The sequence below is a fragment of the Myotis nattereri genome (assembly GCF_964212035.1).
Source record: "Myotis nattereri genome assembly, chromosome: 11".
In the NCBI taxonomy this organism is placed as follows: Eukaryota; Metazoa; Chordata; class Mammalia; order Chiroptera; family Vespertilionidae; genus Myotis; species Myotis nattereri.
Window position 1 is genome coordinate 20,733,005 of NC_138086.1, and position 60,865 is coordinate 20,793,869.

The 60,865-nt window shown below is 45.8% G+C and overlaps 2 protein-coding genes and 2 pseudogenes across 4 annotated transcripts; 3 read left to right on the forward strand and 1 right to left on the reverse strand.

Annotated features, from left to right (window-relative positions):
- Nucleotides 1–4,600: 4,600 nt before the first annotated feature.
- Nucleotides 4,601–5,657, forward strand: LOC308527082 (leucine-rich repeat-containing protein 59-like; annotated as a pseudogene). Its single transcript has one exon. The product of its transcript is annotated as a leucine-rich repeat-containing protein 59-like (transcript).
- Nucleotides 5,658–31,847: 26,190 nt separating this feature from the next.
- LOC308527322 (small ribosomal subunit protein eS8-like) lies at nucleotides 31,848–37,011 on the reverse strand (annotated as a pseudogene). The gene is made up of 3 exons: nucleotides 36,913–37,011; nucleotides 32,325–32,690; nucleotides 31,848–32,097 (listed from the first exon to the last, which is right to left on the reverse strand). The product of its transcript is annotated as a small ribosomal subunit protein eS8-like (transcript).
- Nucleotides 36,904–39,825, forward strand: HILPDA (hypoxia inducible lipid droplet associated). The gene is given in 3 exon segments (XM_081101692.1): nucleotides 36,904–37,208; nucleotides 38,960–39,174; nucleotides 39,177–39,825. Coding segments are annotated over 2 exon segments (189 nt in total). The 5' UTR covers nucleotides 36,904–37,208; nucleotides 38,960–39,026; the 3' UTR covers nucleotides 39,218–39,825.
- Nucleotides 39,826–46,234: 6,409 nt separating this feature from the next.
- Nucleotides 46,235–59,488, forward strand: GARIN1A (golgi associated RAB2 interactor 1A; the record flags this gene model as incomplete). Its single annotated transcript, XM_081102421.1, has 5 exons — nucleotides 46,235–46,387; nucleotides 47,319–47,506; nucleotides 48,785–49,034; nucleotides 53,476–53,594; nucleotides 59,296–59,488. The coding sequence occupies 5 exons, from the start codon at nucleotides 46,235–46,237 to the stop codon at nucleotides 59,486–59,488; spliced, it is 903 nt and encodes a 300-aa protein (XP_080958547.1).
- Between the last annotated feature and the right edge of the window lie 1,377 nt (nucleotides 59,489–60,865).

The window sequence follows — 60,865 nt, forward strand, 5'->3', positions numbered from 1 at the left end:
CTGAGACTTGGCTTCTCACCTTCCTCCCCAACAACATGAGTTTCAGCACCCACGCCAGCTTCTCCACCAACTATTGGACTCTGGGCTCCATGCAGTCGCCCAGCCACTAGGCCTGGCTAGCCAGCAGCATGGCCAGTGTCTATGCAAGCTCAGGCTCCCAGATCTCTGTCCCACTCCACCAGCATCTGGGGCAATTGGTGGTTCAGGGGTCCAGAGGGCATATAGGGGGCATCCAGAGAAAGGAGACTATGCAATGCCTGAATGACCATCTAAGTTCTATCTGGAGAGGGTGAGAAGCCTGGAGGCTGATAATCGGGACTGAAGAGCAAAATGCAGGAACACCTAGAGAAGAAGGGGCCCCAGGTCAGAGGCTGGAAGCATTACTTCAAGATCATCTAGGACAAGTATGTCAAACTCTTGACCCGTGGGCCGCATGCCTTGTTTCTTTGGCCCGTGTTAGCCTTTGAGTTTGACATGCTTGATCTAGGACCTGAAGGCTCAGATCTTTGCAAGTTCTGCAGACAATGCCTGCATTATTCTGCAGATTGACAATGCCTGTCTTGCTGCTGAAGACCTCAGACTCAAGTATGAGATGGAGCTGGCCATGCGACAGTCTGTGGAGAGTGACATCAATGGGCTCCAAAAGGTACTGATGACATCAATATCACTTGGCTACAGCTGGACACAGAGATTGAGGCTGTCAAGGGGAACTAGTCTTCATGAAGAAGAATCACAACAAGGAAGAAAATGGTCTACATACCATGCCAGATTATAACTCTACACATCCACAAGCAACACACTCAAGGGGAAGACTCAGTGAGCACCAAAGCCCCACTGAAGCAAGTCCTGCTCCATAGGGTGTCTCCTGCATAGCAGTACATCCACTGTAGTCTCAGCTGGTCCTCACAGCCAATTGGCCTGGAGATCAGTTCCTCCCAGTGACGCCAACAGCAATCAAGGCTCAATTACAACAAGATTGTGCATGCAGGGGCACACCTAGAGTGCCCAGCTCAGGTGCTGGGGAGGCTGAGCCACTGGGCCCTACAGGACACCAATTACACAAGACTATTCTACCAATTTCAGGAGACATTGCAGCTCTACCTAATACATAGAAATAAACACAGGAAAGCAGACAAAATGTGGAGATAAAGAAACGTCACAAATGAAAGAAATGGAAACAAGCAAACTACTGGATACAGAGTTCAAAACAATGGTTATAATGTTACTCAAGAAACTTCTTGAGAGCTTCAAGGGACTCAAAGAGAGCTTCAAGGGACTTAGTGGGACTTTTAAGAATGTCAAATACATAAAAAAAGATCAGTCAAAAATTAAGCATATACTGACTGAAATAAAGAATAACTTACAGGGATTCAACAGTAGAGGAGAGGATTCCAAGAATCAAATCAACGATTTGGAATATGAGGAAGCAAAACCACCCAATCAGAAGAGCAAAAAGAAAAAAGAATCCAAAAATATGAAGATAGTGTAAGGAGCCTCTGGGACAACTTCAAGTTTACCAACATTTACTACATGGGGGTGCCAGAAGGAGAAGAGAGAGAGCAAGATATTTAAAACCTATTTGAAAAAATAATGACAGAAAACTTCCCCTTCCTGGTGAAAGAAATAGACTTACAAGTGCAGGAAGTGCAGAGAGTCCCAAACAAGAGGAACCCAAAGAGGCCCACACCAAGACACATCATAATTAAAATGCCAAGGGTTAAAGACAAAGAGAGAATCTTAAAAGCAGCAAGAGAAAAGCAATCAGTTACCTACAAAGGAGCGGGGGGGGGGGGAAGGAGGAGGAGGAGGAGGAAAAGAAGAAGAAGAAGAAGAAGAAGAAGAAGAAGAAGAAGAAGAAGAAGAAGAAGAAGAAATAAGAGTAAAATCGTAATATATACATATCTATCAACAATTGAACTTAAAAATCAAAATAAATGAACAGGAACTCTAATGAAAAATGAGCTGGTGAGTAAAATAGAATGAGAGGCATGGAAACATGGAACAGACTGACAAATCTCAGAGGGAAGGGGGAGGAGGGGGAGATTAACCAAAGATCTTACCTATGGACACCGACAAAAGGGTGGTGAAGGCCTGGGGCAGGGCAGGAACCAGGTGGAGGGGGGATTACGGGGGCGGGGGGGGGGGGAGACATCTTATAATACTCTCAATAATAAAGATTTTTTAAAAAAAGAGCGAGAGAAAGATAAAATAAAATAAGGACAACAAAAACTCAAAAACTTTGGAGAACAGCTTCACTGCCTACCATATGTAATATAGATAAATGTTCATTCTTAAAAGGTGCAGGGTGCGCTCGCTGGTTTGGCTCAGTGGATAGAGCATCAGCCTGTAGACTGAAAGGTCCTGGGTTCGATTCCGATCAAGGGCACATGCCGGGGTTGCAGGCTCGATCCCAGGAGGGGGCATGCAAGAGGCAGCCAATCAATGATTCTTATCATTGATGTTTCTCTCTCTCTCCCTCTCCCTTCCTCTCTGAAATCAATATATATATATATATATATATATATATATATATATATATATATATATATTTAAGGTGTAAGGCACCATGAAGTGAAAAGGGTTCATATAAAAGCATTGCATTACTCTAAAGATTAGTCCTGTCCAAGATATTCAACACCCCCTTCCCAGTAGCCACAGAAAGCCTTGGCTGGGTGCACAGGCCCTGCCCCTGTAGAGACAGACCCCCGCTGTCTTTTTTCCTGGATTCAGGAGGAGCCCACACAGCTTATAAACGGAGTTTCCATCAAGGTCCCGCAAGAGACTGAAAATTCAGGCCTCTGCCCCTTACTTACTTCATTCCTTGGATTCATTTTGTTAGCCCAGCCCTGCCCTCGTTCACTTAGATTTCCTTCTGGGAGTAGGTGCCAGGAATCCTCTGAGCCTCAGGGTGAAAAAGCTCCAGGGCAGCCCCTGCAGGATAGAGCCAGGAGCTGTGGGAAAGGGCGCCTCCTCTCCACATGCTGCCCGCGGCCTTGGCCTGGACTTCAGAGAGTCTCCAAGCCATAGCTCCCGGGACTAGAACAACTGAGTGTTATAGTGAGTTACCATGAGCTTGGCAGACAGAAGGCCTAGCTGGAAACTCCTTCTATATCAGCTGTGTGACCGGGGGCAGAAATTCTTTGAAAAATGAGGATGGTTATGACCTCTGATAATGTGCTATGAAGAGTAGCAGTTTGTAAAGGAAGCATCTGGCACATAGTAATGGCTTAATAAATGGTAGCTATTATCATGATAGTTGGAGCTAAATAGAAGCCCTGGGCGCTTTCATGCAAACTCTGCAGAGAGTTAGTTCTGGGGGCCTGGGACTTGATTTCCTGTGACCTTGGGCTATGTTTAGAGTAAAAGGATGATGAGTTCTTGTTAATTGGTTAAAACTAGTGCAGTGCTATTGCTTTCATTACATGTGCACATCTAATTTGCGTGGATGAAATATAAACCCAGTATGGATGAATATGGATGTAATCATCAAAAGTCCAAATGTTGATTAAAAAGAAATCTAGAAAAAACTTTCTGCTAAGATCTACTGCCAAAGAGCCTTAAGGAGCTATAGCTGGTTTGGCTCACTGGATAGTGTCGGCCTGGGGACTGAAGGGTTCCAGGTTTGATTCTGGTCAAGGGCATATACCTTGGTTAGAGGCACATCCCCAGTAGGGGGTGTGCAGGAGGCAGCTGATCGATGTTTCTAACTCTCTATCCCTTCCCTTCCTCTCTGTAAAAAATCAAGAGAGAGAGCCTTAAGGAGGTAAAGACTAGCTTTCATTTCTTTTCTCACATTGCTGTTCTGGTTTGAATTCTTGAGTTAGCAATTACTTTATGTATTATGATACAATGGCAAATAAAAATACATAAAATCTGGAAACATTAACATAAACATTTTTAAAAACAGATTGGCTTGGATGGCCATACACAACCCTTGTCTGGAACTGAGACTAGGCTGCCCCTGCTGGGACTTTGTAGTACTGCAGTGACTCCATAACCATTGGGCCATTTGGCCCTCATACTGAGGCCTTATGAACCCAGGCCATCTCCATCTTCATAGCTGTGAGTCTGTGGGTCTCCCACTGGTGTACAGACCAGCTGAGGGCAGTGGCCCTCAAGTGTTTGTTATTCTTTGAGGAAAGAGATCACATCTTTTACTTCCCAATAATGCCTTACATTGGTATACAATTTAAAGAGTCATTTCAGCCCAGCCGGCATGACTCAGTGATTGAGCGTTGACCTATGAACCAGGAGGTCATGGTTCGGTTCGATTCCCGGTCAGGGTATATGCCCAGGTTGTGGGCTCGATCACCAGTGTGGAGCATCCAGGAGGCAGCAGATCCATGATTCTCTCTCAGCATTGATGTTTCTCTCTCTCTCTCCCTCTTCCTCCTCTCTGAAATCAGTAGACAAAATATTTTTTAATAAAGAAATAAATAGGGGAGCGGGGCGCGGGGATCAGAGAGCGGCCGGCGGGCAGATGGGCGGCGGAGGACGCAGGCCTCGTCGGTTGGGTGCGAGACCACTGAGCCCAAGGGCGGCTTCTGGAGCATCTCCTGCCGGTCACAGCCCGAGAGACGGCCGCTCAGCCGGCGTCACCATGACCAAGGCCGGTAGCAAGGGCGGGAATCTCCGCGACAAGCGGGACGGCAACGAGCTGGATCTGAGCCTCAGCAACCTGAATGAGGTCCCGGTCAAGGAGCCGGCTGCCCTTCCAAAGGCCACCCTACTGGATCTGTCCTGCAGTAAACTGACTACTCTCCCGTCGGATTTCTGTGGCCTCACACACCTGGCGAAGCTGGACCTGAGTAAGAACAAACTGCAGCAACTGCCAGCGGACTTCGGCCATCTGGTCAACCTCCAGCACCTGGATCTCCTCAAAAACAGACTGGTCCCCCTGCCTGTCAGCTTTGCTCAGCTCAAGAGCCTGAAGCGGCTGGACCTGAAGGATAACCCCCTGGGTCCTGCCCTGGCCAAAGTGGCAGGGGCCTGCCTGGATGGGAAGCAGTGTAAGCAGTGCGCCAGCAAGGTTTTACAGCACAGGAAGGTCGTGCCGGCGGATCAGGAGCGAGAGAGGCGGCGGCCAGGGAGGCTCAGGAGCGGGAGGTGCGCAAGCGGGAGAAGGCGGAAGGGAAGGAGCGCCGGAGGAAGGAGTACGATGCCCTCAAAGCATCCAAACGGGAGCCCGAGAAGAAACCCAAGAAGGAAACGAATCAGGCATCGAAATCCAAGTCCGGCTCTCGGTCCCGTAAGCAGCCACCCCGGCAGCACACCGGGTCCTGGGCGGTGCTGAAGCTGCTGCTGTGCGTGGCGGGCGGGCTGGTGGTGTGCCGGGGGACGGAGCCGCAGCAGCAGCCCCTCTGCCCCCGCGGGAACACCACCTACGGCAATGCGATTCGGGGTCTGCGCAGCCACCACAGCCTCCAGTGGGTCCTGCAGACCGACCCCAGCCATGAGCGTGTCCTCAACACCCGCTGCCTCTCAGCCCTGGGACTTGGATTCCTATGGAATTGGGTTCTGCTGGACACCACCTCTTTTTAGCGTCAGACCTACCTGCCGTCATTAAATGGCTGCTGATTGGTACTTGAAAAAAAAAAAAAGAAATAAATAAATGAATAAATAAAATAAAATAAAGAGCCATTTCACACACATTTCACATGTCCTGATAGCCCTGTGAATTAAGGCTAGACAGAAGTTATCCTCAGTTTACATGGAAGAATACAGGTTAAGAGACAGCAAGTGATTTGCCCAAGATCAAACGGCCTGTAAATGAAAAAAAAATTATAGAATCCAGGCCTTTGGACACCTAGGCTTGTGTTCTTTCTGCCTGACCATAATAAAACCATTACTTTTATTTTTAAAAATAGCTTATTTAGCCCTAACCGGTTTGGCTCAGTGGATAGAGCGTCAGCCTGCAAACTGAAGGGTCCCAGGTTCGATTCCAGCCAAGGGCATGTACCTTGGTTGTGGGCACATCCCCAGTAGGGGGTGTGCAGGAGGCAGCTGATTGATGTTTCTCTCCCATCGATGTTTCTAACTCTCTATCCCTCTCCCTTCCTTTCTGTAAAAAATCAATAAAATATATTTAATAAAAAAAATAGCTTACTTACTATGTCCTAGGTCAGCGATTTTCAGCCCTGGCTACACATTAAAATCCCTTAGGATACTTAAAAAAGTACCCCCCACCCTAGCTGGTTTGGCTCAGTGGCTAGAGCATCAGCCTGTGGACTGAAGGGTCCCAGGTTCGATTCCAGTCAAGGGCACATGTCCAGGTTGTGGGCTTGATCCCCAGTGTGGGGGGTGCAGGAGGCAGCCCATCAGTGATTCTCTCTCATTATTGATGTTTCTCTCCCCGCCCCCTTCTCCCTTCCTCTCTGAAATCAATAAAAATATGCATTTTTTTAAAAAAATAACTCCCATAGTGGGTCCTCCACCCCAACCAATTACATCAGATCTGTTGTTAGGGTTTTAGGCCATTTGAGATGCACCAGTGGGGTCCCTCGGCCTGGAGTGCACCCTCTCGCAATCTGGGACCCCTCGGGGGATGTTGGATAGCTGGTTTCGGCCTAATTCAGACAGGAGGGAGCCTGATCCTGTGTGTTGAGCATGTGTCCCCTGGTGGTAGTGCACATCATAGTGACCAGTTGACCGGTCATTCACTTGCTTAGGCTTTTATATATTGATCCCAGATGGTTCTAATGGACAGTATCAAGTGCCATCGTGTAAGTGCTTTATAAACACCTCATTTAAACTTCATCCCCATCCTATCAGCTGAGTATTACTGTCCACATGCTGCAGGTGAGGGAACCAAGGCACAGGAAGGACGAGTAAAATTTCCAGCTGATACCACAGTTCCCAAACTGTGCGCCAAGGTGCTCCCAGTTGCCACAGTGAGGTTCCGCAGTATATGTGAAAAATTTCAGGGAAACAGCAATACTCTCCATCTGTAAACTACTAGCTCAAGGCAGTTCACCGATTCTACAGCAGATGGTGGTACAGTCCTATCTGTGACATTATGACTTTGCAAACTGGATTTTTCAAGGTGAGGTCAGTGTGGAACAGGAAATGAATGTGGTGGTGTTCAGTCTGGTTCCAGAGTTAGAAAAGTGATGCAATGCCCAACAGTCACAAATATCCCATGAGCAACTGTAGTAACCTAATTGTGGTAACTTTAATTGAATTAAACTTTTTCTTTCAATTTATTACTTTTTCAAATGGCTATGTGGTTAGGACATAAATATGTGTTAATTTGTCTGGACCTGGCTACTTAATAAAGGGAACTTGCCCAGCCGGTGAGGCTCAGTGGTTGAGCATTGACCCATAAACCAGGTCACAGTTCAATTCCTGGTCAGGGCACATGCCAGGGTTTCGGACTCAATCCCCAGTAGGGGGAGTGCAAGAGGCAGCCAATCAATCGTTCTCTCTCATCATTGATATTTCTCTCTCTCCCTATCCCTTCCTCACTCTGAAATCAATAAAAACATATTAGAAAAAAAAAATAAAGGGAACTTGATGGCATTTTTTGGGGGAAAAAAGGCATTGAAGCATTATGGGCACCACCCTAATACCAAGGCCACACAGAAAGGGCTAGAGGTAGGATTTGAATTTGGTCAGTTTGACCCCAGAGTCTGAGCACTTAACCATTCCTCTGAACTGGGTTCAATCAGTGCTTTTCTTCTGTGCCCTGTCCTAGATGCTGAACCCTAAATGTTGAATTAGGGGTCAACCTGAATTGTTGGAGCAGACATAAAGTGACCATTACTATCAGGACCACAAACCATTACAGTGTCCTCTGGCAAGTTTATATAACATCCCTGAGTCTCAGTTTCCCCACCTGTAAAACAGAGATAGCAAAATCTACACTGCAGAGTTGTGAGGATGACATAAGATAAAAACCATAAGGTATCTATCTCAATGTTTGTTCTTCCCCTGGCTTCCCTCCTTACTTCCATGACAGACCTAAAGAATAGGGACACACCAATGTCCACAGATGTGTGAAACACACACACACACCATCTAACCATCTGTGTCTGCCCAATCTTCAACCTCAAGCACATTATTATTATTATTTTAAAATATTTTTATTTATTTCAGAGGGAGGGAGAGGAAGAGAGAGATAGAAACATCAACGATGAGGAAGAATTATTGATCGGCTGCCTCCTGCATGCCCCCTACCAGGGATCGAGCCCGCAACCCGGGCATGTGTCCTTGACTGGAATGGAACGTTTCCGGGGCAGTGAACAGACCATCTAGGTCAGTGGCTCTCAACCTTCTGGCCCTTTAAACACAGTTCCTCATGTTGTGACCCGACCATAAAATTATTTTCGTTGCTACTTCATAACTGTAATGTTGCTACTGTTATGAATCGTATGTAAATATCTGATATGCAGGATGGTCTTAGGCGACCCCTGTGAAAGGGTCATTCGACCGCCAAAGGGGTTGCGACACACAGGTTGAGAATGGCTGTAATTTACTGAAGTCCTACCACAGGTAAACTCTTTATTGGGAGAGTGTGTGTGTGTGTGTGTGTGTATGTACACATGCACACCATGACAGTGTGAGTCCTACACTAATCTTCCCTATCTTGCTACATATACTAGTAGACACTACCTTCTTAAGACCCTCATGATCCCAGGCTAGGATCCTACCTAGATGGCAGGCCTCGTTTGATTATTTTTCTTTCTTTTAAATATATTGTCATTGATTTCAGGGAGGAAGAGAGAGAGAGAAACTTCAATGATGAGAGAGAATCACTAATCACTGCCTCCTGCACGCCCCACACTGGGGAATGAGCCTGCAACCTGGGCGTATGCCCTGACCGGGAATCCAACTGTGACCTCCTGATTCATGGGTCGACGCTCAACTACTGAGTCACACCGGCCGGGCATGGTCTGATTCTTGGCTGTCATGTGGACATGCTTTGCATTTCAGCAGCCCTGATGAGAAAGTTCCAGTCTTAGGTGGGACTTATATTAACCCTTCACTCACCAGGGGCAGTGGATCAGAAGTGAGGTGACGGCAAGATGGTGCTGCACGCATTCTGAATGTGGACAAAAAAGGAGTTTTATGGAAAGTAGCCTCACGTTGTAGTCTGGTCATAAATTCTTACCTGGGCAGGTCTTCGTGGGTAGCTTTTTATCACTCCAGTCATCTGACTTTTTAGAAAGGTTTATCTTTGCCTTAAGCAAATCCTGTCCATTGGTTCTGTGCACCTAGGTTAACACACCTTTGCAATGCCCCCTTTCAGACTCTTCTTTCACAGCATAACCACATCAGGAGAGCACTAATCTCGTTAACTGTTTTGTAGTCCAATCCCCACTTTAATTTCTCTCACCTTCACGTAATCTTCCTTACTTCCCTCCTTAATTCCAAATGCATAAAATAAACTGTCATTTATTGGAAGCATTTTTCTCAGTCTGTTGAGCTTGTGTTTCTGGGGTATTCTCTGTTTGGCTCAAATAAATCTTTACAAAAATTCCTTGCAGTTTCAGACATTCTTACTTCAATATGGGTTTGAGAGACCTGGGGATGACTCATTGCTCCCATCAGAAACTTTAGCATAGAGATACTTATTTTATAGGTAAGGGTTGGACACCAGAATTCTCTCCATGGTTGAGAAGGAGATTTGGCTTATTCTATTTAAATCTTTGGAGCTCCCCGGTTGTGTAAGACTGGAGGTTGAGATGGGGGTGTTAGAACAGCCAATCTAACAAGCTTGCCCTATAATGCCCACGTGGTGGCTTCTGGGCATATGGCCCAAGCCAGTCCTGATGCTCACCCCCATCCCTACCCTGGAATTCAGTTACCTAAAACACCAACCTCAACATCTTTTTTTTTTTTTAATAAACCCTTACTTTCTTTTCTTTTTAAAAATAATTATTGATTTGAGAGAGAGAGAGAAACATCAATTTGTTGTTCCACTTACTTATGCATTCATTGGTTGATACTTGTATGTGCCCTGACGGGAGATCGAACCCACGACCTTGGTGTATTGGGAGGATGCTCTGACCAGTTGAGTTATCTGGCCAGCGCTGTCTTTTTAAAAAGTATTGTAGCCCTGGCCAGGTAACTCAGTTGGTTAGAGCGTAGTCCCCATGCACCAAGGTTGCAGTTTGATCCCCTGTCATCTGTCTCTGTCTCTCTCCCTTCCTCTCTCTCTCAAATCATTAGAAACTATTATAAGCAAAATTAGCCTGGGTTGCCCACCCAGAGTGGTTGAGCATCAGCCTCTGAACCAGGAGACCATGGTTCAGTTTCCGCTCTGGGCGCATGCCCGGATTGCAGGCTCCATCCCCAGTGTGGGGCGTGCTGGAGGCAGCCAATCAATAATTCTCTTTCATCATTGATGTTTCTCTCTCTCTTTCCCTCTCCTTCTCCCTTCCTCTCTGAAACCAATAAAAACACATTTTTAAAAAATTAGCCAGGGTAGAAATATCCCCAAAGAGGCACTGCTTTTGAGAAGCACCTGAAGGCTTCAAGCCCTTGACCTGTTTGTGACCAGGGCAAGACCTATGCCCTCCCCAGCTTTTGGGAAAGACTCAGTCACCCCGGCCCTCCCTGCCAAGCCCAGAGTGCTGATGTCATCGGGGCGGGAGGCTTGGCTGGACAGGGACCTTTCACCTCCTTCCTGCCCGCTCATTTCCCTGCTGCAGCCGCAGGGGCCTGGACTGCAGGCAGCACCTGCTAACACAGAGCCCGACTCCTCTGGTGGCAGAAGCAGGAGTTGGACTGGACTCTGCCGTCCTCGGGAGCTTTGCGATTCTGGCCCAGGCTCTGGGGGCTCCCCAGGGTTCCTCTTCAGGTTGCTGTGTCGTTATCCTCAGGGAGGGGGAGCAGCTGCCTCGCTGAGTTTGGGGACCATCGCCTCCTGGAGGCCGCTCCTCGCGGAGAACAGTCTAAGACAGACCCCTCTCCTAAGGCCTGAGAAGAGGGTGGCCTCGGAGGCGGCTGCGCGTTCCCGTCTAAGGGACGGGGCAGACGTGGTTCTCCATCGCCAACCCTTCCCGCCCTGCCCCCGCCCGCCAGCAGGGATGCTGGTTCCTGCGGTAGGTCTGGGGGACTCGCCCTGCCTCTAGTCTGGGTTCAGGGGTAAAGGTGAGGACAGACCCCTCCCTTCCCGTCGGGCGGCCCGGCTGTTTCCGGCTGAGTCAGCCCTGCGGGAAGAGCGCGGCTCCCACGGCCAGGGGCGGCTCGCCAGCGCACTTCCTCCCACGCGGGGCAGCCCCTCCACCCCCCACCTCGTAGCCGTGCGCTCCCGATGGCCGGCCCGATGGCCCAATGATGGCCCAATGATGGCCCAAAGGCCAGACGGCGGGCAGCAGCACACAGCCGCCCAAGGGGGCCGAAGGGCCCGGCCAGCAGAGGGCTGGGAGGGGGCCCTGCGCTCTCAGACCGGCGGAGCCAGCGCTGTGAATCCCGAGAGGCACACCTTGACCCCCGCAAGTCGGGACGCGGCGCTTAGATTTCCCTTCTCTCCTGGGACAAATTTGTTATTCGGGAATTTGCATAAAAGAGTGATTCCTCCCCAGCTCAGAAATTCCCTAGTAAAGTAATTCCTGCTGCTGGGAGGAAGCAATTGTCTCCCCTCCCGCCCCCCCCCCCCCCATGGCCCCTTCTATTTCAGGAAGCGCCGGGAAAGGATATATACACGTGAGGCTTAAGTGTGAAAGGAAGCGAGGAATCCTTAAGAGCGCGGGTCTCAATGGCTGCCCTCCTAGGAACCAGGAGGGCACGGTTCGATTCCCGCTCAGGGCACCTGCCTGGGTTGCGGGTGATCCCCCGTGTGGGGCCTGCAGGAGACAGCGGGTTAATGGTTCTCTCTCATCATTGATGTTTCTCTCTCTCTCTCCCTCTCCCTTTCTCTCTGAAATTAATAAAATATATATATTTAAAAGCATGGGCTCCTAAGTCGGTGTGACTCCTGATTTTGCTGGGTTTCTTTCTCTCTCTCTCTCTCTCTCTCTCTCTCTCTCTCTCTCTCTCTCTCTCTTTCCTATGTTCCTGTTGTTTGTCAGAGGCCAATTTCCCCATCTGTAAAATATATAATAATTATTATTGCACCTGTTTCTTAGGATTAGAGTGAAGATTAAAACAGACAAAAACATGGACCACACTCAGCACAGGATCTAGTACATAGTATGAACTCAGTACATGGTTGTAAAATGTGCCTGTTGGGGGACAACATTTTATCCCCAAAGCTGGCGATTTCACACAAAAAGGAAAGTGCACCGGGGCAGGTGGGTCTTGTATCGCCACCCAAATCATACTGCGGAGACGATGGCTGACTTCCCACCAATTCCATCTGTTTTCCCAATGGAAGGCCAGCTGGGAACTGAGATGCAGAGTGCTTCCTGAAACTCCTAAAACATGACTTAATCTACCCTCCCACATGCACACTCCCCCCTGCCCCCACAAACAGACACACACAAGGCTTTAGCCCAGTCTCCAGAGCCACAGGCCAAGAGAGGCAACATGGATGTTTCCTTGTTGGCTTCAATAATCAACTCCGTTGATTTTTTTTAAAAAAATCATGGAGTATAAATGATTCCCCTCCTCTTGGTCCTTGTTGCCATTGTCCAAACTAGAGTCAGTTTCTGGAGGCACCAAGCATCTCAGCTGAGTCTAAAAAGATGAAAAAGAGTTCACAGGTGAAGAAACAAAGAACAGGCCATTTCAGGTACAGAGGCAGGCGCACAGGCAGGGCTCAGAGGCTTCACGGACATGCTCTGTGCAGAGGAACCTAAGTCGCAGCTCAGGCACTATGGCATAAGAGTTTAGCACACGAACTATTGGGCTACATTGCCTGAGTTTGAACTCCAGCTCTATTGCTTTTAGACAGTTACTTCATTTCTCTGTGCCTTAATTCTTCATCTATAAAGTAAGATCATAAAAGTATCCACCTCCTAGGGTGTTGAGAGAATTCAATAAACTAATCCTAGATAATAAAAGCCTAATATGCTAAGTATCCAACCTTTTAACCTGTCGCTATGACATGCATTGACCACCAGGGGGCAGATGTTCCGACCAGTAGGTTAGCTTGCTGCTGGGGTCCAGCTGATTAGGACTGGGCGAGTCAGTCTGGATACGCCCTGGAGCCCTCCCATGGTCTCTCCCCGGCCCCAATCCGGCCCCAATCGTGCACCAGTGGGGTCCCTTGGCCTGGCCTGCATCCTTTTGTAATTCAGGACCCCTCAGGGGGTGTTGAAGAGCCGGTTTCAGCCTGATCCCAGCAGGCCAGGCTGAGGGACCCCACTGGTTCACGAATCCATGCACCAGGCCTCTCGTGAATTAATAAATGGAGAGAACATAGAACAGTAATGTTACATAATAAGTGTCCCATAAATGTTGGATATTTATATTTGTAATCATATGTAAGCTTTGGAGCAGCTTATGTTTTTATTTTACAATTCAACCCCAAGTACACTCTCTACAGGAAAATTTCTTCAAATAATCTGAAATGACTATCCATTGCGTACACTCCCAATGCACTTATTTTTCTGTATCAATGTGGTGTTTTTTTGTTTTATTTTAAATAAATTCTACTAATTTTTTACAGAGAGGAATAGGGAGTTAGAAACATCGATGAGAGAGAAACATTGATTCAGCTGCCTCCTGCACACGCCCTCCTGGGGATGTGCCCGCAACCAAGGTACATGCCCTTGCCCAGAATCGAACCGGGACCCTTCAGTCAGCAGACCGATGCTCTATCCACTGAGCCAAACCGGTTAGGGCTGTACCAATGTTTTAACGACTCCTCCAACACTGGCCTGGGGGTTGGTCACATCAATAGAGAGGGAAGTTTACTGCACCATCAAGGAGGTGTCTTGTGACACAATGACTCAGTTAATGCATTCAACATTTAGTCAGCAAATATTTCCTGAGTATTTACTATGTGCCAGGCAGAGTGTTCCACAGGCCTTTCCATAGAGCCCCACATTATGGGAGCATTAGATGGAGGGGTGATTGATTTAAAGGTATCAGAAAGACCAGCCTTTGTCTCTAATACCCGTCTTCCTGACTACTTGAATGCCTTAGCACTGACTCCACTTCTTCACACCCCTCTTAAGGGTGATGCATTCTGATTGGGTCACGATTCTAGGTTACCCAGAGTAGATCTGATATCTAACAGCAGTAGGAACTCCATTACCGGATCGACTCATCTTCGGGGACCCATAAGGACTCCAGTGGATCTGTGAACACTGAAAATTATGTGTTTATCTGTGCAGTCTCCCCCACCCCCCGGGGGAGTTCTATTTCAGGCACTATAAGAACTAGATAATTCAACGATCTTCTCAATTACAAAATACCTAAAACATAACAAAAAAGTGTTTTAAATGCATAGCAGAGCTTGAGGGGATGGCGGGGGGGGGGGCAAGGGGGGATCGACAGGGGCAACAAACAAACATGAAGACTCATGTGAAGACACAGGCAGAGATTGGAGGTGTGGCTTCCTAAGTCGAAGAATGTGCGGGGCTCCCAGAAGCTGGAAGAGGCAAGGAAGGATTCTCCCCTAGGACCCTGCCGACATCTTTGGACTCGGGCCTCCAGAATTACGGGAGAATAAACTTCCGTTGTTTTAAGTCACCCAGTCTGTGGTACTTTGTTATGGCACCCCTAGGAAACTAATACAGGTGGGGTGGTGTGCTGTGTAGAAAGAGAATGATATCATTTCCACATGTGCAGGAATATGGCAAATTCACTCACTTTAGGTCACCAGAAAGCTGTGTTGGATCATGGGGAAGGGGAGGGGAACAAGACAGTGGGGAGGGGGAGGAGAAGGGGGATAGTGCTGTGGGACACCAGGGTGCTAAGGGCTGAGTATATCTGGGGCCAGACCAGTGCTGAACTGAGAGCAGAGGTCCAGGGCAAGACACAGGCCTTAGAAGAGAAGCTTTCTCATCGGTATTATCCAAGAAGTGACTTTGGGGACAGGCCACACTTCTGGGTTCCCTAAAGGGAGAGATTCTCTCTCTTCTCACACCAAGGGCTTCATTAATTAGCCTGCATCCATGGATCCACGTTTTGATTTTTGTCTCAAAAAATTTGCCTACTAAGAGATCCTAACTAACAAGAGAGAACTAATAATTATTTATTCATTCACTTCAACATTTACTGGATGCCAGGTTTGTGCTACTGGGTGGTGATAAAACCTGGAGGAATTGCATCATCTATTCTTAAGCAGTTTAAACTTAATTTAAATGATTTGAACCAAAATTAAATCACTTGACATTTCAGTTAGTCTAGCAACCTTACTTGAGAGGGAGCGTATGGGTTACATCAGGCTTTTAAAAATATAAAAAATAGCTCTGGGGACCTTTTTAGTGTGGATAAGGCTGGTTTCTTAATCCTGAAGTGTGAGCAGAGAGCAATCTTTTGTTTTCTAACCCTGTGAGCTCTATACAAAGATCACAGACCCAATAATGCAAATAAAAGCAAGATTTAATGCCACTTCATAGACTGTCAGACCCAGAGGCAAAAACAAAGCAAAAAAAGTGGATCAGAATTGACAAGAATGTGGAGAAACAGGAACCTTCATAAATGGCTGGTAGAAATATAAGTGATGTTCCTCCTTTGGAAAAAAGTTTGCTAGTTCCTCAAGGAGTTAGACACAGTTACTGTATGACCCAGCAATTGTACCCTAAAAGAGTGAATATTATTGTATGTAAATTGTAATAATAATAAAATAATAATAATTAAAAGAAAGTCTCCAGCCCACCTCTGTGCTCTACCCATGCACTGCCCATCTCCAAAGGCTACCACTGTTATGTCCGTGGTGCATGTTCCCAAAGAAAAGCTATGTATCTATAGGTATATAGATATATAGATATTATTTTTTGTGTAATTGAGACATTTCCGCCTTGGCCAGTGTGGCTCAGTTGGTTAGAGCATTATCCTGTGCACCAACTGGTCACAGGTTTGATTCCCGGTCAGGGCACATATCCAGGTTTTGGGTTCAATCCCTGGTCAGGGTGCGTGCAGAAGGCAGCTAATCAATGTTTCTCTCTCACATCAATGTTTCTCTTTCTCTTTCTCCCTTTCCCTTCCTCTCTTTCTCTAAAATCAATTTAAAATATATATTTTTAAAATAATGAATAAATAAGTAAAATTTTCACACAAAGGAATATTATTCTGGACATTTCATATAAATAAATTATGCAATACAGGTTTACAATTGTATGTGAAACAGTTTACTCTTGTATTATTATTTATTAATTATTATACTATTTTCCATATGAACAACTGTAAAGTGACTTTTGCCCTAACCTGTAAATGGCCTCTTATGTCTGGCTTCTTTCACTTAGCATGCTTTCAAGGTTCATCCATGTTGTAGCACATATCAGAATTTCATTTCTTTTTATGTACAAACTAGAGGCCTGATGCATGAAATTCGTGCAAGAGTAGGCCTTCTTTTCCCCGGTTGCCAGCACAGGCTTTCCTCTGGCACCTGAGACCCGGGCTTCCCTCAGAGCCCCGGCTTCATCCCAAAGGTTGTCTGGAAGGACATCTGGTCTAATTAGCATATTATGCTTTTATTATTATAGATAACATTTCATTGTATGAATACAGTAGGTCCTCGGGTTATGTCGGAGATCTGTGCCCACGGCTCGACATAACGTGATTTGCGTCGTAAGTCGGAACCCACCTACATAAGCACCTATGTCACTCACATGGAGCACATACACAGCAGTAATGAAGTGAAACAGTAAAAAAAAATTAAAAGAAAGATAACAATTCCTGACCTTTACTTGTCGTAAATAACTAATAAAAAACATAAAGCACATATGTACATACATTGAAATGACGGAACTTTTTTTTATTATAAATAAATGGGAGATGGCGAAGTAACCATGAAACGATGTACGTCGAGTCTGACGTAACCTGAGGACTGCCTGTATACCACATTTTGTTCATCCATGCATCAGTTGATGGACATTTGGGTTGTTTCCTCTCTTTGGCTATTATGAATAGTGCTGATATAAATATTTGTGTACAGATTGGTATACAAACACATGTTTTCAATTCTCTTGGGCATATAAGAGTAGAATTGCTGGGTTATAAGTCTATGTTTAATATTTCAAGGAAGAGCCAAACTGTTTTTGCAAAGTGGCTGCATCATTTTAGAATTCCACTAGCAATGTATAGGGTTCTAATTTTCCCACGGTCTTGTCAAAACTTTTTATTGTCTTTCTTTCCTATTTTAGCTCTTTTATTTTTATTTTTTTATTTTTTTTTATTTTAGCTCTTTTAGTGATTGTGAAGTGATAGCTCATCATGGTTTTGATGTTTATTTCCTAATGACTAAGGATGCTGAGCATCTTTTCATATGTATATTGGTTATTTTTATATCTAATTTTTTGCATGACAGAGTCTTTACTTTTTTCATATATTTTTATTGATTTCAGAGAGGAAAGGAGATGGAAAGATAGAAACATCAATGATGAGAGAGAATCATTGATTGGCTGCCCCACACTGGGGATCAAACCCACAACCCAGGCATGTGCCCTGACTGGGAATTGAACTGTGACCTCCTGGTTCATAGGTTGACGCTCAACCACTGAACCACGCCAGCTGGGCAAGAGTCTACTTTTAAATGATTACCAGTACTGGTAATCAAGTAATAACATGTAACAAGTTCTGGAATTCTATCATCTAGTAATTTTGATTAAGAGATACTAACAGCAGCCCAACAATTATACTAGTATTCATTGTCCTAACCCTTCACCAGAAAGGACTATTTTAAGGCTGGCTGCTGCTTTACACAGGTTACAAACAACCATTTACTACTTTTTCATAGATAAAGCCCCGACCTTCAAGAAAGCTTCAGGGAAAACTAATGGGAAAAAGAGAAAGCTTTAGGGGGAAATTTTTTTAATCCCCCCCTTTTTTTCCTTCAAAAAAAAAAGTGTTTCCAGGAGTCTTCTGGGGCCTGGCTGTAGCCTGGACTTCCCAGACCTGGGAGGGAAGTGGGGGGCCAGAAGTGAGGGGAAGGAGGGTGCCTAAAAAAATAAATAAAAATAAAAATAGTTTCTTACTACATCTAAGAAAGAAAAAGCCAATAATATATATATATATATATATATATATATATATATATATATATTATATTATATTATATTATATTATATGCTTGAGTTAAAAGGCATAGAAAAACAATGTATATCCATTAAATTTCTAAGAAATATGAGGTAAAAAGATGAAAGCTTTGGATAAGCTCTAAGTTTGTACAAAGAAAGATTTGCTGTTCTCCACAAAGTAAAAGGACCTACTATATAATATACAGAAATAATCTAATGCCTTTCACAAGAATATAACTCATATTCCATGAGGCAAAATATTCATATTCCATGGAGGCATCTAAAATGCCAATTCATGGAATAGGCACTTCTTTCTTCTTCTCATCCATTTATATGGTAGTTTTCCTGGATTTCTGGCTAGATGTCTCAGACAAAGGTCAAGAGGCTATTCCTGTTCTGCTCAGGTTGTGAGTTCGATCCTTAGCAGGAGGCATGTGGGAGGCAGCCAATCAATGTTTTCTTTCACATTAATGTTTTTCTATCTCTCCCTCTCCTTTCCTCTCTCTACACATCAATAAAAAAATAAATGAAATTTAAAAAGGACAAATCCTGGCCAGCATGGTTCAGTGGTTGAGCATCGACCTATGAACCAGGAGGTCATGGTTTGATTCTGATTCTTGGTCAGGGCACATGCCCAGGTTGCGGGCTCAAAACCCAGTGTGGACCGTGCAAGAGGCAGCCAATCAATGATTCTCTCTCATCACTGATGTTTCTATCTCTCCCTCTCCCTTCCTCTCTGAAATCAATAAAAATAATAAAAAGAAAAAGAACATAAAAATCTCAAAGGATAAGCTTCAATTTTGCCTACCTCAAGTAAAATAACTTGGCCATCTCATATCTAGAAATGGGCTACTAATAAACCCTGGGAGACTCAGAAGAATCTTATCTTTTCTTGTTTTGTTTGGCTTGGTTTTTATTTTTTGTTGTTAATCCTCATCCAACGATATTTTCTCCATTGATTTTTAAAGAGAGTGGAAGGGAGGGGGAGAGATAAAAAGAAATATCGATGTGAGAGAGACACATCGGTTGGTTGCCTCCCACACGTGCCCTGACCCCCAGCCCAGGGATTGATCCTGCAACTTAGGTATGTGACCTAGACCAGAATCAAACTCGAGACCCTTCAGTCCTCAGGCCTAGGCTCTAACCACTCCTTACCTTCCACTATCTCTAAAAATCAATGAAAAAAATGTCCTCAGGTGAGGATAAAAATTTTTTAAAAAGATAGAAATAGACTTTAGAAAAAAGCCAAAACATTGGAGTCCTAAAATATGATTTCATGGAGTGAACAATATCACCGCCACTGTAGTTCATAAAATGTACTAGGGGCCCCGTGCACGAATTCGTGCACCTTGAAAGGAACTGTGGGCCACAAGGCTGCAGTGGGCACAGGGGCAGGTCTTGGCCCATACTCTGCACCCCTGCCCTGCCCTTCCGGCTGTGGCCCTGGTCCTCTGTCTGCCAGGAGCGCTGCTCCCACCACCGCTCCCATGTACTGATGGCACCAGCCCTGCTCGCACTCACTGACAGTGCAGAGTGATTGGGGCCAGCACCAGGTGCGAGCAGTGGCTGCTACCCTGATCGCCCTAAGGAGCAAGGGGAGATGAAGAAGCCCTCAGGGGCGATCAGGGCCAGCAGCCACTGCTCGCACTCACTGACGGCGCCAAGCGATTGGGACCAGTGCTGGGTCCCAGCAGTGGGTGTGAGCAGGGCCAGCGCTGGCAGGAGATGTGAGTGAGGCCATCACTGGCAGTGGATGTGAATGGCAGCTGCCAGCCCCAATTGCCTCTCAAGAACAAGGGGAGGTGGAAAAGCCCTGAGGGGTGATTGGGTCCAGCAGCCACCACTCGCACCTGCTGACAGCACCGAGCAATTGGGGCCAGTGCTGGGCACCAGCAGCAGGTGTGAGTGGCGGCTCTGGCACCAGCAGTGGGTGCGAGCGGGGCAGGCTCTGGTGCTGGCAGCAGGTGCGAGCGCCGGGCAAGACCATGGCAGGTGGGAACAAAGAATTTTCAGTAACCACCAGAGGCTCGCCCCAATGACAGGGACGGCACCTTGCCTTGGTCTGGTGCCCCCGCTCACCTGCTCCACCATCCCACCACAGCTGACGCCCATGTTTCAAGCTCTGCTGCCAGTTGGCGACACCCACCATGTTCCACGTGCACCACCTCCTGGTGGTCAGAGCACATCATAGTGACCAGTTGTTCAGTTGTTCCGCCATTTGGTCTATTTGCATATTAGCCTTTTATTATATAGGATAGCAGATGTTCTATCTGTCCAAATATAACCCTGAAAAAAGTCATTCCACGGGTCCCAAGGACATTTCCCACTTCCCTTAGATGCATTTGAGCTATGGTCATAGGATTTTATTCAAATGCCACCATCTCAAGAATACAAATATGTGTTAATTATTATTTCTATGGGTTGAGGCATTCCCTTTTGAGAGAGCAACAGCCTTAATGGTAAGTAAATTATTAGAAAAATAATAACTAATTCCTAATTGGGGAATTCTCTCTGAGTTACAGTGACTGAAGGACTCATTTTACTGAGCAAAAAAATCCAATCCATTTATAATATTTGGCATATTCTACAGCATTTTCATTGTGCCTATTACTCCCAGTTCTTTGGATTGGTGGAACATATAAATGGCATTTTCTGATTTTGCATGCAAAAAAATCAACTTCGGTACAAAAAAACAACAACAACCCTGCATTTTGACCATCTTAAGTTGATATCATTTCTATTGAAACCTTCCCATTTCTATAAGTACTTGCAACTAGTCTTCTTGCCTATTGTATATCTTCAGGAGTTGTAATGGGGGCTGGGGCTGGGAATTTCTGGCCTTGCGGGCAGGATTTCCCATGTTAATTTTAGTCTTATTTTGAGATCTGTAGAGTCTGAGCAAGATTCTAGGGCTATTGTGCAGTGGGTTGAAAGGGTGCCGCTTGTGGGTTGAGCTCCAAGGGACTGCCACCTCTCCAGTCATCTCAAACCCTCTGACTTGTCTCAGTTTCTCTCCCCAGCTGTCTAATACCGGCGTGATGACTCAGAGCACTAGGTAATCAATTTTTTATTTTATTTTATATTTTTGCAATTATTTTTCTCAAATATATTTTATTGATTTCAGAGAGGAAGAGAGGGGGAGAGAGAGATAAAAGCACCAATGATGAGAGAATCATTGATCAGCTGCATCCTGCACACCCCACACCAGGGATTAAGCTCGCAACCCAGGCGTGTGCCCTGACCGGAAATCAAACCGTGACCTCCTGGTTCATAGATCAACGCTCAACCACTGAGCCATGCCGGCTGGGTAGTAACCAATCTTTATGTGTGATTTCCTGGGCAAGTCAGTTATTTAATTACAGCTGAGTTGGAATTCCCTATGGGGCACCTACACATCATGAGGGATGCCCTCTGACACCGCCACATAATTCTTAGTCACCTAAGAATATCCAAGAGTCGAGCTGCAGGGAGGAAATGCCTCTTATCTTTGGAGCCAAATGAGTTCAGGCTCTCATTTATCCAGCAAAAGATTTTGTTCAGACTCTCAGAAAGCAATTCCAATTGAAAAGCCAAAGTTAAACACCAGCAAGCCTTTTTTTCCTCCTGTCCCATCTTAGCCTTGGGCCTCTCAATCTGAAACCTTTAGCTTCACCTCGAGGATTTTAAAAGCAACTCGAATAAAATCAGGGCCTTTTACCTCAAAACAGGGAGGTCTGGAATTCCAACTGAAACTCACCCAAGTTCAGCTGTTGCACAACAAGGAGCCAGTGGGACACCATGGGCCCCTGCTGGTACCAAGCATGGGTCTGAGTCCACAAGGTGGTTCTGGTGGGCTTCTTTGGAATCCTGCTGCATTAAGCCATGTAAATGTCAACATAAGGAATGTCCAAACCTGTAAGAATTTTTTATGAATTTACTTGAGCCAAACTGATGACAATTGCCCAGAAGCAAAATCTCAAGGGATTGAGAGAATGCTCCAGAAAATGGCAGCTTTCCTACTTATTGTATACATCAGAATCAAAGGAGACATAAGGGGATTACATGAAATCCTGGTGATAGATTAGGGAGAAAGCAAAGAGGGAGAGAAATCTCTGGGATTGATAAAAAGTGAAAGGAATAGACACAGTTCTTTTACACAGGCAGGTGTAGAATAGTTAACAATGAACATGATTTGTGGTCTCTGTTCCGGTGCCGTGGTTGTGCTTTGAAGGGGGGAGTGTGGAATTACTTGACATTCCAAAGGTATGTTATCAGGTATGTTATCTTAGATGCAAAAAAAAAAATAAATAAAATAAGGATGATAGACAGGCTCAGTTAAGTTAAAGATTGTCCTTTGTTAGGGAAAAATACCACCTAGGACAGCGGTCGGCAAACCGTAGCTTGCGAGCCACATTCGGCTCTTTGGCCCCTTGAGTGTGACTCTTCCACAAAATACCACGTGCGGATGTGCACGCACGTACAGTGCGATTGAAACTTCGTGGCCCATGCGCAGAAGTCGGTTTTCGGCCTGGGCGAGTCTATTTTGAAGAAGTGGCGTTAGAAGAAGTGGGCGGTGACGGTCGGGCCATGGGATACACAGCGCGGGGAAGGCGCGCGCAATTCATGCACGAGTTCAGTGAGCCAGTCAGCAGTCTCATTGTGCAGTGGTTAGTGCTAGTCGCGTCCGCAAATCGCGCAAGGGAGACAAAAGTACCTACTTGAAGCATAAAGTTACCTGTATTTTTCCAACCAGCTGCAAATCCTACAGGTATTTAATTTTATCAATAAATAATATCGTTATTAAGTATGACACCAAGTTTTATTCAAGGTACCTATAGTTTAACTAAGACTTAAAACTTTAAGTAAAGTTTATTAAGTTAATTTTAGGGAACGTTGTGGAGTGAAAGAAGATGTAGTGTCAAGGACTGAGAAAGGTGTGTTGAGATGGTTTGGACATATAGAGAGGATGAACGAAAGGAGACAGACGAAACAAGTATACAAGACGAGTGTGGATGGGAGAGTTGGAAGGGGTTGCCCTCAGCGAACGTACCTCAATCAGATTGAGGACGTTTTTAGCAAAGGCCAGCTTAGGAATACCCTAATTAAGTTAATAACAATGTACCTACCTATATAGTTTAAGTTTAAAAAATTTGGCTCTCAAAAGAAATTTCAATCGTCCTGTTGATATTTGGCTCTGCTGACTAATGAGTTTGCTGACCACTGACCTAGGACATGACTACCTGCCTTGAACCGCTTTTAGTTAGAAAGTTTTCCTTTCAGACCATCTTATGTGCTTACTTTAGCTCTCAGGAGTTTGTAAGGCCACCATGCTTACCTCCTCTGAGCTTGTCAGGTTTAGTGTGTGGCTCCCTTTTTTGTCCACACACTAGTGAGCTTCCTGCTTTGAAAGCAAAAGTATGGCTTTCCTGGGAGGGAGTGAACCCATCCTCTGGGGAGGAAACGCAGCTCTGGCAGGTGGACAGCAGTCCTGGGAAGAGGACTCTCAGAAAAGGAAGGCAACGTTGTCCAGGGAGCAGGGCCAGCTCTGTCCTGCTCCGATGTGCTTACTTTAGGGGTGAGTTGAAACGTGGACTCTGATGATAGCAGCTACTTCACAATCCTGTCTGGCACGTGAAAATGCCCTTTCCTTGGTCAGCTCTGTGATGTAACCTGGGAGTTTAGCAACTGCAGGGTTGGTTACTAAGCTTGGTTCCAGGCCCTTGTCTTGTGTGCAGATTATGGAATGATTTTGACTTGGTGGCCTTTCCACTGGGGGCCTCATACATGAGGCTTCATCCTCAGGAGATGGGGTCCCTCTCACAGGCACTCCATTTGTGGGAAAGGGCTGTTTAGTGTGCTGGCCTCTCAGAGTGGGTGGGGGTGGGTGACCCAGCTTGGAAGAATTAAGGGAACTGCAGGCAACCCACGTCTGCCTTTTAGGTGATTCAACCAAAGAACCTGAACTTCCTGAAGTGAGGAACCCAGGACACAGTTTCACACACACAAAAACTCCAACAGTCATATGCCCCTTGACTAAGCGACCTGCATCAGGAGGCTGGGAAAGCCATGTGCCCAGGCACTCTGGGGCACCAGGAGTCACAATGACAATGAGAACATCAACAGGCTCAGAGCCACTGACAGGGCCAAGGCTCCTAGCGTACCCACACCTGCCCTGATGTACACACACACACCAGTCACAAGATGTACACACACACACCAGTCACAATGTTCACACTCAGAGCCCCCTGGGCCCTACACATCCCAACACCCACAAGCTCATTCTCCTGGGTAGAACTCCTTTTGAGTGAGCCCCAAAGCTGTTGGCTTTCTTTGCTATGAAAAAGAAATTCTAGCCCTAACCGGTTTGGCTCAGTGGATAGAGCATCAGCCTGTGGACTGAAGGGTCCCAGGTTCGATTCCGGTCAAGGGCATGTACCTTGGTTGTGGGCACATCCCCAGTAGGGGGTGTGCAAGAGGCAGCTGTTCGATGTTTCTAACTCTCTATCCCTCTCCTTTCCTCTCTGTAAAAAAATCAATAAAATATACATATATTGCCCTAACTGGTTTGGCTCAGTGGATAGAGTGTTGGCCTTTGGACTGAAGGGTCCCAGGTTCGATTCCGGTCAAGGGCATGTACCTTGGGTTCGGGCACATACCCAGTAGGGAGTGTGCAGGAGGCAGCTGATCGATGTTTCTCTCTCTTTGATGTTTCTAACTCTCTATCCCTCTTCTTTCCTCTCTGTAAAAAATCAATAAAATATATAAAATATACATATATTAAAAAAAGAAAGAAAGAAAAAGAAATTCTACATATTCTTCTCTCCCTGTTCTGCAGAGAGAGAAGAGGCAAGGGGCAGATATATAAGTTCATTTCAGCAGCTTGAGAACAGGAAGCTGCCAGTATCCCATAAAAGCACTGAGTTATAGGATCTAATCCACTAGAAGGAACCCTTGAGCATTATTGGAGCTCAGTCAGTTTGTTTTAACAATGAGGACCTGGAGGCAGGAGAGAGGAAGAGATTTGCCCATTGCTCTGGGCTGGGGAGTCTTTGAACTTGAGTTTGGTGATGTGAGTGGGATGGGTAGAGAGGGTTCAAGTTCTTTCTAGTTAAAGGTTTTAGTGAATTCAGGGGGCTTACTGACCTTTAGTGCCTGTGAATGACAAGAGTTTGATCAACAGAGAGCCGTTGAGCACCTGGTTTATACAAGGCACAGACTAAGGGTGTAATATATATTTTTTTTAAATCTTAAAATAGCTCTTCCTTTCAAAATGAGTATAATCTAACCAGAGGCCTGATGCACAAAATTCGTGCAAGAATAGGCCTTCCTTCGGTGAGGTTGAAACGGCCCCGGTGAGGTCGGGATGGCCCCGGTGAGATTGAAACGGCCCCGGTGAGGTAGGGACGGCCCCGGTGAGGTTGAAATGGCCCTGGTGAGGCTGAGACGGCCCCAGTGAGGTTGGGACTGCTCCAGTGAAGTTGGGACAGATAATGGGGACCAGTATAGACTGATGAACAGGGGTAGATGCAGAGGCAGAGCAACATTGAACAGACTGTCAAACTACAGTGGGAAGCCTGGGGAGGGTTTGGGGGGGATTAAGAGATCAACCGAAGGACTTATATGCATGCATATAAGATTAACCAATGGACACAAGACACAGGGGGGTTAGGGGCCGGGGGAATGTCAAGGGGGGGGGGGGAAGGAGACATATGTAATACTCTTTGTAATACTTTAAGAAATAAAAATTATAAAAAAAAAAAAAAAGAATAGGCCTTCCTTCCCCTGGCTGCTGATACCAGCTTCCCTCTGGCACCCGGGACCCAGGCTTCCCTTGCAACCCCGGCTTCGTCCGGAAGGTTGTCTGGTCTAATTAGCATATTATGCTTTTATTATTATAGATGGCAGAGATAAGTGAGTAAGTACAATGTTTGTAATAATATTTTAAAATATATTTTTATTGATTTCAGAGAGGAAGGGAGAGTGAGAATCATTGCTTGGCTGCCTCCTACATACCCCCAACTGGGAATTGAGCCCACAACCCAGGCATGTGCCCTTGACCAGACCCTTCAGTCCGCAGTCCGATGTTCTATCCACTGAGCCAAACCAGCTAGGTCTGTAATAATATTGGAGAATGTCACAGGAGGTTCTCTGGACAAAACCTGCTTATCAACTGAGAGACTCAGGAAGTGATACTTCAATCTGCACAAGAACCAGGGGTGGGGACTGGGGTGGTTTCCAGCGCCAAGTGTGAGAGCTGGGAGCCTGAGATGTCCAGTGGTTTTAACTGCCTTTCAGGATCAGCAGAGGAGGGCGTGGTGGGGGCGGGGTTCAGAGGGACTGGAGAGGGGAGGATTCCACTGAAGAGCATTTCCTGAAAGCAGCTTCTGCCCTACTTGGCTGGGCTCAGAGGCAGCAGGGCAGCCCCCTGCCCTCCATTAGCCAACTGGGAGCACAGCCATGGAGTCCGTTGGCTGCCAGATGAAATGTCTGGGGCATCTGTGTCTGGGGAAAAGGTGCCAGCAGGCCAAGAAGGGGGAGAATGAGCCTCTATGTGCACATGTGCATAAGTATAGGCCGGTGTGTGTAGCCACACTCAGAAGAGGGGGAAGTAGGAGCTGTAATTATGAATGAAAACATCACAGAAATCAGGAGAACCCCATTGCCTCCCAAGCCCTCTACACCAACTTCCATCCCCCTAAGAAGACAGCAAAAGACGCCTCGCCTGCATCTCCTGCAGCCACTTGCCAAGCAGCGCAAAGCTCACTCCAAGCCTGGCTCGGTCAGCTGGCCTTGAGACAGGCCAATAAGCCAGGACAGGTGGGATAGGGAAACTGAGGCAGATGGTTGAACAAACTGGCAGAGCAATTTACAGCAGATACAGAAGCTTACCTCCCTAAAGATAATACCTAGGCCTTAATTGTATTTCAGGTCCAGGCCCAGAAAAACAGCAAAACCAAGGGGGGGATACCAAGATCAGTTACAAAGACTAAAAACCCCTACCCTGACACTGACCAAACAGTGGAGGCCACGACCCTGAAAACACACACCTAGGAAATGGATGAATATTCTGCTGAAACCTTCCCCTGAGAACTCCCCTAAGATTCCCTCCTGCAAGAAAGAAAGAAAAGCTTCAAGACAAAGGACCTAGTGCTCGCTCTCCCTCTGGAGAATAGCCCCCTCCATTCCTTTTCCCTTCTTCTTCCCGCTCTTCTTCTCCCACAGGCACACACCTCCTAAACTCTAGAGCAGCGGTTCTCAACCTGGGGGTCACGACCCCTTTGGGGGTCGAATGACCCTTTCACAGGGGTGGTCTAAGACCATCGGAAAACACATATATCATTACACATTGTTTTTGTGATTAATCACTATGCTTTAATTATTATATGCTTCAATTATTATATGCTTCCATTTGTAACAACGAAAATATATCCTGCATATCAGATATTTGCATTAGGATTCATAACAGTAGCAAAATTACAGTTATGAAGTAGCAACGAAAATAATTTTATGGTTGGGGGTCACCACAACATGAGGAACCGTATTAAAGGGTCGCGGCATCAGGAAGGTTGAGAACCACTGCTCTAAAGGATCCTAGGAGGTTTGCAACCAGGGGAGCAATGGGCAGTGGCAGCTCATCCCAGATTAATCCTCTGAACCTGCCCTGAGGCCTCCTTTTGCTTCTTCTGTGCTAAACCCTTCCTTGTTTTACTGTCCTCAGCTTTAATAAACATCCCCTCATGCTGTGAAATTTTTCCTGCATGAAGTCAAGAACCCGCATACTACCCACTGGCCCGAGGCAGACCCCTCAGGACCATGTCCCCTGTCTGGTAACAGCCTGAGTCTCAGAGAGCCCACTCTATTCAAGGACAAGAGGACCTAAAGGACTTCTCTAGGTCTTAGCACTGAATAGTTTACGATTCCATGAAGGAAGGAGAGCGAAGTGTCAACACACGGGTTTATCCTAAATTGTTAGATGGACATGACTTAGCTGACAGCATAGAAAGAGACACCTCTCTTAAATACATGTTTTAAGTGACTTTTCCTTTTGATTCCTATTACTTACAGAAGACAGGACTAGAAAGTACATAAGCCTTTACGGAGATAATGAAATAGGGGCTTCTTCAACCCAAATCTTTCCTAAGCTTTTTTATTAACATGCTTTTTCAGGACATTCCGTGAAATTGTTTTCTTCTTCTTACAACATATGCTTATAATAAAACATTTGAAACTATCAGAAACTATAAAACTAATTCATAATCCACCCCCCACCTTTAGAATTCCCACAGGCCTAGGCCCCAGGCAGATAGCGCAGTTGGTTAGAGTGTCGTCCCCATATGCCAAGGTTGCAGGCTCTATCTCTGATCAGGGAACATGCAAGAAGCAACCAATGAATGCATAATTAAGTGAAACAACAAATCAATGTTCCTCTCTCTCTCAAATAAATAATAGCCCTGGTCGGTGGTTAGAGCATCAGCCTGGCCCTCCCACCGAAGAGTTTTAGGTTCGATTCCCTGTCAAGGGCACGTACCTGGGTTGCAGGTTGCAGGTTGCAGGTTCGAACCGCAGCCCTGGTCTGGGCTCCTGCAGGAGGCAACCAATCAATGTGTCTCTCTCACATCGATGTTCCCAATGTTTCTCTCTTTTCCTCTCTCTTTCTCCCTCTCCTCCATCCTTCCCTTCCACTCTCTCTAAAAATCAATGGGGAAAATAGCCTCAGGTGAGGATTAATAAAAACAAAATAACATAAAATAAATAATTTTTAAAAAGAACTTCCACAGGCCCTAAACATACCTCCTCACATTAAAATATCTCATATTAAAAATTATCAAGTTGAAAAAAACTTACCACGTTGAGTTGAACTTTTCAGTTGATATGTTATCTTTTGTAGAGCTTTTAATAAATGTTTAATTTTAATTTTGCCTTTAGAAAAAAATTTGAAGACAATACATTTTGTTTTCCATATTACAAATATTTTGAGTTATTGAAAAGTCTATAGGCACCAGGCACTGGTTCCTGCTGTGACTAATGAATAAAAGGGTCCTATCTAGTGAAAAATAATGTTAATATTAATGTTTCTACTTAAGAGTATATTCTCTCTCTCTCTCTCTCATATGGCCCATTTAGTTTTTGTTTGTTTTTTTGTTAATCCTCACCCGAGGATATTTTTCCTATTGATATTTTAGAGAGGGTGAGAGAGAGGAGGAGAGATAGAGAGAAAACATCTGTGTGAGAGAGATACAACACATCGATTGGTTGCCTCCCACATGCGCCAGGTACATTCCCTTGACCAGAATCAAACCCATGACCCTTCAGTCTGCAGGCCAAGGCTCTAACCATTGAGCAACCAGCTAGGGCCCCATTTAATTTTGAATACTGTTTTTTCTACTCTGTATTGTTCATCCAGCATTTCCTAAATGGAGCCTGGGGATAGAGGTCTATGGTGTCTTCAGGACTCATATACACACACACCCACACACCACACTAGCTACAGCTCCTTAATGGAACTTCTGGAAACACACACTCTGGGGGAAAAAACACTTAGCTATAGCTCATTTCCCTCAGCCCAGCATTTCACAGGTAAGAAAACCGAGCCTGGAGAAGTGACTTGCCCAGGTCAGTGGTTAGTTCGCGCCAGAACCAGACTCAGAATCAAGGTCCCAGGTAGGGGGTGAAGAAGACACCATTTGCCTTGGCTGCTCTCTGCCCACCTTTCAGGGCTGGCTCTCCCTTCCCTGGGCACCCTCCTCGGGTGCTCTGAGCTGCCACAGCCCTTCCATTCCACTGCCACCTCCCACCGCCGCCGCTGCTCTTGACCCAGTTTCCCCATCCAAATGCACTTGACTGTTTTCCCTTCATTGCATATTTGTTGTTGTTACCATGTTGCACAAGCAATTAATTTACAAAACTTTAGTAAATTTTCATCCCCCCACCCCATTGTAAAAGTAACAGATGCGCACAGAAGAAAATTTGGGCAAAAAAGAAAAAGGAAAAAGAGGCTCGTAATCATATGACCACTGTTAAAATGTTGTTGCAAAATAAATACAAGTAAAATAGAATCAATCACTGAGCAACTGTTCTTTTTTTTTTTAATATAGCAGATATACAAATTTCAGTGTTTATTAATTCAATAAATATTTATTGAACATCTACCATATGCCAAGCACTGCTCTGGGTTTAGGTACATGGTAATTGGACAAAACAGTCCAAGTCCTTGTCCTCAAGGAGCTACTTGTAGTGGGGGAAGGTAGAGATGATTAACAAATAAATGTAAAATAGGTTTGCTGGTGTTGAACACTACACGCTAAAATGAAGCTGGGATGGAGAGGATGGGGGGTGCTGCTTTCCATAGGATCATTAGGAAGGCCTTCCTGAAAAATGACATTTTAACAAGGTCGAGAAAGGAGTAAGAAAGTGATCCATTCATTCATGCACACAAATGTCTGTTGGAAGCGTTCCAGACTCTGAGGATACAGCAGAGAAGAAAAGAGATATTCCTTTCTGGGCCACCCAATGGCTTGAAGACTGACTAGCTTAGGAAGGGAAGGAAGAGAACGCTACCCTAACCATGTTAATAAAGACTTAAAATATCTAAAATTAATGAATATCTATCCTCTTCCCAAATAAGACTTGTTCAACTTTCTCTGCTCACCACTGCCATCTTAGTTTAAATGTTGACCAACTTTTACTGCATGCTATTTCTACTGTCCCAAAGTAATCATTATTATGAAAATGGTTTTGAGTAGTCATAGTTTGTTTAATCTGTATGTTTTCTAAATGTTTACTCACTGTTTCTTCTTGCATCTCACTATTTTCTTCTAGGTTCAGTTTTCTTCTTAGGTACACGCTTCAAAAGTTTCCTTAGCAAGGGTCAGTGGCTAACTCTGTTTTTGTTTTTAAAGATTTTTTTAATTGACTTTTACAGAGAGAGGAAGGGGGAGGGAGAGAGAGAAACATCGATGTGAGAGAGAGATATCGGTCAGCTGCCTCCTGCATGAACCTCTACCGGAGACTGAGCCCACAACCCAGGCATGTGCTCTGACTGGGAAGCCCATCGGCAACCTCTCAGTGCACCAGATGACTCCCAACCAATTGAGCCACACTAGCCATGGCTCCCTGTTTTTGTGTGTCATTTGAAGATGTTTTTAATTTGCCCTCCTTTTTAAAGAATAAGAGCTTTATTCAGATTTAATTGACATACCAGAATTCACCTTTTTAAAATGTACAATTCAGCCCTAGCCGGTTTGGTTCAATGCATAGAGCATCGGCCTGAAGGGTCGCAGGTTTGATTCCAGTCAAGGGCACATGCCCGGGTTGTGGGCTCAATCCCCAGTAGGGGACGTGCAGGAGGCAGCCAATCAATAATTCTATCTCATCATTGATGTTTCTATCTCTCTCTCCCTCTCTGAAATCAATAAAAATATTTTTTTAAATGAAGTGTACAATTCAGTGATTTAGAACATATTTACAGAGTTGTGCAACCATCACCATTGTCTAATTTTAGAACATTTTCATCATCAAAAAGAACCCTGTACCCATCAGCTGCCCCTTTCCATTCTTTCCCCTCTCCCTCAGCCCCTGGCAACTAGTAACCTACTTTTTGTCTCTGCAGACTTTTCATATAAATGGAATCATACAATATGAGTCCTTTTCTGTCTGACTTCTTTCACTTGATCTATTGTTTTCAAGGTTCATCTGTATTGTTGAATGTATTAGTATTTCTTTTTTTTTCTTTAGTCCTCACTTGAGAATATTATTTCCATTGATTTTTTTATTTTATTTTTAGAATAAACACCTTTATTGTATGAGGTAAGACAGGAGGGAAGAGGATGTATTTGACTTCCCGGCCTTGATTTCCTGCAATTAGAACTCCAGTTCCTGGCCCTCTCACATAGCCATCTGCTGGGCCACGCTGCCTGGTCTGGAGAGAGGCAGGCAAGAAGCTCGTCTGCTGGAGTTGCCCCTCGAGAAGACTGCTGATTTTGGCGTTCTTTTTCCTTTCAACAGATTTCTTCTGAATTTTCTTTGAACGTTTTTTCTTTAAAATCTCTTCCTCGCCCTGACCGATTTGGCTCAGTGGATAGAGCTTCGGCCTGCGGACTGAAGGGTTCGATTCCAGTCAGGGGCATGTACCTTGGTTGCGGGCACATCCCCAGTAGGGGGCGTGCAGGAGGCGGCTGATCGATGTTTCTCTCTCATCGATGTTTCTGACTCTCTATCCCTCTCCCTTTCTCTCTGTAAGAAATCAATAAAATATATTAAAAAAAAATAAATCTCTTCCTCTTCAGGAGTCAGCTGGGCCCCTTCCTTGCGGCCCAGGGGCAGTGCACAGTGGGACTTGTACCACTGTCGGTACGATGTGCTGTCAATGAGCATGATGCAGCTCTTTACTAGGGTCTTGGTGCGGACCAGTTCATTGTTGGATGCACTGTAGGCAACATCAATCATCCTTGTTTTGCGAGTACAACACTCTGAGCCCCAGGAGAAGTTGCCCACGTCCAGCCTGAAGGCCCGGTACTTCTTGTTGCCACCCCGCACTGGGACTGTGTGTATGTGGCGGCGTCCAAATTTAGTGTTGCCAGCAGGGCGTCCCAGCTCATATTTTCGCTTCCTGTGGTAGGGCTTTCTCTTTCCCCTTGCCTGTGGCACTTGTGGCAGTTGTCCCGAGAGGTCCGCATGGGTCAGCACTGGCTGGGAAGAGCTCCATTGATTTTTAGTGAGAGTGGAAGGGAGGGAGGGGGGAGAGAGAGAGAAACATCGATGTGAGAGAGACACATCAATGTGTTGCCTCCTGGACCGGGATGGGCCTGTAACCCAGGTACGTGCCCTTGACCAGGAGTGGAACCGGGACCCTTCTGTCCTTGGCCTGACACTCTAACCACTGAGCAACCAGCCAGGGTACATATACAATGTATTAGTATTTCATTTTTTATGTCTATATAATATTTTTGTACCACATTTGTCTATCCATCAACAGTTGATGTACGTTTGAGCTGTTCCCACTTTTATTGGCATTTTTAAAGAAAGCTGCTATGAATATTTTTGTGTAAGTTTTTGTGTGAACATGTTTTCAATTCTCATGGTTACATACTGAGGAGTGAACTTGCTGGGACACATGGAAACTCTATGTTTAACTCTTGGAGGAACTGCCAAACTGTTTTTCACAGCTGCTGCACCTTTTTACCAGCAACATATAAGGGCTCAATTTTCTCCACATCCTCACCAATGCTTCTTTTCTTTTCTTTTTTTAAGTAAATAGCAATCCTCCCCCCCCCCAAAAAAAAAAAGAAAAAAAGAGAGAAAAACAATAAATAAATAGTATTCTAGTGAATGGGAGGGGATATCTTGTATGTCTTATCTTGTGAGTTTGACTCCCTTAGAGCTGTGGTCGGCAAACCGCGGCTCGCGAGCCACATGCGGCTCTTTGGCCCCTTGAGTGTGGCTCTTCCACAAAATACCGACTTCTGCACATGGGCCATGATGTTTCATTCGCACTGTACATGCGCACCTGCACGTGGTATTTTGTGGAAGAGCCACACTGAAGGGGCCAAAGAGCCGCATGTGGCTCGCGAGCCGCGGTTTGCCGACCACTGCCTTAGAGATGCTTGTCTGCGGGAAAGGAGAGGCGGAGGAGAAGGCACAGGTGTGTTCCTGGGAGGGTTAGAGAGAGCTGGGACATTTGTTTTAAGGGATTTTAAAGGCTGGGTGTTTTGGGGAGGATCTTACTCATCAACTTTAGGCTGATGCACCAAAATGAGATTTATTCTCTTAACTTCATCTGTCCTTGGACGTAGTTACTGGCAAATGGCACTAATTGGATTTCTGCTGTCTTTCTTCCTGAGTAGGGTGGTTTAAGCTATTTACACTCCGGATGGGGAAGAGAAGTGTAAACTATTTACTTTTAAATGTGCTTGGCTTAGGGAAGATAGGGCCGACTAGGTGGCTACAAACTGCTCTTTAACTATCTGTCTTAGTTTCCCTACTCCATGTGTCCTGGGATTTTCCTAGCTTCTTACTATCCTATAACCGGGGGAAAACGCCAAAAGTTTAAAATCAGGATGGATTCTGAGGAACTGACCCATAGCCTTATTCAAATTCATAAGAGCTTCAACAGGAGGGATTTACATACACAGGCAGAGCAGCTGCTTGCTCCCAGGGGTGGCCGGCCTGGAGGAAATCCACCCCCTCCCAGGACTGGGTCTCTTTTTTATATCGGGTTAATATCAAAACCATATGGTGGGGGGTCAGGTCGACCACCAGAAAGAGCAGTGCATTGCTGAGTAAGCCGATACCATCAGGCAGCGATCACACTGTATACATGCATTAATGTCCTCCTGGGGCCTGGCGGGTATCATTGGGTAGTATTCAGCTTTCTGGGTAGTCGGCCAAACCTGAGGCTGTAGAAAGTTAAGCAGTCACAGAAGCTTAAACAGACAGCCCAGAATTTTCTAGACGCCTTTACTGCGGAGCCACATTAAATCTCTAAAGGGAGTCCGCCTACAAACTCACTATAACAAACAGAACCTTAAAGAGGAGGTTACTGTGGAATTCCTGTGCTCACTCACTGAACAGAGGCTCAAGTCCCTCGTTGGGAGTTTTGTAGTCAATGATAGGGACTTACGGACGGTTTTCTATGTGTTGGGCAGAGTTCTCAGTTCTTCATGTGGGTTAACTCATTTAATTTCCAGGTAAGGACTGTTATCATCCCAAATATCAGTTGAGGACACCAAAGTACAGAAAAACTTTAAGGATTCGCCCAAGTCCCCCAGCGAAGCAAGGGATGGCATTTGGGACACCTGGAAGTGATTTCAGAGCTCGAGGCTCTCCTAGCAACAATGTGAAAGAAGAGTCACTGAAACGCGCACAAAAACAGACGAAATTCTAGGGTAACGCAGGGCCAAAATTCCTGCGGGCTGAGTAAAAAACTCAATTTCAAAGTGCCTGCCTGCCAGCACGCTTTCAACCCGAACTTTCTCATTTCCCGGCCTCCCCTCCCCCTTGGACACATGCCTGGCAGCCCGGGATGCCGGGGAAAGGTCGCGGTTGGGGTTGGCTCCTCCCTTCCCGCGCACTCAGCCCCTTTCCCGCTGGATATCCCGGTCCTTGCTCACGCACCCCCGCACTTCAGTTGCTACCCCGGGTTCTGGCTCACGCACCCCCACACTTTAATGGATATCCCGGTCCTTGCTCACGCACCCCCGCACTTTAGTGGATATCCCGGTTTCTTGCTCACGCACCCCCGCACTTTAGTGGATATCCTGGTCCTTGCTCACGCACCCCCGCACTTCAGTGGATATCCCGGTCCTTGCTCACGCACCCCCGCACTTTAGTGGATATCCCGGTCCTTGCTCACGCACCCCCGCACTTTAGTGGATATCCCGGTTTCTTGCTCACGCACCCCCGCACTTTAGTGGATATCCCGGGTTCTTGCTCAGGCACCCCGCACTTTAGTGGATATCCCGGGTCCTTGCGCACGCACCCCCGCACTTTAGTGGATATCCCGGGTTCTTGCTCAGGCACCCCGCACTTTAGTGGATATCCCGGGTTCTTGCTCACGCACCCCCGCACTTTAGTGGATATCCCGGGTCCTTGCTCACGCACCCCCGCACTTCAGTTGCTACCCCGGGTTCTGGCTCACGCACCCCCACACTTTAATGGATATCCCGGTCCTTGCTCACGCACTCCCGCACTTTAGTGGATATCCCGGGTTCTGGCTCACGCACCCCCGCACTTTAGTGGATATCCCGGGTTCTTGCTCAGGCACCCCCGCACTTTAGTGGATATCCCGGTCCTTGCTCACGCACCCCCGCACTTTAGTGGATATCCCGGGTTCTGGCTCACGCACCCCCGCACTTTAGTGGATATCCCGGTCCTTGCTCACGCACCCCCGCACTTTAGTGGATATCTCGGGTCCTTGCTCACGCACCCCCGCACTTTAGTGGATATCCCGGGTCCTTGCTCACGCACCCCCGCACTTTAGCCCAGCGCGCAGAGCCGCCAGTCCTCGAGCTCAGTGGACCTGCCAAGAGCCATCCGCCGCCCGCCAGCTTTGCCCTTGCCCCTCCCCTCCCCTCCCCTCCAGGAGGCAGGCAGTGAAGCCGCCGTCAGCTTTCCCTTCCACGGTGGCTTCGCTGCTCCTTCCAGGGGCCTCCCAGGACTCAGCTCTGAATTCAATCTGCCATTAGGCGCATTCAGGACCAAACGCCTATAGTTTGGGGGGTTGGGAGGGGAGTGCGTGGGCTCCCCAGCCCCCAAATCTGGGCATAAGGCTGGACTGGGATGTCTTAGCTCTTTGGTTCAATCTGAAAGCATCCTTAAAAATTTCCTATGGCCACCATTTTAGGTGAACAAACGGAGGCCAAAGTGACGTTCATGCGCAGTTAGACACGGACACCAGGGCCAGGCGAGTATTGCACATTTCCTACAACAATTGTGAGTCAGGAATTCACTATTCCCGGGATTTGGCATGAAGGGTGAGGGTGGCGTCTGGAATCCTGTTATCTCTAAGAAGTGAAACTCCTAGAAAGTCAGCTCTTCAATCCCCCAATGGAGAAAACTGGGGCTTGGGGATGGGGTGGTGGTCTGATGCGCTCCGCCAATGCAGGATCCATCCTCAGATGCCCACGCTGCATCCCATGCAGGAGGAGGGCCCTCGGATTGGGGCCCGTCCGGGGCGTTTTCCGCCGGTTTGGTATGGCGGTGGGGGGAATAAACTTTCTGATTCCTTCCAAGTTTCCTGCAGCAGGAAAAGCAGTCGGACATACACGCCTGATCTCTGCCGACCGCACAGACTCACAGAAACACGGTGCGTGTTTTTTAAAACAGCACCGACCAGGAGACCGCCCCAGACCACCCACCGCACTCGCCGGGGGGGCGGAGCCTCTGGCGGGGGCGGAGCCGCGGACGTGCCGGAGCGCGCGCGCGTGTGGACGTGCGGCAGCGTGCGGGCCCGAGTGCGCATGCGCGGGTGCCGGGGCCGGCGTAGTGTATAAGTGAGCGGTGCGCGCGGCCTGAGTGCGACTTGCTGCTGACTGCGCGCTGGTCTTCTGAGGTTCGTCTGAGTCGCCTCCTCGCGCTCCCGTCGGCCGACTTTCCTCCCGACTCCTGCACGACCTGCTGTTACAGCGAGCCGGCCGCTCCCGGCCCTTCGTCCTGCAGGTGAGCGGCCTCCGGGCTGCCCCAGCTCCCGCCCCACGCCCCCATCCTCGGCCTGCCTGCCGGGCCGCCACCTCCCTCCCCTGCACTGTGGCAGGGCCTTCTGGGGCTCCCCTCCTCCCTGCGCCCCCGCCCGCTCCCCACTCAGCGATCCAGCCCTGCGTTCCCCAGGAGGGGCCCTCACTGGGATGCAGGTGGCCCAGGTCCGTGCTCCCGGTGTTGGGTGAGTAGGCGTCGCTGCCATGCTCTCCCAAAGCACCTTGGCACCTCCTGCGCCACTGCCGGGGTTCTTGCCTGTTGCCCCTAAAGCCCCGAGAGGGCAGGGTTCATGGCTCCGGGGCCCCATGTGGCCCTTGTACCTTCCCGGGTGCTTAACTAGTTGGGGGTAATCAGGGTATTTTACTAAGTGAACTTGATAGATTTGACTTAGAATTATTTTGACCTTCAAAAAGCTTATGATTAACTCGAACCTTAATGAGATATGAGGGAGACTTCCCAGACAAGTTGCTTTCTCAAGGGCATGTTCCTTTTATTATTATTATTATTTATTGATTTTTTTTAGAGAGAGGAAGGGAGAGCGATAGAGATAGAAACATCAAAGATCTCTTGCCTCCTGCACACCACCTACTGGGGGGTGAGTGGCAACCCGGGCATGCGCCCTGCCTGGGAATTGAGCCACTGAGCCACACCTGCCTGGCTAGGACACGTTCTGATAGCCCCGGTGTAGGCCTCAGGACGGCACCCGGTGTCTGACCCATGGGGTCCGACCAAACCTGGGATCAACAACCTCGGTTCATGGGTTCTGTCTGGGAAAGAATTCAGAGCCAAGAACCAAACTGTAAGAGTATTTGATAAGTCTTAGAGGTAGAAGAAGTAATTCCTCGAAGAAATGAGTTGAGGAAATGAGTTAGGAGGTAAAGGAGCTTAGGAGTGAGGAAGCTAATGGTTACTGCCTGGGCAAGGAGGGAGAATGGGGAGGGGAAGGGAAAGGCCAGGGCGTGCTCCCTGGAGGGAGAGCCCATTGGGTACTCCCTACTAAGGGTTTTTAGGGTGGAGACTTTAGGGAAGTCCCAGGAGAAGATCGCAACAGAATATTCAGTAGTTTTCCAGGTGTGTCTTTTCTGGGGTGTGTTCTCTGCTGATTGATTGGCAGGCCCAGGGCTGGGGTGGTTCTCATTGCAGCTGGTCCTGCCAGTGGAGTCACTGGTTTTGTTGCTTATCTGAGGCATAGATGTTATCTCTAGGGAGGAAAGATCGGTAGGGTCCATATATGCTAGGGGAGGAAAAGTCACCCTGGGGGCAGGTCCCACCCTACAATTGATTGTGCGTTGCTAGGCAACGGGGGCTTTCCACCCTGGTGACCTGTACCTGGCCCATCTTCCTTTCTCTGCTCATGTCTAACTGCCTACAACAGTCCCTCTCTTACAAAAGGTCTCAGTTCTTCAGGAAAGTTTCTGGTCCCTGGACTGTGGCACAGGGATTGTGCATTGCAAGAAAGTGAAGGTTTTTACTTTCAGAAGTGAAGGTTTTTACTTTCAGAAGTAAAAGTTTGCTCGTGAAAAGAAACTCCTGGCTCCTCAGCCATGGAGTTTACAGTGTAAATATACTTGAGCTTCTGCTATGGAAAAACATCATGGGTCCCTGTATCCTGGCTGGCTGGGCTTCTCCCTTAGCTCCACGGGAAGATAGAAGGGTGATGGCAGATGCATGCCTATCCCAAAAGGCTCTAACTAACCTTGCCTCTCTTTCCTCAGGACCCAGAAGTCTGCCAGAAGCAGAAGGCAGCTCTACTGCTCTGCAGAGGAGTGGGATCCTTCAGCCATGAAGCATATATTTAACCTCTATCTCTTAGGTGTGGCGCTGACCCTGCTTTCCATCTTTGTTAGACTGATGGAGTCCCTGGGGGGCTTACTGGAGGACCCATCGCCTGGGAGCTCCTGGACCACCAGAGGTCAGCTAGCCATCACAGAATCCCCAAGAGCCTTCCAGAACATCCATCCAGAGGGGTGTGATAAGACCTCCCTCCACCAGCTATAACCTTGGAACACTTGGCCTAAACCTGTCCAGCCTGGTGTCCCAGTTTCCTGGGGAGGCAAGCTCAGCATCCGTGTTAGCAGAGAACTGTTACTAGGCCCTGGAAGGGCCCTTCCATCTGGATGCTTCTTGCCCTGGAAAAAGACTGCTTAATAGGCAGGTGTGAGTGGGTTGCCTATGGTTGTGGAATGGAGTGATTTCACTCTTCTCCCCAGAGTCTGCTGTGTGCTTTGTCCTTGGCAGCCTGGCTCTGACCTCTTAGATGAGGGCTTGTGCTGTGATTTCAGCTGTTGGGAGATGACGGTGTTTTCAGCCCTACTTCCTAAACCTCTGTGAAGAGTTCCTTTGGACTTGGGTGTCTTATGGTCAGTTTCTTTGTGTTCAGCTTCTCTTTCGTGTGAGCTCCTCTGTGTGTGGGTAACAGTTAAAGAGGTGTGACTTACATTTTTAAGTCCTCCAACTTAGTGTGTATGTGTTGGTCTGAAGGGGACAGTGGGGATAAAGCCCGCTCGAGACATGGGCATTATAGCCACCATGTGGCTTAAGTGAATTTTTCTAATGAAATAAAATTGAATACATATTTCCACTGTGTGTCATGTTGATTTCTGCCCTTAAAATTAGTGGTTAGGGAAGGGTCTTAATTCATAGATCTGAGGTTTAACACCTTAAAATTTAGGAGCATGAAAGTGCTTAAAACACTTGGTTTAAAACAGGTAAATGAATCTCTGAATTTGAAGGCAGGGGCAGTTGGGTCTGTATACATAGTTGTCTGAGCTTAAGCCAAGACTCCTTTATCTTAAAAAGAAAAAATATATCTGTATATATTTTTATGATTTAAGATAGGAAGGGAGAGCCCTAACCAGTTTGGCTCAGTGGATAGAGCGTCAGCCTGCGGACTGAAAGGTCCCAGGTTTGATTCCAGTCAAGGGCATGTACCTTTGTTGCGGGCAACATCCCCAGTAGGGGGTGTGGTGTGCAGGAGGCAGCCGATCAGTGTTTCTCTCATCGATGTTTCTAACTCTCTATCCCTCTCCCTTCCTCTCTGTAAAAAAATCAATAAAATATATTTAAAAAAAAAAAAGAGGAAGGGAGATAGAAACATCAATAATGAGAGAATCATTGATCAACTGCCTCTTATACCACCCCCCACCCCACCCCCACTGGGGCTTGAGCAACCGGACGGGAATCAACCTGACCGGATTCATAGGTCAACACAGCTGAGCCACAAGGGCTGGGCTACTCTCTTGACTCTTTCCCTCTCTAAAGAAAAGAAATGATTCCTTCCCACCCCTTCATCTTCAGGCTCTGGGGGAGAGAGGACTATCAGCCCAGAAGGCCTTGGGCTTTTTTTTTTTTAGGGGGAAGGAAGGGGAAGGGAAGGGGCAGGAGAGGAGAGTAGGGCTTGGGGAGAGGCCGCTGAGAGGTGGCCATGGGACAAGGTGGAGGGAGTAGAGCAGGAGAAGGGAGGAGGGGAAGGAGGAAAGGGAAGAGTCGGGGGAGGGAGGGAGAGCAGCGGCAGAGGCGTGGAGGCATGGAGACCGCGGGGCCAGAGGAGCAGAAGGCCTTGGCCTTTAAAAAAATTTTTTTTAATTGATTTTAGAGAGAGGAGGGGAGACAGAAACATCAGTTGCCTCTAGCATGACCAGGGAATGAACTCACCACCTTTCGGTGCACAGAATGACACTCTAATCAAGTGAGCCACAACGGCCAGGGCAGCCTTGGCTTTTTTATTCTGTACCTTGTCCACCAGAATGGCTACTCAATTCTGATTATTCAAGCTGGTAAAATAGCCACACCTCACCCTGTGGGTCTGGCTGGGTTGAGCGTCACCCCATGCACCAAAAGGCCACTGGTTCAGATTCCTGGTCAAGGCACATGCCAGGTTTCAGCATCCCAGTAGGGGGCCTGCAGGCCACGGCTGATCAGTGTTTTTATTTGTCCCCTTGTCCCCCATCGATGTTTCTATCTCTCCCTCCCTTCCTCTCTAAATCAAAAAGTTTTCAATAGCCATACCGCACAGATGATTGTTTCTGCTCTTTTCCAGGTCTAAGCAGTTTAGCCTGTTCTACCTATCACTCTTCCATCCCCACCCCATGCTGAAGCATGTCCACTCCTCTCCTATGGTATATAGAGGCATAGCTCAAATTTTTGTGGGTTGGGTTCCAGATTACCAATAATGCAAATCAGATGAACTTTTTAGTTTCTCAGTGTATATGAAAGTTATGATTGCACTGTACTGTAGTCTGTTAAGTATAGTAGCGTTATGTTTAAAAAGCAATGTATATATCTTAAAAAATACTTTAGCCTGGCTGGCATGGCTCAGTGGTTGAATGTCGACCTATGAACCAGGAGGTCACAGTTCCTGGTCAAGGCACATTCCTGGATTGTGGGCTCGATCCCCAACAGGGGGCAGACAGGAGGCAGCAAATCAGTGTTGATGTTAATGCATTGATGTTTCTATCCCTCTCTAAAATAAATAAAAACATTAAAAAAATACTTTATTGCTAAAAAGTGCTAACTATTATCTGAGCCTTTAGTGAGTCAACCTTTTTGTTGGTAGAGGGTCTTGTCTAGATGTTGATAACATCTGTGAAGAAAAGAAAAAACTTCAGTGAAGTGCGATAAAATAAGGTATGCACGCTCTTATCTTGGTGTGCACATCAATTTACATACGGTGAGTTTGATTTACTTTTGCCAAACGGTAAAAATGGAGCATGGTGTCTTCTGCCAAACCAGTTTTGCTCCCTGAGTGTTCTTAAGCTTAAGCGCCACTACCCTATAAGCCGATGGCTTGGGCAACATTTATTGTACTGGGGTTTATCAAGTATAGTCAAACCTTGTTTCTCCAATGTCTCCAGTCTCAAACAAGTCCGTTCTTGACCAAGTGTTCACAGAAAAAAAAAACTCAGTTGTAGACCAAAACTTAATTTTTGACCTAACAGCCCTTTGATACTGATCCCTCAGCATGACAAAAAAACAGCATGACAAAAAGCATCTCTCAGGCAATAGACAAAGGAGATAATCCTTTTGTTGCTGGCAGAAATTGAGGATTAGCACAACTTTAAAACAAAGAGGCCATCAAGAGTACTAATGTTGCTAAGGGTGTGAAAAGTGCTCACAAAACAGCAATTAAGTACAGGCAAATGAATAGGTAGGAAAACTTGTTGATTGGATAAGTGAAAAGCAGCTGGGAGGCAGGGATATATGAAAAGTTTGTGTAAGGCTAGTAGGATGTGGTTCAATAAGTTTAAGGAAAAAAGTGTTTATAGGTTAAACAGTACATTAGACATGTACATAAGAAAGGTTAAAACTGAACCATTTGAGAGCCTGGAGAGGATTAATTCAATTTACATTATTTCTAATGGGGGAAAACGATTTGGTTTTCGAACAAATCATTCTCAAACAGCCTTCGGAAATGAATTAAGTTCAAGAACTGAGGTTCCACTGTATTTCCAATTTTCAGCTTTCCAGTCCCTGGTCCTTTGCGATCAGCTGGACTTATAGGACTCATCTTTTGGTAGCGTAGTACATAAACATATAGTTGGTATTTTGTCTCTGACTTCAGGCAGTTTCATATGCCAGTAGCTGTCCTTACTAGACATTTTCTTAACTTCGATATATTTTCTCATTCAGATGCTTCTGACTAATTTGAGGTATTTTGAACTGTTAACTGGCGAGCTAGCTATACCTTACGTCTCTTCCCCAAGCAGTTTAGTTTAATTGAAATGGTTTCCTGGGTGCCACAACCATATCCAGGCTTTTGCTCTAAAACTGATTTTCAGCCCTAGCTGGTTTGGCTCAGTGGATAGAGCCTGTGAACTGAAGAGTTCCAGGTTCAGTTCCAGTCAAGGGCACATGCCTGAGTTGTGGGCTCAGTCTCCAGTAGGGGGCGTGCAGGAGGCAGCCAATCGATGATTCTCTCTCATCGTTGATGTTTCTATCTCTCCCTCTCCCTTGCTCTCTGAAATCAATAAAAATATATTTTAAAAAATAAAATAAATAAAAAATAGATAAAACTGATTTTCAATCTTTCTCATTTCATGGTACATGTAAACTAATGACTAAAATTCTGCAACACCTCAAAAAATACATTTTTTGCTGACCTGAAAAAAAAAAAGTATAATTTTTATTCATTTACACTGGACTATTGTTGTGTTGGCTGCTATCCATTTCTTTATTTGACTATCGAAGGGAAAAGAGGTCAATGCCCCTGACAAAATAGGTATGGCATTTTTGTTTTTGTTTTTTTTAAATATATTTTATTAAAAAATAAAATAAAATATATTTTATTGATTTTTTACAGAGAGGAAGGGAGAGGAACAGAGAGTTAGAAACATCGATGAGAGAAAAATATCAGCTGCCTCCTGCACACCCCCCACCGGGGATGTGCCCACAACCGAGGTACATGCCCACAACCAGAATAGAACCTGGGACCCTTCAGTCTGCAGGCTGGCGCTCTATCCACTGAGCCAAACCGGTTAGGGCGGTATGGCATGTTTTAAAAATCCTTGGTGGCGTACCAGTGTACCAAGGTACAACCGTTGAAAATTGCTGCTCTTAAATAATTTGCTCAGAGGTTTCAACAACAGACGTGATGACCATACCATTGTTTTAATCTTTCCTACAAGTCGTTGTCCCTGTTTGCCTAGCCAGGGGTATTTTCTGGGATGCAGGACTTGTGCTAAAACTGAGACACTTCTGGGCAAACCAGGACAGTCTCTCTACCTACAAAACTGAGTTTGCATTGGTGTTTGTCATCCCAAACATTTCTGAATTTTATCTATTCCCAGTTAGGGATGAGAGGCAGTTGCTTCTGAGAACCCTGCAGGATCACTGATTTTCTGTAGTCTCTCTAGATCCCTTGTGCCTGCTTGCAAGCTCGTCAGTTTTTCTCTGAGCTCGTCTTGTGGCACTTTGTCAATAGCAACCAACAGTATTCGATTCTCTTGTTTTGTTTTTATTAATCCTCACCAGAGGATACTAGTATTTTTCCCATTGATTTTTAGAAAGAGTGGAAGGGAAGGGGTGAATCAGAGAAACATCAATATGTGAGACACATCAACTGGTTGCCTCCCACACACACCCCAACCAGGGCTGGGGATCGAGTCTGCAACCGAGGTACGTGCCCTTGATCGGAATTGAACCCAAGATCCCTCAATGCTCGGGTGGATGCTCTAACCACTGAGCACCGGCTAGGGCCAGTATTCAATTCAAGCTGCTAAAACTTGTTCTCCTACTTGTAGATAAATTAGATTAACATATGTCTTGTAAGTTACTGCAGGCAACGGTTTTATCAAATACTCTGCTACTGTATAAGATGGGTTGCCATCCTTCCAGCTTCCAATAAGATCGCTTTGCTGCCTTCCAGATAAGTTAGTCACACATACTAGGGTTTTGTGGTGCGTTTTTTTTATGTTTTTTTTTATTTTTATTGCAACACTGCCCTCTAGATTCCAATCTCCGTATCAGTCAAGGACAGGCTAGGTTAGGTTATGCTGCAGCAACAACCCTAAAATCTCAGTAGCTTAAAACAACAGTTGTCTAAGGATGCACTTCTGCCGGGGTCCAGCCCCAGCAGGTCCAGGGGTTCCCAAAGGTGTGGACGGAGTCGGTGAAGAAGGAAGGACACGGAGGCAGCAGCATTCGGTTGATCAGCATAGCCAGGTTCTCTAGTCAGGTTCTCCAGCCAGGTTCTGTCTTTATTCTCCTGTTACATCTGTATTTATACCAGTTGATTTTAATCCTATCCATTCTATTCCAAAGGTTAGGACATTTGTTATCTCCATTCCAAGGTCACTAATCTATTGTTCTGTTAAGCTACAAGGAAGTAACTGAAGGAGATTATCCTAAGTAAAGATTATGTAGCTTAAGCATGATTGTTCATAGTTAAAGGGATTCACTACCCACCTGGCACTTAGTTAAGGGGTTTTACTGATTTATTCCCTTCCTTAGTCCTGTTAATCCCTAACTCCAGGGAAAAATTCCCACCCGGGGAAACAACCTTTCTCGGAGAGGTGACCCTGGTTAAAACACATAGCACTAAGAAGGGGAGCAAACATATTAGGAACAGTATGCCATATACGCCAGGTCCCTTGAAACATATGCTGTGCAGATGTTTCTTCCCTGCAGCAACTGTGTCAAGCAGCAGGGATGGACCGGCTTCCAGCACACTCCCATGAAGCAGAATGGGGCCCTAATCAAGGGAATTCCCTTCACCTTCACTACATCTGCTTAAGGGAACAGCACATTCAGATATTTCCAAGTATGAATTTTAAATCTCTACTGATTATTAACGTGAGGCCTTAGCTCTGGTGCCACCTTTTCATTTTACTACAGAGGAAACAGAAGGAAACGCAGTGACTTAGACAATATCACGGAACTAATTGGTGGTCCATTCCCAATATGCAGCCCTTTCTTCAACATCATGGTTTCTTTTCCCTTTTTCATGGACTCTTCGGAATGCAACATAACAGAATACATCCACAGTGCGCGTTTTCACCCCTGAGGTTATTCCTATGCAGGCACAAGTACCAGCACGTTGTGAGAAGCTTCCCTGTGATGGGGAAGATTGAAGGCTGTGGTTTCCCGGGGAGCCTTCCTTGTTGTCTGGCCAGCTCACTGCTGTCTTGGCACAACCTGGGCAGACTCATTTTCCTCATGTTTTCGGGCAGATTGAGTGAAAAATGGAATAAGCTTCATTAGCACTCGTTTGCAGTGAGTAAGAGAAGGGAGAGAAAAGCCTGCTCCTCCCTGAGTCATCCTTTCCTCTTTTTTTCCTTTCCTGTTGTTGCCACCACATTCCTGATGTCATTCCTGCCATTGTGAGCCGGCAGCTGGCCAGCCCTCCCGGCCTGGAGGAGAGCCTGTAAGTCAGGAGGAAAGGAGGAGCTGTGGAGGTGGGGGGTGGGCAGCTGTGGTCACACAACATCTTGCAGTCGGGCTGGGTCTGTGTGGAGCCCCAGGGATGTTCCCCAGCCCATTCTTCCCAAGAGCCAATGAATAAAATCAGGGGCCTCCCTCCTGAGGTCCGGGAGCCAGGCCCTGGAGTGGAACTTGGGGTGGAAGATGGCCTTCTTTGTCAACTGATTCATTCTCCAGAATTCAACTTGTTCTCCCACTCTGCGGTGTTTGAAAGCACCTTTATCCAGGTACCACGTGCAGCTCAGAGCCGGCTCTGTCCCTTTCCAAAACCTGTCTCCAGCACTCGGTCCAGAAATGCTGTGGCCTTTAAAGCCCTGGGGAGGAGGAAGAAGCCATGCAGCTAGTGATACCGGAGGATCTGGGTCTCAAGTTCCCCTGTTGGTGCCTATAGCAGTATGGAGTTTTCCTCTCTCTCCTCCCCTTCTGGAACTTTCTTTGCACAATTTCCCTTCCAGACCATTAGAGACCTGTGCTGGCTTCTTCTACCCAAGGATGGAAGAATAAAATGTTCGTGCCCCTCAGCTTTTTCTTACTAGTGCATCCTTGCTAAAGTTAGATGATGCAGAGGACTCGAAAAAGGGCAACACAGCATTCCTAATGCCAAAGAGCTTGTCTGCTTGGGGAGATCCACAAAAAGGGTGATGCGGTCCATGGCCCAGCCCAGTGTACTGAACACATGTAAGAGTCACAGGGGCACCCAGCCAGCGTGGCTCAGTGGTTGAGCATCGACGTATGAACCAGGAGATTACGGTACGATTCCCAGTCAAGGAGCATGCCCCAGTTGTGGACTCGATCCCCAGTGTAGGGCCTGCAGGAGGCACAGGTGCTCCAAGCTTGTCACTAAGTTGAAGTGCTGCTTTCTTTATCTTTTCTGTTTTTAAAAATATTTTTTTTATTGATTTCAGACAGAGGGAGTGATAGAGACATCAAAGATGAGAGAGAATCATTAATCAGCTGCCTCCTTCACATCCCCTACTGGGGATCAAGCCCCCAATCCAGGCATGTGACCTTCTGGTGTATGAGTTGGTGCTCAATCACTGAGCCACACTGGCCACAGGCATTTTTTTATTTTTTTTTTAAGTACTGCTTTCTAGCACCTGTATCCTTCCACTCTTGTCTTCTGCTTCTCTGACCCAAGAACCTGGGGCTGATTTCTAGGTCACTAAGTCCGGGAACTGGATGAATGTCCCTGAGGGGTCGACCACCACCGTGATCCTTGGGGTAACCTCCTCAGTGCCCTCCTTGCCGCTCCCCAACATCCTCCTGATGGCCAACGTCACCTGGCCCCAGGGTCAGTTTTCCACCCGCAACACACCTGGCTGTGCTCCTGTCATCACCCTCCGCAGGTAAGAAAGGCCTCAGGGAGGGCCGGAGCGGGTGGGATGACAGACGGCACGGTCTTGCGCTTGGGCTGTAGATAAGAAGAAAGGACAGTGTTCTTTAGTGTGCAAACTGTGCAGAGCCTCATGCATTCATTGAACAGGTATTACTGCGTATCTATACAGACCAAGCACCGTGTTTGGTGCTGTGGGTAGAGTATCAGTCTGTCTCAGCCTAGTTTTTGAGGATTTTGGCTTTCATTTTGTTAATAAAAACGCAGGAGGGTTTTAAAAAAAATGAGGTGCATGAAAGCCAAATGGGATTAAGAGGTGTTGAGATGGAAAAAATAATACGGGGTGTACAGAAGACATCTACCCTTCCTACTCTTTCAACAGAGTTAATCAGGGTACAGGGCAAAGGAGACCTGGGAATGGAGTCAGAATATCTTGGTCCCAGTTCTAAGTGGAATAAAATTAAATAAATATTTTTGTAAAAAAAAAGATCTAAACTTGGGCAGCCCTGGCCAGGTAGCAGTTGGTTAGAACATCATCCTGATATGTCCCCAAGGTTGTAGGTTTGATTCCCAGTCAGGGCACATACAAGAAGCAACCAATTGCTCTGGCCAATATGACTCAGCTGCCAGAGTGTTGGCCTGGGAAGAGGGTCTCGAGTTTGAATCTCTGGGTTGCATATGAGGGAGGCAACCAATCAATGTGTGTCTCTCACATCAATGTTTCTCTTTCTCTCTCCCTCTCTCTCACTTCCTCTTTCCCTTCCACTCTCTGGAAATCAATGGAAAAAATACCCTCTGGTGAGGATTAACCAAAAAAAAAGCAACCAATGGCATACATAAATAAGTAGAACAACAAACTGATGTTTCTCCTTTCCTCTCTTTCTCTCTCTCTCTCTAGAAATCAATAAATTTTAAAAATATCTAAATATCCTGGGCAAATCACTTGGCTTCTTTCTCTAAGTCTCAGATTCAAAAAACTCTGTAAAATGGAATTAATAATGCTTACCTTTTCTTCATCAAGGGTTGTTGTGAGGATTAGAAGAGGTAGTCTACATCAGTTATCAGTCTTTGTTATTGATGTGGGCAGATTCTCTAATAACTAAGGCCGGGGACATCAGAGAAGAGCCAGGCTTTGTCATCATCCCACTCTCATCCACCAGCCCTCTCCCTTGTGCATTCCCCACGCAGAGGCGGGAGCCCAGGGAGGCCGAGCCAAGCTCTCGGTAGGCACCAGCATGACGGATTCAAATCCTGGGCTCCTGCACTATGGCCATTTCCTGCTTGTGTCCAGGATTCTCCCCCTGAAGTTTGTGGAGCTACAAGTCTGTGACCGGCTCCAGCGCATCCTGCGGATTAGGACCGTGACGGAGAAGATCTACTACCTGAAGCTCCACGAAACACACCCGGAGACCGTGTTTCAGTTCTGGGTCCGCTTGGTGAAAATCCTGCAGAAAGGCCTGTCCATCACCACCAAAGACCCGAGAATCCAGTTCACTCACTGCCTGGTGCCCAGGAGGCCCTGCAGCTCCACTGAAACAACAGTAAGTGGGGCCCTGCCGCCAAGCTCTCTCGGGAAGGGAGGAGGGGGACTGGAGGCTACTGCCTCCCCTTGGAGGGTGATGAGTATTACAGTCTAGTGTCCTGGGGGAACGAGAAGACCATTTTCAAGGGTCAGTGATATGCACACACCAATTACAGCACATTAACTTAGTTTTTCTAAGAAAGAGCTATAAGGTACTTAACTCAAAAGTGTTTTCCGTTTTTTTAAATACTTTTTTTTTTAATATATTTTTATTGATTTTTCACAGAGAGGAAGGGAGAGAGATAGAGAGCTAGAAACATCGATCAGCTGCCTCCTGCACATCTCCCACTGGGGATGTGCCTGCAACCCAGGTACATGCCCTTGACCGGAATCGAACCTGGGACCTTTCAGTCCGCAGGCCGACGCTCTATCCGCTGAGCCAAACCGGTTTTGGCATGTTTTCAGTTTTTTTGTTCATTTTTTTCAGTAACCTAAAGGAATAATGCTCACTTAAGAAAATTACAGAAAAATCATTCCTGTTTTTCTTCACACCCCCCCCCCCCAATCAATCACTTGGAACATTTGGCATATTTCCTTCTAGTCTTTCATTTTAAATTAAATTTTAATTCATGTATTTGAGGACATTAAATATATATATATATATATATATATATATATATATATGGATGTTGCTTTTATTCGATTTAGATTATATAATAAACATCTTTTTCCATTAAATTTTTTTCAATTATAGATAACGTTTTTTAATCTTTAATTTCTTTATTGGTTAAGGTATTACAAATGTGTCCTCATCTCATCATTAACCTCCCACCTCCCCCCCATAGATAACATTTAATATTGTATTAGTTTCAGGTGTACAGTGTAGTGGTTAGACATTTATATAACTTACAAAGTGCTCCCCCTGGTAAGCCTGGCACCTACCTGGCACCACACATACTTATTATAATATTATTGAATATATTTTCTGTGCTGTGCTTTACATCCTCGTGACTATTTTGTAACTGCCAATTTGTACTTCACCATTTCACCCAGTCCCTTAACCCCCCTCCCATCTGGCAGCCATCAGTTTGTTCTCTGTGTCTATGAGTTTGTTTCTGTTTTGATTGTTTGTTTATATTGTTTTTTAGATTCCATATATAAATGACATCATATGGTATTTGTCTTTCTCTCTCTCACTTATTTCACTTAGCATAATACCCTCTAGGACAGCGGTTCTCAACCTGTGGGTCGCGACCATCGGAAAACACATATAGCATATCAGATATTTACATTATGATTCATAATTGTAGTAAAATTACAGTTATGAAGTAGCAACGAAAATAATTTTATGGTTGGGGGTCACCACAACATGAGGAACTGTATTAAAGGGTCGCGGCATTAGGAAGGTTGAGAACCACTGCTCTAGGACCATCCATGCTGTAGCAAATGGTAAAATTCATTCTTTTTATGGCCAAGTAATATTTCATTGCATACATGCACCACATCTTCTTTATCCAATCATCTAATTATGAACACTTGGGTTGTTTCCATAGCTTGGCTATTGCATCTATGAAATGTTGGTCCTTTGTCTCTTGTTATAGTTTTTAAAAAAATATATGTTTTTATTGGTTTCAGAAAGGAAGGGAGAGGCAGAGAGATAGAAACATCAATGATGAGAGAGAATGATTGATTGGCTGCCTCCTGCACACCCCACACTGCTACCAGCCTGCAACCCGGGCATATGCCCTGATGGGGATTCGAACTGCGACCTCCTGGTTCATAAGTTGATGCTCAACCACTGAGCCACGCTAGCTGGGCATAGTTTTTTGTTTTAAAGTCTATTTTGTCTGATATATTGCGACCACAGATTTTTTCCCCCCACTTTCATGAACTATCTTTTTCTATCTCTTTATTTTCAGTCTGTGTGTGTCTTTCGATCTGAAGTGGGTCTCTTGTAGATAGCATATGTATAGATCTTGTTTTCGTCTCCACCCTATGTCTTTTGACTGGAGCATTCAATCCATTTACATTTAAAGTAATTGTTGGCCCTGACCGGTATGGCTCAGTGGATAGAGTGTCGGCCTGCGGACTCAAGGGTCCCAGGTTCGATTCCGGTCAAGGGCATGTACCTTGGTTGCGGGCACTTCCCCAGTGGGGCGCGTGCAGGAGGCAGCTGATTGATGTTCCTCGCTCATCGATGTTTCTAACTCTCTATCCCCCTCCCTTCCTCTCTGTAAAAAATCAATAAAATATATTTAAAGTAATTGTTGATAGGTATGTAGTTATTGCCATTTTATTATTCATGTGGGTGGGGTTTTTTTCTTTGTTTGTTTTTTGGTTTATTTTTTTCTTCTTCTTAAAGAAGTCCCTTTAACATTTCTTGGAATACTGATTTGGTGGTGATTAACTCCTTTAGCTTTTTCTTGTCTAAGAGCCATTTCTTTTAAAAGCTCTTTGTAGCCCTAGCTGGGTAGCTCCGTTGGTTAGAGCGTGGTCCTGATGCAACAAGGTTGTGTGTTCAATCTCTGCTCAGGACACAGACAGAAACAACCAACTAATGCATAAATAAGTGGAACAACAAATCAATGTGTTTTTTTCTCTCTCTCTCTCTCTCTCCCTTCCTCTCTCTCTAAAATCAATAAATAAATTTTAAAAGCTCTTCTTATACATCATTTTGATAATTTCATACTCTTCAGTTATATGAATGAATTAAAATTTACTTCATTCCCCTAAAATCAGATATTTATTTGTTGATTTATTTAATTTAAAATATATTTTTATTGATATTAGAGAGAGAGGAAGGGAGAGGGTGAGAGAGAGAGAAACATTGATGAGAGAATCATTGATTGGCTGCCTCATGCACGCCTCCTGGGGATCAAGCCTGCAACCGGGGCATGTGTCCTGACCTGGAATTGAGCCGGTGATCTCTTGGTTCCTGAGTCAATGCTCAACCACTGAGCCACTCTGGCCGGGCTAAAATCTGATATTTCGAGTTGTTTCTAACTTTTCATCAGGGGTGGAGAACCTTCTTTCTGCCAAGGGCCATTTGGATATTTATAGCATCATTCGAGGGCCATACAAAATTATCAACTTAAACATTAGCCTGCTATATTTGGTCAAACATTTAATTAATTCACCCCTAATGCCTTGGCAGGGGCAGACCAAATGATTTCAAGGGCCTTATATGGCTCATGGGCCATACATTCTCTACCCCTGTATGGTAACACAGGCATTTATAGGTATTGTCCACAGTTTTTATTGTTTTCTCAGAATAGATGTTTAGAAGTAGAATTCAAGGGGAGGGTGGGAACGAGCGAGGAGAAATCAGTGGGGGAAAGGGGATTCATATGTAATACTTTAAACAATAAAGAATCTAAAAATAAAAAAAGACTAAAAAAAGAAGTAGAATTCCAAGGGTATGAACATTTTTAAGGTTTTTGATACATATTGCCAGATTATTTCCAGAAAGTTCATACTGAATTATACTCTCACCAATAATATAAGAGTTCTGTATCACTGTGTTCTTACCACAATTGAGAATTAAAAATTTTTTCTAATAATTATAGGTTAAAGTAGCATGTGTTTGAACATTATTATTATTATTATTATTATTATTATTATTATTCTTTTATGTACTGTCTGGTTTGTTCTTTGGCCATTTTCCTATTGGCATCCTTGTGTTTTTCTAAATTGATTTGTAAACGAAAGCTTTTTATACATCAAGAATTTTAACCCTTTAGTCACAAGTTTTTGCAATACCTTCCCCCAAGGATTTGTTTTCCCTTTTAGTTTATTTAAGGCCCCCGCTCCACGCCTCCCACCCCCCCACCCCCACCTCCACCTCCACCCCCCCAACACGCAGAAGGCTTTCTCGGGACCTGCTTAGGGTAGAAGCACAGGAAAGAAAGGCCTAAAACCTTCAGATTTCCGGCTCCTAAACACTTTAGGTACGCCATCACCGACTTCAAAAGTCAGCTTTTATATTTCTACGGCTCTGGCTCTTTTTTTTTTTTTTTTTTTTTAATATATTTTTATTGATTTTTTTACAGAGAGGAAGGGAGAGAGATAGAGAGTTAGAAACATCGATCAGCTGCCTCCTGCACATCTCCCCACTGGGGATGTGCCCGCAACCCAGGTACATGCCCTTGACCGGAATCGAACCGGGGACCTTTCAGTCTGCAGGCTGATGCTCTACCCACTGAGCCAAACCGGTTTCGGCTACGGCTCTGGTTCTTAATGTTCATATCTGGTGCTCTGGGCAGAGTGGCCACAGCGGCCCATCAGAGAGAGGAGGTGGTCCTGCATGGGGCCTCATTGCTTTTGTCTGGTGATTCTGGGGCTTAATATTTAAGGAACCGGTTCCCATGACTCGGCTGGAGTTCCTTCAAGGTTCTGGCCGGAGGAGGCCAAGAACGGTGAGGGGGAGACCTGATCCTCTCACTGTAAATTTCTCCATCCAGCCTGAAAGCAGCTGCCTGTCATCCTCCCAGCCCAGCGAAAACTTCTTGCTGAGGAAAGCCGAGCAGACTAGCGACATTTTCTCACACTTCCCAGGAAGAGTCCATCTCACAGAAGACAGGTGGGTCGTCCATGCAGGCAGCTCAGCGCCCTCCCCACAGCACAGGGCCATGGGCGGGGCCAGTGACACTCTCTGCCAATCTATCGCAGCCCTTTTATTTTTCCTCTAGAGAGTCATGCGGGTGGCTTTCCCCTTCATGGCATTGTACGCCTGTCCTGGAAAACAGGGCCTGTGGCTGATGGAGCTGAATATTGTAGGCAAACCCCAGTGCCTTCTTTTTTAATATTTTTTAAATTAATTTCAGAGAAAAAGGGAGAAGGAGAGAGAGATAGAAACATCAATGATGAGAACCATTGATGGGCTGCCTTCTGCACACCGCTTACTGGGGATCGATTGCCCTTGACGGGAATCGAACTCAGGACCCTTCAGTCCACAGGCTGATGCTCTATCCACTGAGCCAAACTGACTAGGGCAAATCCCAGTGTTTTCATATGGAAGGTGCTCAGTAGAGGAATGAGGGTAAGCTAATAAAGCAAGTTTACGGAGTTGGATATTGACTGTCTACATTCCCAACTCAAAAGGGTCCCTTGGATAAAGCAACCCTGAGTTCTCTCTGCCTTATCTATCCCTTCTGTGAAATGGAGGAGACAGTAACCCAGAGGGGAGACAACGGCTGGCTCACAAGTTTTACTAATTTACTAAGTAAGTGTAGTAGATTCTTTCTGTAATGAGTGATAGAAACCCAAAGCAAGACTGCGCAGCCAGTGTGTTGAACAAGTTCAACTTTTGAGTATCATCTAAATGCAAATTTATTTTCGTCTTCCTTTATAATTTTTTTTTAGTGGGTGAAATTTTCCTCTTTCCTGAGTAAACGCTGGTTCTCTGGGCAGGCCCCATAGCATGGGGACTCCCTCTTAGGATACGAAAGGGCCTTTGGTCCCTTTAAATAGCAAAAGCAGCATCGATTCTGAAATTAAAAAGTCCAGTGCCTAAAAACTATCAAAACTCTGAACTGATTACATCTCTCTTCCCTCAGCCTGGTCCCCTGTTAAGACGGCCCCTCAGAGTCGCTCCTTTTCTCCTTCTGTTCCCTAATTTTAAGCTGACTTTCTCTCTTAGGCACTTTCTTGGGTTCTTTGAAGTCCCCTACCTGGCTCCCCTGACTGCAACTCTGGTGATGCTCTGAGACCTTCCTTTCGCCTGGCCACTGCCCCTCTCTGGCACTGGCTCTGCAGGGGTCTGTGCTACCCAGGAACTAGCGGTCAGAGTCCCTCACCCCTTAAGGGACTCTGTTTGGGTAGGGTTTACAGTGGCTCCAGGCTGGTGTTCTCTCTCTCTCTCTCTCTCTCTCTCTCTCTCTCTCTCTGTCTGCATCTGGTCCTCAATAATATCCTCCCAGAATTTGACTGGCCATTGGAGAAGAGGACGGTGCCTCTAGGGACACAGAAGCAACTTCACTTCACCACCAAAGAAACCCATTCTCCCATCTCTCCCACCCTCCATGTTCTGTGCCCCCATCTCTACTGGGTCTCCCGGCCCCCATCTCTACTGGGTCTCCCGGCCCCCATCTCTACTGGGTCTCCCGGCCCCCAAAGGGTCACAGCAGAAGGCAGTCCCTCTCTTTCATCTTGAGGGGCAAGAGGCAGCAGCTCATACAAAGGACTCTCCGTGCATCCTTTCTCTGAATGCTTTCCTGACTCACTCTGGGTGTAGTGCAGGCCGCGCTCACGCAATTCTCCCGGGTCAGTCTGCCTTTATCTGTACTTTCCAGACCTTCTTCCTTTTTTTCTTTCTAATTTCAAGACGGTTTTCTTGAATTGTAAACCTTTCTTCTTTGAGTACTCTTATTATTTGTATGTTGGATTTGTATGTTGGATGATCTTTGTCTAATATATATATATATATATATATATATATATATCCCCTTTTCTTTCTTTTTTATTCTTTAAACTCCTCCCTACCCCTCTATTTCTCTTAAGGCATTATGTGCTTTGCTTGTTTGCTCTTGTGTTCTTTTGTAAGTTTTCTCTCTTGGCCGCCACTAGCATGGCTAGAGAGTGGACGAGTCCTGAGTAGGGGCGGCTGGGGATTGGTAAAGGAAAAAAAAGAGACAGACACAAAGACTTTAAGTAAAGCTGGGGCCAGGTGGGACGCTGTCCTCAGATGGAGAGACAGTGACCCAGAGCTGGTGCAGCACGTTTATTACATACAGCATGATACCAGGAAGTTTTACTAGAGTTTATGACAAAGGAAATTATGTGAAATCATGGTTAAAGATCAAGCTGTAATTCTTTATTCTGGTGGCTTCTTTGTAATTGTCACTCCTGGCTTAGCCCGGATAATTGTGTCTGTTCCTGCTGAACTTAGATAATGAAACCCACCCCCTGGCACCTGAGCTAAAGGTCAGGTTGACAACATACCTGCCTCTGGCAAGGTATGTTTCCAGGTCGTGGCTCTGCCTACGCCACTGGATTCAGCCAACAATCAGCTCATGCGCCTTCCCAGGCGCTCACTACATTCTTTCTTGCTTTGTTTTGGAAATAATGGTTCTTTCTTTTAAAATGTCTAATTGTTTTCTCAGTTTTATCACGGCATTTATCAATATTTTAATATCTGACTTATGTTGTTCTTTTATGTAGTCTATCATTTTCTTAATTTCTTTTAGCTCATTTTGAAATGCTAGGTTGCAGTTTGCATTTATTTTGTGCGACATCTTTTTTTGTTGTTGTTAATCCTCATTGGACCCATGACTTTATTTTATTTATTTATTTATTTTTAAAGAATGCAAAAATTATTTTATTAATAAAATATATAATCCAAAATTGACATTGTAGTCATGACTACTCAAATACTAGTTTCAGAAAAAAATTATGCGAACATGTAAAAAATATAAGAAAACAATAATATTGTATCAAACACGTTTAACACATTGCACATAATTTTGCATCCATTGATTTTAGAGAGAGGGGAAGAGAGAGGGAGAGACATAGAGAAACATCAATGTGAGAGAGACACAGTGATTAGTTGCTTCTTGCACACGCCCCCACCAAGACCTGGATCGAGCCAGCAACTGAGGTACATGCCTTGACCAGAACTGAACCCAGGATCCTTCAGTCCAAGGGCCAATGCGCTAACCACTGAGCTAAACCTGCTAGGACATGCAGCACATCTTTTTAGTGTGCTTTTATTGTCTTCGAGGATTTATTATACTTTTTTTATTTTTTTAAAATATATTTTATCGATTTTTTACAGAGAGGAAGGGAGAGAGATAGAGAGTTAGAAACATCGATGAGAGAGAAACATCGATCAGCTGCCTCCTGCACATCTCCTACTGGGGATATGCCCGCAACCCAGGTACATGCCCTTGACCGGAATCGAACCTGGGGCCTTTCAGTCCGCAGGCCGACGCTCTATCCACCGAGCCAAACCGGTTTCGGCGATTTATTATACTTTGCATCTTTTCTTATATAATTTTGTGTGGGTTTTGATTATGATCCTTTTCTGATGCGATTTATTTTTTATGTGAAATGGTTTTTCTCAACCTCTGAGAATGATAGCTGGGTCAGGGTGGCTTTCTGGCTTTGGCTCGAGTGCTTCCTCTTGTGTCATTTTTGTGAAGCATTAATGACCTTTGGGGACTGTGTTCCTCTCTCTTATCTTTAGCTGATCTTGCCCTTTCCTTTGGCTCTACTGTTCCCGTTCTACTCCATTTGTATTCCATTTCCGTTGGTTTTCCCCCTACTATGAGGCTGTGCCCTGCCAGGGAGAGTATTCTGATGGCTCTGAGAGTTGGTAAGGCGCATCCTGCTTCCGCCCCTTGAGGTTTTACCATGGAAGGGCTCCCGTTTCTACTTCTGGTTTTCTTCTTCTCTAATTCGCCTGCTGCACTTTCCACTGAGAATCTGGGGCGATTTAGGGGCTCTCCTGTTTTCAAACCCCTCAGATGCCTCATTGCCTCTCTGCTTCCTCTCACACAGACCCCGAAGTCATGTGGGTCTTGGAGCTTCTGTAGCTGTCATTTTCTTCGTGAGTTTATCTCAAACAGGCCATTATCTGTGGGACTCATGTTGCTGAATTGGGAATGGGGGGAGAACCATTGTAAGCTTGCTTCTGCCAGGTACCTCAGAGATCTTACTGACTCGGGAGACATTTTTTATATTAGTTTCTCAGCTTGGGAGTTGTTGGACCATGTGTCAGACTGCAAACCAGCGTGAAGACAGGCCCAAAGATAAGAATTTTCGGAAGAGGCTTCTTTTTGACCCGGAATCCAGATTGATATAGATAAGTTTGTGGCACTGGATGGGTTTCTTTCTGGTGTACCCTTTTGCTGAGAAGGTGCTTTGAAGGTCCTGGATTTATGCCGATACCTCAGTAAACTCCCCGACCTGGCTAGGGCCCAGGATTTATCTCCTGTGTCACCACGCCCTGGTTACCAGGTCTGGCAAGTCCCTCAGGCAGCCCTAGCTTCAGCTCACATTGGACTGGTCTATAATTTTTGTCCCTTAGGATTTTTCTTTACTTTTTTGTGAGTTCAACAATGCATTTAAAATTATGTTAACTATATTTTATCTACATTTCTAGGTGTTTTGTGGCAAAGAGGTGGTTTTTTTTTTAGATTATCCAACCACATTGCCAGTCGCTAGCAAAGTAACTCTAAAATTATTTTCACTTAAAAAAGCAAAACCTTGCTCTAGCTGGTTTGGCTCAGTGGATAGAGCGTCAGCCTGAGGACTGAAGGGTCCCAGGTTTGATTCCAGTCCAGGGCACATGATTGGGTTGTGGGCTTGATCCCCATTAGGGGACGTGCAGGAGGCAGCCAATCAATGATTCTCTCTCATCATTGATGTTTCTATCTCTTTCCTTCTCCCTTCCTCTCTGAAATCAATAAAGATATATTTTTTAAAAAACACACAAAACAAAACAAAACAAAAAAACCTCACTGCATTTATCTCTGAATAGTTACAGTGTGGGGGACTTTTATTTTGTTTTGGTGCTTTGTTATAGTTTTTATTTTTTTCATTTAATGTAAGTATGCATTGCCTTTGGAATCAAAATTTTAACCACACCGTGTGTTTTTCTAGACACATGAAGTGGTTGTGATTTTTAAAAATATATATTTGTATTGATTTCAGAGAGGAAGGGAGAGGGAGAGAGAGATAGAAACATCCATGATGAGAGAGAATCATTGACCAGCTGCCTCCTGCACACCCCACACTGGGGATCGAGCCTGCAACCCGGGCATATGGCCTGACCGGGAACCAAACCGTGACCTCCTGGTCCATAGGTCGATGCTCAACCACTGAGCCATGCCTGCCTGCCGGTTGTGAGTTTTTTCAGTTGTCAGTGTTTTGGAGAACTGTCTGAGGTTTTCTTTGCACTGATGCTGACTCCAGGCAGGTTATAGTGGGCGCCAGGCAGGTCCCGGTAGGCTCCGGTTTTGCCTTTGAATCGCAACACATTAGGTGCTCAACACATCCAAGCAGCGCCAAAGGCTTGGAGGGGCGTCTGTTCCACTTCAGCAGAGCAGCCTTAGCGCCAGCCTCCCTCCTGCTTGGCTTTTTCTCCACTCAGGTCCTTCTTAGCTGCATCATCCCATCTCGATGTGTTTTCACTGCCCATCATTTCCATAGTCACATCTGTGTTCAAGCCGCTCATGCTGGGAAAACATAACTAAAAAGCCGTTTTTATAATTAAAATCTTAACCATGTTTTCTTTTTCTTCTATTGTTTTCAATGGCCCCAAAATTCCTGGGTTCCAACAGAAAACAGGCCACTGAAATCAAGGATTCCAAGAGCTGCAGGAGGACACCCTTGCCGGAGGCATCGTCAGCCAATGTGATTGTGCCTATGAGAGCCGTTTTGAGCCACAGCCTCTGGGAACAAGAGAACCCAGACGAGTGCTTACCACAGGCTCCTGTAGCCAGTTCCCTAGGAGAGAACTTACTGGGACCCTGACACCCGCCCAAACGGGTGATCTTCCTGGCCTTAGTCGGCGCACTGGCTACAGCCTCCCATCATGCTGTTTTCCCACCGTGGGCCAATGACCATGGGAGAAGTAAGATGGTGTTTAAAACAAGGTGCTCCTATACTTCCACCAATACACCTCCAAGTGGGCCCCTAATTGTTGTGGGTTGTGCTATGGCTGGGGTCGGGTAGGGGAGGAGGGGGGGTTTGCAGGGAAGGACTGATTGGGAGCAGGAGCTCGCTCTGGGAAAATAAGTGGGGAAAAGTTCCTTCTGCTCAATTAAAATCCCACAGCAGTCGAGCAAAGTCAAGAAAGCCAGTCCAGAGGAAATGGCCAGGCGAGATATCCAACTTTCTCTTTCAAAGGGAGAGGGGACAACAGGCAGGGCTGCTCCAAATCCAAAGTGAAAGAAACCCTCAGCCCTGGCTCATGTTGCTAAGTGGTTAGAGCATCGAAGGGTTGCAGGGGTTTTGTTTTGTTTTGTTTTAATCCTTACATGAGGATATTTTTCCATTGATTTTTACAGAGAGTGGAAGAAAGACAGAGAAATATCCATATGAGAGAAACACATTGATTAGTTGTCTCCTGCATGCACCCCCACCAGGACCCAGGCTAGAGTGGAGCCTGCAACTGAGGTATGCGCCCTTGACTTGAATCGAACCCGGGACCCTCTGGTCCATAGTTGGACGCTCTCCACTGAGCCAAACTGGCTAGGGCGATTGCAGGTTTGATTCCTGGTCAAGGGCATGTACCTGGGCTTCATGTTTGCTCCCCGCTCCTGGTCAGGCGCACAGTAAGCAACCGATGTCTCTCACATCGATGTTTTTCTCTCTCTTCCCTCTCCCCCTTCCACTCTCTTTGAAAAACAGTGGAAAAATTATCCTCAGGTGAGGATTAACAAAAAAAAAAAAGAAAGAAAGAAAGGAAAGAAATCCTCAAATGATGGCGGCCGACTGGGAAATACCTTTGTGTTGCTCCACTCACTTAAGCAAGAAATTGAGTTTCTACTGCCCCACTGTAAAGCTATGAAGGCTTACCCTGGGCCATGCAAACTTCGGTTGCTAAGGAAGACATGGCTTCAGGTAAGGAAGATGGTGACCACCCATCTCTGGGAGTCCTGTTGGCAAACTGGAAAACACAGTGTCGGTGCACATCAGGGATAGGGCAGGGGCTTGGGCCAACCTCTAGACCAGTGATGGCGAACCTTTTGAGCTCGGCGTGTCAGCATTTTGAAAAACCCTAACTGAACTCTGGTGCCGTGTCACATATAGAAATTTTTTGGTATTTGCAACCATAGTAAAACAAAGACTTATATTTTTGATATTTATCTTATATATTTAAATGCCATTTAACAAAGAAAAATTAAC